This window comes from Oncorhynchus keta, chromosome 14, assembly GCF_023373465.1.
Source record: "Oncorhynchus keta strain PuntledgeMale-10-30-2019 chromosome 14, Oket_V2, whole genome shotgun sequence".
Classification (NCBI taxonomy): Eukaryota; Metazoa; Chordata; class Actinopteri; order Salmoniformes; family Salmonidae; genus Oncorhynchus; species Oncorhynchus keta.
This window is the reverse complement of record NC_068434.1, coordinates 18,820,597-18,892,685: the sequence shown is the minus strand read 5'-3', so window position 1 is coordinate 18,892,685 and position 72,089 is coordinate 18,820,597. Positions and strand designations below refer to the sequence as shown.

General features: G+C 43.8%; 1 protein-coding gene and 1 long non-coding RNA gene across 5 annotated transcripts; one reads left to right on the top strand and one right to left on the bottom strand.

Annotated features, from left to right (window-relative positions):
- Positions 1-31,035: 31,035 nt before the first annotated feature.
- Positions 31,036-70,429, top strand: LOC118392899 (retinoic acid receptor RXR-alpha-B-like). Of its 4 annotated transcripts, none has more exons than XR_004827460.2 (12): positions 31,036-31,280; positions 35,912-36,043; positions 46,386-46,624; positions 56,637-56,799; positions 56,965-57,144; positions 59,042-59,211; positions 59,493-59,622; positions 59,903-60,035; positions 60,535-60,626; positions 64,546-64,651; positions 64,785-65,011; positions 65,186-70,429. XR_004827460.2 is itself a non-coding variant. In XM_035784899.2 (12 exons), exons 1-11 carry the CDS (start codon positions 31,253-31,255, stop codon positions 64,945-64,947), a joined length of 1,536 nt encoding a protein of 511 aa, XP_035640792.1. In that variant the 5' UTR covers positions 31,036-31,252; the 3' UTR covers positions 64,948-64,988; positions 65,186-70,429. The 4 variants fall into 4 exon arrangements, 3 of the variants coding, with proteins under 3 accessions (XP_035640792.1, XP_035640791.1, XP_035640793.1); XM_035784899.2 differs by having other exon boundaries at positions 64,785-64,988; XM_035784898.2 differs by having other exon boundaries at positions 64,785-70,429.
- LOC127907228 (uncharacterized) lies at positions 43,906-44,547 on the bottom strand. Its single transcript, XR_008063811.1, has 4 exons — positions 44,410-44,547; positions 44,260-44,357; positions 44,113-44,210; positions 43,906-44,063 (listed from the first exon to the last, which is right to left on the bottom strand). It is a non-coding gene; the product is annotated as an uncharacterized LOC127907228 (long non-coding RNA).
- Positions 70,430-72,089: the final 1,660 nt, after the last annotated feature.

Below are 72,089 nucleotides of genomic sequence, written 5' to 3'. Positions count from 1 at the left end.
TGAGAGCAGAGGAGAGAGAGTTAGCTTTAGCAGTGCGGAGCACCTCCGTGATACAGAGAAGAGCAGTCTCAGTTGAATGACTAGTGCTTTTACACCTGCATTGTTTGCTGTTTGGGGTTTTAGGCTGGGTTTCTGTACAGCACTTTGAGATATCAGCTGATGTACGAAGGGCTATATAAATAAATTTGATTTGATTTGATTTGACTAGTCTTGAAACCTGACTGATTTGGATCAAGAAGGTCATTCTGAGAGAGATAGCGGTAGAGCTGGCCAAGGACGGCACGCTCAAGAGTTTTGGAGAGAAAAGAGAGAAGGGATACTGGTCTGTAGTTGTTGACATCGGAGGGATCGAGTGTAGGTTTTTTCAGAAGGGGTGCAACTCTCGCTCTCTTGAAGACGGGAGGGACGTAGCCAGCGGTCAGGGATGAGTTGATGAGCGAGGTGAGGTAAGGGAGAAGGTCTCCGGAAATGGTCTGGAGAAGAGAGGAGGGGATAGGGTCAAGCGGGCAGGTTGTTGGGCGGCCGGCCGTCACAAGACGCGAGATTTCATCTGGAGAGAGGGGGAGAAAGAGGTCAGAGCATAGGGTAGGGCAGTGTGAGCAGAACCAGCGGTGTCGTTTGACTTAGCAAACGAGGATCGGATGTCATCGACCTTCTTTTCAAAATGGTTGACGAAGTCATCTGCAGAGAGGGAGGAGGGAGGGGGAGGATTCAGGAGGGAGGAGAAGGTGGCAAAGAGCTTCCTAGGGTTAGAGGCAGATGCTTGGAATTTAGAATGGTAGAAAGTGGCTTTAGCAGCAGAGACAGAGGAGGAAAATGTAGAGAGGAGGGAGTGAAAGGATGCCAGGTCCGCAGGGAGGCGAGTTTTCCTCCATTTCCGCTCGGCTGCCCGGAGCCCTGTTCTGTGAGCTCGCAATGAGTCGTCGAGCCACGGAGCGGGAGGGGAGGACCGAGCCGGCCTGGAGGATAGGGGACATAGAGAGTCAAAGGATGCAGTAAGGGAGGAGAGGAGGGTTGAGGAGGCAGAATCAGGAGATAGGTTGGAGAAAGTTTGAGCAGAGGGAAGAGATGATAGGATGGAAGAGGAGAGAGTAGCGGGGGAGAGAGAGCGAAGGTTGGGACGGCGCGATACCATCCGAGTAGGGGCAGTGTGGGAAGTGTTGGATGAGAGCGAGAGGGAAAAGGATACAAGGTAGTGGTCGGAGACTTGGAGGGGAGTTGCAATGAGGTTAGTGGAAGAACAGCATCTAGTAAAGATGAGGTCAAGCGTATTGCCTGCCTTGTGAGTAGGGGGAAGGTGAGAGGGTGAGGTCAAAAGAGGAGAGGAGTGGAAAGAAGGAGGCAGAGAGGAATGAGTCAAAGGTAGACGTGGGGAGGTTAAAGTCGCCCAGAACTGTGAGAGGTGAGCCGTCCTCAGGAAAGGAGCTTATCAAGGCATCAAGCTCATTGATGAACTCTCCGAGGAACCTGGAGGGCGATAAATGATAAGGATGTTAAGCTTGAAAGGGCTGGTAACTGTGACAGCATGGAATTCAAAGGAGGCAATAGACAGATGGGTAAGGGGAGAAAGAGAGAAAGACCACTTGGGAGAGATGAGGATCCCGGTGCCACCACCCCGCTGACCAGAAGCTCTCGGGGTGTGCGAGAACACGTGGGCGGACGAGGAGAGAGCAGTAGGAGTAGCAGTGTTATCTGTGGTGATCCATGTTTCCGTCAGTGCCAAGAAGTCAAGGGACTGGAGGGAGGCATAGGCTGAGATGAACTCTGCCTTGTTGGCCGCAGATCGGCAGTTCCAGAGGCTACCGGAGACCTGGAACTCCACGTGGGTCGTACGCGCTGGGACCACCAGATTAGGGTGGTCGCGGCCACGCGGTGTGGAGCGTTTGTATGGTCTGTGCAGAGAGGAGAGAACAGGGATAGACAGACACATAGTTGACAGGCTACAGAAAAGGCTACGCTAATGCAAGGAAATTGGAATGACAAGTGGACTACACGTCTCGAATGTTCAGAAAGTTAAGCTTACGTAGCAAGAATCTTATTGACTAAAATGATTAAAATGATACAGTACTGCTAAAGTAGGCTAGCTGGCAGTAGCTGCGTTGTTGGCACTACACTAATCAAGTCGTTCCGTTGAGTGTAATAATTTCTACAGTGCTGCTATTCGGGGCTAGCTGGGTAGCTAGCAGTGTTGTTTACGTTACGTTGAGTTAAAAGAACGACAATAGCTGGCTAGCTAACCTAGGAAATCGGTCTAGACTACACAATTATCTTTGAAACAAAGACGGCTATGTAGCTAGCTATGTAGCTAGCTACGATCAAACAAATCAAACCGTTGTACTGTAATGAAATGAAAATGTGATACTCCCTGACCGGTGATTGAATTCGAATCAGTAGACGTGTGGTGACGTTGGCTAGCTGTTAGCTGTTAGCTGTTGGCTAGCTAGCAGAGTCTCCTACGTTAAGGACGACAAATAGCTGGCTAGCGAACCTCAGTGAATTAAGATAATCACTCCAAGGCTACACACACTAAACTACACAATTATCTTGGAAACAAAGACAGCTATGTAGCTAGCTAACACTGAACTAATCAAGTCGTACAGTTGAGTGAATAGCACTACAGTGATGCTAATCTGTGTGCGTTAGCTAGCATTGCTAGCTCCTGGGCGAATAGCAGTGAAGGCTACGTTAGGGCGACGAAATACGAAATACGATAATTATGCAATTATCTCTGATAATATAACAATTCAATTAGTGATAGAATAGTCCTACTACACATCAGAGGCAATGTGGAGGAAAACTGATTTGTATGCAGTCAGATGATTTCACCTTTGAGTCATCACTTTGCCAAACACAGAAGTGAAGAAGTGAAGAAGTGTGTGCGTGTGTGCCCGTGTACGCGTGTGCATGTGTGTGTGTGTGTATATGCCCATGGCTAGTCAAAAAACACTACAGCCACAAGCAGCTCATCGAATTTCGACATGTCATATCTGACCTCTTCTGGACAGTTGATGGTACTGCCTCCATTTATTCTGTATCATTTCACCACAGAAAGCCCTTGGAAAGGTATTTGCCTGTAAACGAAAATGGTTGGAACAGTCATTTTTACATGTTTAAAGAGTATATGTTTATATGTATGGCACTCTGTGCCATACAAATTGGGCTTTTCACACAATCCAACATGTGGTGTTTAGTGAGCAGGCAGGAGCAGACTGAGAGAGCTTATTGTCTCTGTGTTGTTGTTTGTCATGTTTCCCAACAGGATGACTCAGTACTTCTGCTCTTCAAGGGATCTGCTTTCCGGAGTTGGAACGAGGTAGGAAGGAAAACTAGAACAACAACGTTGTGTTGTACAGAGGAGCTCACAGCAGGCAGTGTCAGACATTCTCACTCTTGACAGCAACAGAACAAGGCTAAAATCTGATGCAGCATGTCCTAAAGTTTCATGGCAGTTCAAGTTTTCATTTCACTCGTGTTGGAAAAACAGACTCAGAAAATGTTTTCAACTTTCAATGAGTGAGTAGATGTAATGGTCCCTGTCCCTCTCCCTGTCCTGTGTCCCTGTACTGTGTCCCTGTACTGTGTCCCTGTCCCTGTCCTGTGTCCCTGCTACTTTTCCCTGTCCTCTGTTCCTGGCACCGTCCCTGTCCCTGTCCTGTTTCCTGTGTCCTCTGTCCTCTGTCCCTGTCCTCTTTCCATGTCCTCTGTCTCTGTGCTTTTCTTTTCCTCTGCCACTGTCCCTGCTACTGTCCCTGACCACTGTCTCTGACCCTGTCCTTGCCACAGTTCCCTGTCCTTGTCTCTGTCTCTATACCTGTCTCCTCCATATCACACAAAACGGACACATCAAGGATCAGTCCTAGTGTGGTGCTGAAGTAGCCTGACCTCCACATCTAAAGATGGAATTTCAAACCCCATGCAGTGCTATTGTGTCAAATATAGATTAGATATGAGCTCATTTCCGTCAGGGAAAGACTACCTTTAATTGATGTTCGCCTACTGAAACGATTCCTCGCCTTCTGGTTTCCATTTCTCTCTCAAAGCCAACATCTCAAGAATGTCACTTGAGTAATTTATTTTCTTCATATGATTCCTCTTTTCAATGCCAAACCCACCTCTGGTGTGTGGCCAAAGAGCTCTATGTTCATGTCATCCAACAAATGGAAATGCCTGGAGTTTGCTAAATGGCATTGGCACCTGGATTGGAACCAGTGCTATGGTCAGACGACATGAAAATAGAGCTCTTTGGCAACGCACACCGGTGGTGGGTTTGATATGGAAAATAGAAATTATATGCAGAAAATAACCCCCATACCTACTATAAAATGCACTACTGGTCAAAGTTTTAGAACACCTACTCATTCAAGGGTTTTTCTTTATTTGTACTATTTTCTAAATTGTATAATACTAGTGAAGATATCAAAACTATGAAATAACACATATGGAATCATGTAGTAACTAAAAACGTGTTAAACAAATCAAAATAACAGATGATCTCCACATGAGTGGTTCCCACCGTGAAGCACGGAGGAGGAGGTGTTATAGTGTGTTGTTTTTTGCTGGTGACACTGCCTGTGATGTATTTACAATTCAAAGCCCACTTAACCAGCATGGCTACCACAGCATTTTGCAGCGATACGCCATCCCATCTGGTTTGGGCTTAGTGGGACCATCATTTGTTTTTCAACAGGACAATGACCCAACAGAAGCACAGTATTTGTATTATTTATTTCATACAGTATTTTTTTTACTTATCAAGGGTGCCAATAATTTTTGTTCTTACTGTATATTTGACATGGTAGAGGAATTTAACATATGTGTCACATTATTGAATATGATTGGTTTCCCACATGATCAAAATAGCTGGTAGTCTCTAGGTCACATGTATGCTTCAAGTATCCAGTTTCCAATGTACCCGCTATAATGTAATATACAGTTGAAGTCGGACGTTTACATACACCTTAGCCAACTACATTTAAACTCAGTTTTTCACAATTCCTGACTTTAATCCTAGTAAAAAAATAATTTCTTCCAAACATAACGATGGTAATTATGGCCAAACAGTTATATTTTTGTTTCATCAGACCAAGCAAAGAGGCACTGAGTGTGAAGGTAGGCCTTGAAATACATTCACAGGTACACCTCTAATTAACTCAAAGGATGTCAATTAGCCTATCAGAAGCTTCTAAAGCCAAGCCATCATTTTCTGGAATTTTCCAAGCTGCTTAATAAAGGCACAGTCAACTTAGTGTATGTAAACTTCTGACCCACTACAATTGATATAAGTGAAATAATCTGTCTGTAAACAATTGTTGGAAGAGTTCCTTGTGTCATGCACAAAGAAGATGTCCTAACTGACTTGCCAAAACTATAGTATGTTTAACAAAACATGTGTGGAGTGGTTGAAAAACAAGATTTAATGTCTCCAAACTAAGTGTATGTAGACTTCCGACTTCAACTGTATACCTGTACATTGGAACTTTTACTATTCACCAGAGCTCTCACAATAAAACAGCATTACTTTATCATGTGACTATGAATGAAAATGTGGATGTGAATGCTGGTTCCTTGGCCACTCCAATTAGATCTACCATTACACACCACCCAGTGCAATGCTGGGGGGGAGGGGTTCTGAGAGAAGTGGTTTATGTCTTAAGTTTCCAGAGAGACTTACTAGAGGGACTTACTCTCCAGGGTATTACGGGTGAGCAGTGGCCTTTTCTCTCTCTTGCTCTCTCGCCACTCAGCTCACAGTTCTGTCTAACCATTGACAGGACAGCACCCATGACTCAACTAACCGGGCTAGTGCATGGATTTGGACTGTACTGTTTGTTAACACTGCCTCTAATATTTTCACATGGTAAGTGTGTACCGGAAAGTGTGTAGAACGTTTAGAGAGAGAGTGTGTGTGTGTGTGTGTGTGTGTGTGTGTGTGTGTGTGTGTGTGTGTGTGTGTGTGTGTGTGTGTGTGTGTGTGTGTGTGTGTGTGTGTGTGTGTGTGTGTGTGTGTGTGTGTGTGTGTGTGTGTGTGTGTGTGTGTGTGTGTGTGTGTGTGTGTGTGTGTGTGTGTGTGTGTGCAAAAGAGAGAGAGAGAGAGATACAGAAACACAGATAGAAATACAGACAGAACACTAGCATGTGTCTGTGAGCAACATTGAGAACATAAGACAGGCTGCGTTGATCTTAGTATTGATGTTACAATTTCTTTAAAAGTATGCTCTATGACTGAAAATGAAAAGCCATATTTTATATGTAAATAATGTTATATATAACAATACCGCTTTTTTATTGTGAATACAGTATTTACACAGAGCTACACCCTATTTCTAATTTCAACAGTTTTTCTGTTGCTTACCTTTCTCACTGCCATCCTCAGGCTTGTTGAGTTAAAAAACATTCCTCTTAACCTTATTTCTTTCTATAATTTATAACGTTTTATCCCAGCCTTAATGTTAATGATGAGAAGAAGTGGGAAGCCCAGTCCCGTTTGGAGTCATAAAACATTCAACACAGGAGTGAGGCAACATGAAGTCCATGATTTGGAATATTCTCACAAGGGGATTGATAGTGTTATCCTTGCTGAACTCAGGATCATTTTCTTGCAGCATGTTATTACAATGTTGTGCTAATGTTCCTTATGTGTTGTGGAAGGCGAGGCGCTCCAGTGCTATGGCTGTAACATCCTCCAGGGCCAGAAGTACGTGGACGTGGGCTGCTCCAGCCCAGAGGTCATCACTTGCTCCCAGTCCCACAAAGGCTTCAAGCACCGCTTCTGCATTAAGACTGAGAGCAGTGAGTACACTCCTCCTCACCCTCTCCCCCTTGACCTCTCCCTCACTTATATGGTCTACCCCACGGCCATTCACTATCACGTCTTCATTTAGAATACACCCTACACCCAGACCTGGGTTAAAATAGTAGAAGAATTACATTCTATAGCTCTCCTCTGTCATGAAATCTTAGTTTTTTAACGTTTTTATTTCACCTTTATTTAACCAGGTAGGCCAGTCGAGATCAAGTTCTCATTTACAACTGCGACATGGCCAAGATAGAGCAAAGCAGTGCGACACAAAAAACACAGAGTTACACATGGGATAAACAAACGTACAGTCAATAACACAATAGAAAAGTCTATATACAGTGTGTGCAAATGTTGTAAGATTAGGGAGGTAAGGCAATAAATAGGCCATAGTGGCAAAATAATTACAATCTGGGTCAAGGAATCTTAATCTGGGTAAAGGAATCTTAATCTGAATCAAGCTGTCTTAATCTGTATCAAATAATCTTAATCTGGGTCAAGGAATCTTCATCTGGGTTAAGGAATCTTATCCTGGGTCAAGAAATCTTAATCTGGGTCAATGACAATAACATAGACCATGATAACAAGATTGCAGTGACACAGAAATCCCCCATCTGATTGAGATTTTTCCAGGGAGACCTGGGGTCATGGATAAGTAAGGGGCTGTGATATGATAAATCCTGGACTGTGTTAAGCAGGATGCATTGCTGGAGAGATTAGAGGGGATTGCTCCCTGAGTCCCAGGTCTAATCCTGCACAGTAACTCTCTCATCCCTGTCCTGGCAGCTGCTCTCTCATAATATGTTTATAGCATCCCTCCCGTCTCCTTCTACCTATCCACTATCTCTCCTCCTCAGTGCCCAGTCCTCAGTTCAGTGTGTCCCCTGCTTCTCTCAAATACCTGTCTTTTTCAGTTACAGAATCTCTCACTGTCTGTACAACTTTATTATGTGTATGTGTGTGCATGTGCATGCGTGTTATCACTGCAGGTGCCCTGGGCATCGTGCTGACCAGTGGTTGTGCCACGTCTCGACACTGCCAACAACAGGAGCTACCTGGGGTGCTGATCCATTGCTGCGGCTCAGACCTCTGCAACAACACCCCCGACTGGAGCAGAACGACATTACACTGGCTGTGCTCGGGGGCTACACTGCTGCTCATACACTGGCTGCAATTGTGAGAGAGAGTCGCTGAGCAGAATCACACTAACTAGGGCCCACTTCTGCCCTACGGGTAAATCCTGTGGTTGTGTCCTGGATCAGTGGTTTCAAACCAGGGGAACTAGGACGCCTGGGGGTACTTGGCTATCCACAGGGTGTACTTGAGAAAACTCATTAGACAGTAGGCCTACTGGTAAAATGTACTTCAGAGGTACTCCAGAGTAGAGCAACATTTGGTTGGTGGTACGGTAACCAAAAAAGGCTGGAAACCATTGTCCTAGAGAAAAGCCTTTGGAGGAGAATGATCAATGAGAGGCAGGCCCCTGCACAGATAAATAGTGGATGACGAAAGAATGTTTCACGATCGGCAAGTGAATATAGTTATTTCCCTTACAAGGCTAACATGAGATTATGAAGGTGGCTAGCCAAATAAGGGTTTTTGAGGTGTCAGTAATGATGTGGATCATATGTTGGGGGGGAGGGGCCATGGGGTAGGGGTGGGGTGGGGTGGGGTAGACAGAATGTAATGGAGATTGGCAGGTGTCTTGGAGAAAAATGTAATGTTGAAAGGGCTAAATATTATGTTTCTCTTGGCAAGAAGTACATGATTCGTTAGATGATGTAGTTCATTTTTATTGTTTAAGACGTTTAAAGCCAGTTAGGTATGCTGTGTCTCCACTACTCTGTGTCTCCACTAGAGGGCAGCATCTTCTAATTATTTGACATACACTACATGATCAAAGGTATGTGGACACCTGCTTGTGCAAAATCATAGGCATTACTATGGAGTTTTTGTCCCCCCTTGGCTGCCATAACAGCCTCCACTCTTCTGGGAAGGCTTTCCACAAGATGTTGTAACATTGCTGCAGGGAATTGCTTCCATTCAGCCACAAGAGCATTAGTGAGGTAAAGCACTGATGTTGGGCGATTAGGCCTGGCTTGCAGTCGGCATTCTAATTAATCTCTAAGGTGTTTGATGTGGTTGAGGTCAGGGCTTTGTGCAGGCTAGTCAAGTTCTTTCACACCGATCTTCACAACCCATTTCTGTATGGACCTTGCTTTGTGGACAGGGGCATAGTCATGCTGAAACAGGAAACAGGAAACAGGAAATGGCCTTCCACAAACTGTTGCCACAAAGTTGGAAGCACAGAATCGTCTAGAATGTCATTGTGTGCTGTAGCGTTGAGCCCCAGACCATTATTACTCCTCCATCAAACTATGCATTCAAGCAGGTAGAGTTCTCCTGGCATCTACCAAACCCAGATTTGTCCGTCGGACTGCCAGATGGTGAAGAGTTATTCATCACTCCAGAGAACGCGTTTCCACTGCTCCAGAGTCCAATGGCGGCAAGCTTTACACCACACCACTCTGATCGTAGGCTTGTGTGCGGCTGCTCGGCTATGGAAACCCATTTCACGAAGCTCCCGAAAAACAGTGGGACAGCTTTAAATTCTGAAAAGTATTTTGAAAGCCTGAGCTGTACAGTATGTATTAAACATAGTATCAGTTCCTGATATTCCGTAGCAGATGGGATGCATCAGTGAAATTAGGAGGATGCATTGTTGAAATTATGGGATAATGCATTGTTTAAAACAAATTGACAATTTAGGTTAACAAGAAGACAACCTCTTGAGTTCCTTGATATGGATTTTAAAAAGTTAAATTTTCCTCTTCAGAAAGGTCTTCTAAATGCATACAAACGTCTAAAATGAGCTTGTCTTTGGCTTTTCTCTCTTTTGTTTTAGTTTTTTCTTTTGTCTGGCAAATCAGGTTTCAATGGGAAAAACAGAGAGAGAGAGGGGTGAGTGAGTGAGAGACGTGGGGGGAGGAGAAAACGGGAGAGAGGTGGGAGAGCCTCTTCTACACAGTATAGGAAAAAGCTTTGCACTCTCATCCATTTCCTCACACGCTGCCTGTCTCATCTTGAATCCATCCATTCTTTCCTGATACCATCAAAACCATAGGCCAAAGAAATGGAGGAAACAGAGGACTTAACATGCCTTCATTAATAAGGAAATGTGAAAAATATTTTAAAATAATATCCCAACTGTACATACTAACCTAATGAGTAGAGTCGTGGCTGGCGGAGAGCAGCTCAATTATGAATGGTGACACATGTCACTCTGAGTCAGCTTGTGTGTGGAGTCCCGTTCCGACGTGGTTTCCGCATTAATGATGGTCAGGCAGGTCTGCGAGAGGGTGAAGAGATGCAACCCTATTCCCTATACCAGGGTCCCCAATTTCATTGAGGCGTGGGCAGATTTTTCCTTGAGCGCAAGAATAGGATAAGATTAGAATATATAAGAATAGTATATAAGAATAGTATAGAATAGTATTTGACAAAAACATAATTATTTCAAACCTTGATTCAATTTGGATGCGATCACATAGGCCTATAACTCTCTATTAATGCATGGGAATGATTGGGAACAGATTTCTTCAATTAACTTTGAGCTGATTTATTGATGATTTTGGAGTCTTTTATGTCCAACAACGAAATGTTGTAATTTTTTTCTCCGAAAGCTGGGTATCAAATAATGGAATTTGGCCCACTGGCATATTAGGGAACCATGCCTTATAGAAGGCACTACCTTCGGGCCCTGGTTAGAAGTAGTGCACTATACTGCATAGGGAACAATGTGCCATTTCAGACGCAGCCAGGCAGGGTGTTCATTCATGGTTTATTTGAGTTACATGAGAGGCATGAAAGAACCGTGTGAGAAGAAGGGAGGTAGTGGCGAGCACAGAGCCAAACCTGTTGGCAGCAGGCAGGCAGGCAGGCCCCAGAGCATTCTGGGAGCCCGAGCAGCCATATTATAAATCACAGCAAGATGTGGAAAAGGTATCAATGTGGAGGGTCATAAAAATGATGCAGGTGTGTTATTGTGAACTTCACGTCTCTATTTCCCAGGGATCTGTAACAGGTTTTGTGTTGGGCCAGCAGTTCAAGCCCAGGCACTATGTGATTACAGTAATGCCCAAACCCTAATTGTTTTTCTTCCTTTTATTGGAGCCCTATTCCAAGACTGTGGCACCACTCAAATAACTTACAGCTTAATACTGTATCAAGGTTAGGTTTTGTGGGCTGGGAAAGAGTGGACATGAGGTGAGGGGATTATCGTGGGCCACTTTTATAGGTTTTACCGTAATGCTGTGTAGGACTTGGTAAATGCACTGGATCAACCTCACTGTTGTTAAAGCGGGGGTAGTGCCATTACAGTGTAGTTCAATACTACAGCAATGACAGTCTATCATATGGATGAAAGGTACATTGTATTGTCCTGTGAAGATACAATGAGAACTCAGTGTAATTGTTTTACATGAACCCATATTTACTATAGTTGCAAGTTGTAGGATATTCAAGTCTGCCTGATTTTTAGGCTAAATGACAACAAAGGGCTGAATATGAAAAAGCTGATTATGGCAAACTGCACCTTGACAAACACACTGTACTTTCCTACTTTGGTCTGTCACGACACACAAAACAAATGAACTAATCTAGACTAGATCGAATTGACTAGTCAGAAATAACAGCAGAGAGAAAAGGAGGTAGGGATTGGATGGAGCGATTACTGTACCAATCAGGCTATCTAGATGTTGATGTAGATTACAGGAGTGTCTGGTTTCACACTGTTGGGAGGGAGAGGCCTTTCATGTAGCCGGGCTGGGCCTGAGATAATCAAAGCCCCAAGCTTCAGACACATGAGTCAAACAGGCAGGAACCACAGGAGCTGTCACTCCTAATCAAGCTGAAGTCAAGGCTCCGCACACGCATGCACATGCGCCGACACACACACACACACACACACACACACACACACACACACACACACACACACACACACACACACACACACACACACACACACACACACACACACACACACACACACACACACACACACACACACACACACACACGCTGTTCTGAAGGCAAAATAATTCACAGCTTCAGGAGGGCAGTTTCATAATGTGTGAAACAGTGTCTGAAAAAAGCAATGAGCATAGAAACCCGGAATAATGTCTTGCCCCATGGACGGAGAGGCTTGACCATCTGCAATGACGCTTAGGAACAGGCACAGCTTTTATGTCAACTTAAATAAGGGCACCATCAGGCATGGAGGCCACCACACAAATAAACAAACACAAACTTGGACAGCATCATATGTATACCTCACCAGGGGTGAAACTTTGGTTTTTATTTATAATTGTTTCTTTTTTTAAATCTAGTCGGATAAACACTCCAAACATCCTACCCGACTGCTCGGGGGCGTCCGCATGGTCCTAAAGCACGCCGTTACCTCGTTTTGTATCACATTCCAATGATAACACTGGTGGTACAAAAATTTAATTTCAGAATGTGGTGAGGGGGTGACATGTCCCGCCGTCCCTAGTGAAAGTTGCGCCCCTGTACCTCACCACCACTTCTTGTGGTGTGCTTGCCTTCCCTTGAGCAACCAATGTACTCTGGAGGCCACTTTCTCCAGCAGCATACCACCCTGCATACCACTGCTGGCTTACTTCTGAAGCTAAGCAGGGTTGGTCCTGGTCAGTTCCTGGATGGGAGACCAGATGCTGCTGGAAGTGGTGTTTGAGGGCCAGTAGGAGACACTCTTTCCTCTGGTCTAAAAAAATATCCCAATGCCCCAGGGCATTGATTGGGGACACTGCCCTGTGTAGGGTGCCGTATTTTGGATGGGACATTAAATGGGTGTCCTGACTCTCTGAGGTCATTAAAAATCCCATGGCACTTATCGTAAGAGTAGGGCTGTTAACCCTGGTGTCCTGGCTAAATTCCCACCTGGCTCTCAAACCATCACGGTCACCTAATAATCCCCAGTTTACAATTGGCTCATTAATCCCCTGTAACTATTCCCCAGGTCGTCGTTGCTGCTAATGAGAACATGTTCTCAGTCAATTTAACTGGTATAATAATGGATAAATAAAAAAATCAATTTGCCAATGTCAATAACGCATTTCTCGCATAAAGGGAACTCTTATATTCTCGGATCCTACCCTTACTTAGCTACATATGACAAGGGTTTTGATTTCATTCAGCAGACTAATTGGTACGTACTGTCCATTCATGAAGGATTTGTTGAACAAAGTCCACTCAGTATTGAACTGCCTGTCACTACAGTAGGGACTGGCGTCCTGATCAGTGGTGGTGACTAGATGGAGTACAGCTACGACCGGAACAAAGTCCACTCAGTATTGAACTGCCTGTCACTACAGTAGGGACTGGCGTCCTGATCAGTGGTGGTGACTAGATGGAGTACAGCTACGACCGGAACAAAGTCCACTCAGTATTGAACTGCCTGTCACTACAGAAGGGACTGGCGTCTTGATCAGTGGTGGTGACTAGATGGAGTACAGCTACGACCGGAACAAAGTCCACTCAGTATTGAACTGCCTGTCACTACAGTAGGGACTGGCGTCCTGATCAGTGGTGGTGACTAGATGGAGTACAGCTACGACCGGAACAAAGTCCACTCAGTATTGAACTGCCTGTCACTACAGTAGGGACTGGCGTCTTGATCAGTGGTGGTGACTAGATGGAGTACAGCTACGACCGGAACAAAGTCCACTCAGTATTGAACTGCCTGTCACTACAGTAGGGACTGGCGTCCTGATCAGTGGTGGTGACTAGATGGAGTACAGCTACGACCGGAACAAAGTCCACTCAGTATTGAACTGCCTGTCACTACAGTAGGGACTGGCGTCCTGATCAGTGGTGGTGACTAGATGGAGTACAGCTACGACCGGAACAAAGTCCACTCAGTATTGAACTGCCTGTCACTACAGTAGGGACTGGCGTCCTGATCAGTGGTGGTGACTAGATGGAGTACAGCTACGACTGGTAGTGACTTTTCGTAGCAGGTTAGGAGAGCATTTTAGCTAACCCTAACCATGACCCTTTTCCAAACTTAATTCTTCTAACCTGCTATGTTAATTCTCCCAACTGGAAGTAAAAAGTCCCTTCTAGTCTTAGCTGTATGTCAGCAGAGTATGATTCCAGCAGGGCTGATTACCTCCATGATGTAACATATTTGAGATAAAAGTACTACACATGCCAATTCAAGTAATTGATTACGGACATGCCACTTTAAGTCATTGATTACAGACATGCAAATTTAAGTCATTGATTACAGACATGCCACTTTAAGTCATTGATTACAGACATGCCAATTCAAGTCATTGATTACAGACATGCAAATTTAAGTCATTGATTACAGACATGCCAATTTAAGTCATTGATTACAGACATGCCAATTCAAGTCATTGATTACAGACATGCCAATTTAAGTCATTGATTACAGACATGCCAATTTAAGTCATTGATTACAGACATGCCAATTCAAGTCATTGATTACAGACATGCCAATTTAAGTCATTGATTACAGACATGCCAATTTAAGTCATTGATTACAGACATGCCAATTCAAGTCATTGATTACAGACATGCCACTTTAAGTCATTGATTACAGACATGCCAATTTAAGTCATTGATTACAGACATGACAATTTAAGTCATTGATTACAGACATGCCAATTCAAGTCATTGATTACAGACATGCCACTTTAAGTCATTGATTACAGACATGCCAATTTAAGTCATTGATTACAGACATGCCAATTTAAGTCATTGATTACAGACATGCCAATTTAAGTCATTGATTACAGACATGCCAATTTAAGTCATTGATTACAGACATGCCAATTTAAGTCATTGATTACAGACATGCCAATTTAAGTCATTGATTACAGACATGCCAATTCAAGTCATTGATTACAGACATGCCACTTTAAGTCATTGATTACAGACATGCCAATTTAAGTCATTGATTACAGACATGCCAATTTAAGTCATTGATTACAGACATGCCAATTCAAGTCATTGATTACAGACATGCCAATTTAAGTCATTGATTACAGACATGCCAATTTAAGTCATTGATTACAGACATGACAATTTAAGTCATTGATTACAGACATGCCAATTTAAGTCATTGATTACAGACATGACAATTTAAGTCATTGATTACAGACATGCCAATTTAAGTCATTGATTACAGACATGACAATTTAAGTCATTGATTACAGACATGCCAATTTAAGTCATTGATTACAGACATGCCAATTTAAGTCATTGATTACAGAAATGCCACTTTAAGTCATTGTTTATGGACATGCCAATTCAAGTCATTGTTTCATGATGGTTAGCATCAATGGACTTATTTTTCTTGATCTTCTTGTGATTATGGCAGCACCTTAACTCTTGTTGGTTGAGCGCTGTGTACTCCCCTCTTAAATGTAAAAACTTCAGTTGACAATGCTTCTCCACTTTTAGCAAAATTATAGTAAAAAAATAAAAGTAATTATGTGTTTAGCATTGATAGTTAGGAAAACTTATGAAAGCAGAAAGCTGCTTGTTAACCCTGCTGGTCACATACATTTTTCACACTGAGACGATCCGAGCACCATAGTTGTTGTAACCGTGCCAGAACGGATCATGTGAAAACAAATGATCAGAGTCAGCACAACCCTGCTCCGTTAAGCACTGTATTGTGAAAATTGCATTGGTGTGAATTTGCAGAATTAAACATCAGAAGCTTAAGAGTTCAAGTGTATTTGATATGGCCATGAAACTGTTGGGATCAGAGGAAAGGCAAGCATCCCATCGGTTTTCAGTAATCTGAGTATTTGATCAGCCTAGTAGCTGACCTCAGGAATGGTGGGTTTTCCTATCCCTATTAGTCTAGTGGTTTAAAGTGACTACAACTGCAAGCAATGAACCAAAAGCTGTTTTCTGTTTTCAGAATGTACCACTGCTGCACTATATTTTAGATAATATCAACTACCGTGTGTTGAGTGAAACTACAGGTGTAAGATTTTAATTGGATTACTCTTTTGTTGCTGAGAATTTTTGTGCACAACAGGAAATGCAGATGAACCTTGTGATTAAGATCAATTCACTTAAAACATGGTTATATTAACAGTACTGCAATTTTCATGTAGCCTACTTTTGGCCAAGCTAATAGCCTAACCACCGATCAAACAACATTATGGAATAAACATTCAAATCCTGTTGCTGTAGAATTATTTTGCTGTGACAATAGTGGTCAAATGAAGATCCTACATCTGTCATCCACATCTGTTTTTTCTCTCAGGTTTATTCCTGATTGTTTGAATGTAGAAGGAAAACAGACTGAGTGCTACTCCTGGTTGTTTCCTTTGACTGAAAAAGATCCATTCATCCAAACCACCAGGGAAACTCCAGCTGAGGCCTTGTCTATTTCCATCTCAGAATAATGCTTCTTTCTATACATTCAGAAAACAGAGAACAGCAGGAATATGGTAGGTACGCAAATCCTCAGTTTAAAACAGACACATCCTAGAGATGGGAAAAAGGAGGGATTACATTTTCAAAATGTAAATATAAAAGACTGTGTGGAAAAACAATACTTTTAAACTGATTTCAAATGCGAAATTGCAATTATCACAGTTCGCACTCCTATATTTGATGACACTCCAAATTGCTAGAGGCGAAAGAAACGCACATCTATCTAGGCGAGGTGCTGGCTAACGGAGTAGAACACTTACAAAATAAAGGAGAGCCGTACACTAGGAGCTCAGATGCAAAAATATAATACCCTAATGTCCAACGTTTCAACAGACAAGCTGTCTTCATCAGGATATAATGACGAACACTGCGGGGTGACTCGTTAATATAGCTTCAAAAGACACTCACAGGTGTCTGTAGTCATGGCCGGGTGTGGCCTGATATCATTTACATTTACATTTAAGTCATTTAGCAGACGCTCTTATCCAGAGCGACTTACAAATTGGTGCATTCACCTTATGACATCCAACTACCTCTTCCCCATACTGTTATTTATTTGGTTCCTTTGCACCCCAGCATCTCTACTTGCACACTCATCTTCTGCACATCTATCAGTGTTTAATTGCTCTATTTTAATTTTTTCGACCACTTTGGCCTATTTTTTTGCCTTACCTTCCTCATTTGCACACACTGTATATAGACATTTCCTATTATACTATTGACTGTATGTTTGTTTATTCCATGTGTAATTCTGTGTTGTTGTTTGTCGTACTGCTTTGCTTTATCTTGTCCAGGTTGCAGTTGTAAATGAGAACTTGTTCTCAACTAGCCTACCTGGTTAAATAAATGTGAAAAAAAGACTCAATTTTGTCTCTTAAAGCATTTAACTCCCTAGGGATTAATGCCTGGCTAGTCTTCCATCACAGTGTGCCGTTCATCATCACAGGGAAACATTCATCGGATTATGGCAGGCAGGCAGGGAGAGTCGGAATGAAACATCCCTTCATTCAGCTAGCTTTAATTATGCACAGTGCCACAGACAGAGTTGACACAGTCAGCAGCATATAGCTCCTCAACTAACGAATTTCACAGTAATGGATTAGAGGAGTCACAGTGGGGTTAATTTTGTTCAGAAAGCCATACGGGGTCGGTTCTGACATAACTGGCGGTGTGATGACATATGTGTGAAATGACTGTGGTATGGCTGTGGTGGATTAGAATGGGGATATCTGAAGCAACCACTTCAAGACTTGACTGTACAGTAGGACTACATTTGAAGTGTAGCAACTGAACATGCACCCATTGATTGGTAGCCGGTGGCTAAAGTTAACTGAAGTTTGTAGTGGCTGTTTAGAGAGAACCAAACCATGTATTACAGTTTCTACTGGCCCATAGATTACTTTCAGGAGGAGGAACCATCTATCAAGCTGTAACATCCTGAACTTTCCCTTTAACATGTCCCCCTGCTATGTAAAGTTGAAAATAAATAAACACACCTCCTTGTTAATGGTGAGAGGTTAGCATGCTTTGGGGCCATGATCTTTGTGCATCTGTACCTTTATCCCTTATCATTATTTAGCATTCATTCATGATTATCCGTAATCATGGTAGCATCCACATTAATGTAGAAGTGTACAGAAACATTATATTCCCCATTTACAATAAAAGTGACTCGAAAGATCCATTATTTAGCATTCATTTCTATTGGGCACATTATAATCTGAAACAAAATCAAATTACAAATGCATCCAACAAGTTTGCAGAGTCACAAGCTTGATGTATTCATTCGTTGCTAGGAATATGGGTTCAAATACTAAACTTTTTACAAAAAGGTAAGTGAATTCGTCTAAACAGTTATGATACCTTCAAACAGGGGAACTAAATACATTAAATCAATTCATTTCTAAATGGTAAAACTGATTTGCATGAAAATACCCTCAAAAGGTGAAATTCTGTTCTGTCACCTAATAAAATATTTGATCTCAAATCCAAATTGCTGGAGTATCGAGCCAAATTAAAAGTTGTGGCTTCACTTTCGAAATAACGGTAGTGGTATGTGTATTTCATTAACACAGTGAGGGGAAGCTGTTTAAAATGTTTCTTTTCTACTTTACATCCCACTGTAGAAAATGAGATTAATCTTGTTTCTAAAATCCTGCTGGACATAACTAATGTCTTAACCAAAAATGAAAAACCCAAGTTCAACTAAAATCAAACCAAATGTTTTGGACCAGAAGGTCTAAGTTAGGTCAGACAGTTACCTGGCCAAGACCTTGTTATCTCCAGTGCTTTCGGAAATTATTCAGACCCCTTGACTTTTTCCACATTACGGCCTTATTAAATTACAGCCTTATTCTAAAATTGATTAAATCGTTTTCCCCCTCATCAATTTACAAACAATACCCCATAATGACGAAGCAAGCACAGGTTGAGATTTTTTTGCTAATTTATAAAAAAAACTGAAATATCACATTTATATACTTTGTTTAAGCATCTTTGTCAGCGTTTACAGCCTCAAGTCTTCTTGGGTATGACGCTATAAGCTTGGCATACCTGTACACCTGAGTTCTTCTCTGCAGATCCTCTCAAGCTCTGTCAGGTTGGATGGGGAGCGTCACTGCACAGCTATTTTCAGGTCTCTCCAGAAATGTTCGATCGGGTTCAAGTCCGTGCTCTGGCTGGGCCAGACATTCAGAGACTTGTCCCGAAGCCACTGCTGTGTTGTCTTGGTTATGTGCTTAGGGTCATTATCCTGTTTGAAGGTGAACCTTGGTCCCAGTCTGAATGCTCTGGAGCAGGTTTCCATCAAGGATCTCTCTGTACTTTGCTCCGTTCATCTTTCCCTCGATCCTAACTAGTCTCCCAGCCCCTGCTGCCGAAAAACATCCAAAGAGTTCAATCTTGTTTTTATCAGGCCAGAGAATCTTGTTTATCATGGTCTGAGATCCTTTAGGGTCCTTTTGGCAAACTTCAAGTGGGTTGTCATGTGTATTTTACTGAGGAGTGGCTTCCATCTGGCCAAGCTACCATAAAGGCCTGATTGGTGGAGTGCTGCATAGATGGTTGTCCTTCTGGAAGGTTCTCCCATCTCCACAGAGGAACTCTGGAGCTATCGGGTTCTTGGTCACCTCCATGACCAAAGCCCTTCTCCCCCGATTGCTCAGTTTGGCCGGGTGGCCAGCTCTAGGAAGAGTCTTGGTGGTTCCAAACTTCTTCAGTTTATGAATGATGGAGACCACTGTGTTGGCCCCAATGCTGCAGAAATGTTTTGGTACCCTTCCCCAGATCTGTGCCTTGACACAATCCTGACTCCGGGCTCTACAGGGCTTTGACATGCACTATCAACTGACAGGTGTGTGCCTTTCCAAATCATGTCCAATAAATTGAATTTACCACAGGTGGACTCCAATCAAGTTGCAGAAACACCTCAAGGATGATCAATGGAAACAGGATGCACCTGAGCTCAATTTCAAGTCTCAAAGCAAAGGTTCTGAATACTTATGTAAATAAGTTTGTTTTTCATTTTTAATACAAATATTCTAAAACCCTTTTTCACTTAGTCATTATGGGGTATTGTGTGTAGATTGCTGAAAATAAGGCTGTAACGTAACAAAATGTCTGAGTTCTTTCCGAAGGAACTTTGTTATTTTTCTCTAAGAACACCTTGGAGGCAGTACGACATTTTGCAGGGTTACTTCATTTTTATGGAGAATGATACCCATTATGTCTGAATTCCTAATGTCTCACAGTGCCACCTATAACAGAACAGTTCTACTCATGGCCTTTCCCTTTTTAGCTCTGTGTCTCCGTCACTGGTGAGCTTACTGCGCCCTGCCAGGTCACTAAAGGCCAACTCCAGACCTCATGTAAGTGGGGTGCCTGCTTTAAAGTTGACTTGGCTGTGACCCAACAACAAACCCCACCATGGAGTTAGCCTGTCGGTGATGTTCTGGAGGGGCCCCACTGTAGCCTGAGACGGACACACAGTCATGACAGCAGGGAGATGTGTGATGAGGCCATAACAAAGTAAGCTCAAGATGTTACCAATCATTACTTCTGCTGTCTCCCTATTCACTTTGTGGTAGAGGCAATACAGCAGGTGTTCTGAGCTCTAAGGGGTGAGTAGTATGACTTTGTCCGTTTATTGAATGGTTAATTTGTATAAAATATGGAAATCAGTAATCATTTCATTCAGTTTAGACTGTTGTGCTAGTGTTTTCCTTGTGAATGGTTTGCTGGTGTACTGTATTTGTAGTATATCTACATAGTCTCGTATAGAGTTTGACATATTTGTGAGTTTGCTAAGTTCTATCAGGAATCGAGGTAAGACCCAGATGCAGACACGTTGAATAAACAATGGTTTAATAGTCCAAGGGGCAAGAGACAGGTCAAGGCAGGCAGGGGTCAATAATCCAGATAAGGGGCAAGGGTACCGGGCAGGCTCAGGGTCAGGGGCAGGTAGAGTGGTCAGGCAGGCGTGTACATAGACAGGACAGGCGAGGGTCAAAACCAGAAGGGCGAGAAAAAGAGAAGCTGTGAAAAAACAGGAGCTGAAAGGACAAACGCTGGTCAGCTTGACAAACAAGATGAACTGGCAACAGACTAACAGAGAACACAGGTATAAGTATACAGGGGATAATGGGGAAGATGGACGACACATGGAGGGGGTGGAGACAATCACAAAGACAGGTGAAACAGATCAGAGTTCTGTTCTTTATGGTGTCCTTCTGTTAACCTTGACGTTTGACATCTTGAGAATGTCTTGGCTTGAACAACTCTATTTGAGTCAGAGGATGACTATAGTTATTGTGTGTGAGTGTGTGTGTGTGTTGTGTGTGTGTGTGTGTGTGTGTGTGTGTGTGTGTGTGTGTGTGTGTGTGTGTGTGTGTGTGTGTGTGTGTGTGTGTGTGTGTGTGTGTGTGTGTGTGTGTGTGTGTGTGTGTGTGTGTGTGGACTTGTTTTCCTGTATTGTCGACAAGAATGTCCTGACAAGATATGATATAAGAGAAAGTATTTAAAAAGTCAGGACATTTAAAAATGCTATTTTAGGATTAATTAAGGGATAGATTTAGTGTTTGGGGTTAGGGTTAGGGTAAAGGTTAGGGTTAGGGGTTTGGGAAAATAGGATTTTGAAAAAAGTCCTGACACATAACAAAAACATGTCTGTGTATGTGTGTGTGTGTGCGTAGGCTATTTGTGCGTAGGCTATTAATCCGACAGAGATGGCCGCCTCGCTTCGCGTTCCTAGGAAACTATGCAGTTTTTTGTTTTTTTACGTGTTATTTCTTACATTAGTACCCCAGGTCATCTTAGGTTTCATTACATATAGTCGAGAAGAACTACTGAATATAAGATCAGCGTCAACTCACCATCAGTACGACCAAGAATATGTTTTTCACGACGGAATGGATCGCTTGCAGCGACCCAAAAAAACAAGGTCTTCTGGTCAGACTCCGGAGACGCATTCTTCTTGCCAATGTCCAGTCTCTAGACAACAAGGTTGATGAAATCCGAGCAAGGGTAGCATTCCAGAGGGACATCAGAGACTGTAACGTTCTGTGCTTCACGTTCTGTGCTTCACGGAAACATGGCTCACTGGAGAGACGCTAACCGAAGCGGTGCAGCCAATGGGTTTCTCCACGCATCGCTCCGACAGAAACAAACACCTTTCTGGTAAGAAGAGGGGCGGGGGCGTATGCCTTATGGCTAACGAGACATGGTGTGATGAAAGAAACATACAGGAACTCAAATCCTTCTGTTCACCTGATTTAGAATTCCTCACAATCAAATGTAGACCGCATTATCGACCAAGAGAATTCTCTTCGATTATAATCACAGCCGTATATATCCCCCCCAAGCAGACACATCGATGGCTCTGAACAAACTTTATTTAACTCTTTGCAAACTGTAAACAATTTATCCGGAGGCTGCATTCATTGTAGCTGGGGATTATAACAAGGCTAATCTGAAAACAAGACTCCCTAAATTTTATCAGCATATCGATTGCGCAACCAGGGGTGGAAAAACATTGGATCATTGTTACTCTAACTTCCGCGATGCATATAAGGCCCTGCCCCGCCCCCCTTTCGGAAAAGCTGACCACGACTCCATTTTGCTGATCCCTGCCTACAGACAGAAACTAAAACTAGAGGCTCCCACGCTGAGGTCTGTCCAACGCTTGTCCGACCAAGCTGACTCCACACTCCAAGACTGCTTCCATCACGTAGACTGGGATATGTTTCGTATTGCGTCAGATAACAACATTGACGAATACGCTGATTCGGTGTGCGAGTTCATTAGAACATGCGTTGAAGATGTCGTTCCCATAGCAACGATTAAAAAATTCCCTAACCAGAAACCGTGGATTGATGGCAGCATTCGCGTGAAACTGAAAGCGCAAACCACTGCTTTTAATCAGGGCAAGGTGTCTGGTAACATGACCGAATACAAACAGTGCAGCTATTCCCTCCGCAAGGCTATCAAACAAGCTAAGCGTCAGTACAGAGACAAAGTAGAATCTCAATTCAACGGCTCAGACACAAGAGGCATGTGGCAGGGTCTACAGTCAATCACGGACTACAGGAAGAAATCCAGCCCAGTCACGGACCAGGATGTCTTGCTCCCAGGCAGACTAAATAACTTTTTTGCCCGCTTTGAGGACAATACAGTGCCACTGACACAGCCTGCAACGAAAACATGCGGTCTCTCCTTCACTGCAGCCGAGGTGAGTAAGACATTTAAACGTGTTAACCCTCGCAAGGCTGCAGGCCCAGACGGCATCCCCAGCCGCGCCCTCAGAGCATGCGCAGACCAGCTGGCCGGTGTGTTTACGGACATATTCAATCAATCCCTATACCAGTCTGCTGTTCCCACATGCTTCAAGAGGGCCACCATTGTTCCTGTTCCCAAGAAAGCTAAGGTAACTGAGCTAAACGACTACCGCCCCGTAGCACTCACTTCCGTCATCATGAAGTGCTTTGAGAGACTAGTCAAGGACCATATCACCTCCACCCTACCTGACACCCTAGACCCACTCCAATTTGCTTACCGCCCAAATAGATCCACAGACGATGCAATCTCAACCACACTGCACACTGCCCTAACCCATCTGGACAAGAGGAATACCTATGTGAGAATGCTGTTCATCGACTACAGCTCGGCATTCAACACCATAGTACCCTCCAAGCTCGTCATCAAGCTCAAGACCCTGGGTCTCGACCCCGCCCTGTGCAACTGGGTACTGGACTTCCTGACGGGCCGCCCGCAGGTGGTGAGGGTAGGTAACAACATCTCCTCCCCTCTGATCCTCAACACTGGGGCCCCACAAGGGTGCGTTCTGAGCCCTCTCCTGTACTCCCTGTTCACCCATGACTGCGTGGCCACGCACGCCTCCAACTCAATCATCAAGTTTGCGGACGACACAACAGTGGTAGGCTTGATTACCAACAACGACGAGACGGCCTACAGGGAGGAGGTGAGGGCCCTCGGAGTGTGGTGTCAGGAAAATAACCTCACACTCAACGTCAACAAAACTAAGGAGATGATTGTGGACTTCAGGAAACAGCAGAGGGAACACCCCCCTATCCACATCGATGGAACAGTAGTGGAGAGGGTAGCAAGGTTTAAGTTCCTCGGCATACACATCACAGACAAACTGAATTGGTCCACTCACACAGACAGCATCGTGAAGAAGGCGCAGCAGCGCCTCTTCAACCTCAGGAGGCTGAAGAAATTTGGCTTGTCACCAAAAGCACTCACAAACTTCTACAGATACACAATCGAGAGCATCCTGGCGGGCTGTATCACCGCCTGGTACGGCAACTGCTCCGCCCTCAACCGTAAGGCTCTCCAGAGGGTAGTGAGGTCTGCACAACGCATCACCGGGGGCAAACTACCTGCCCTCCAGGACACCTACACCACCCGATGTTACAGGAAGGCCATAAAGATCATCAAGGACATCAACCACCCGAGCCACTGCCTGTTCACCCCGTTATCATCCAGAAGGCGAGGTCAGTACAGGTGCATCAAAGCTGGGACCGAGAGACTGAAAAACAGCTTCTATCTCAAGGCCATCAGACTGTTAAACAGCCACCACTAACATTGAGTGGCCGCTGCCAACACACTGACACTGACTCAACTCCAGCCACTTTAATAATGGGAATTGATGAGAATGATGTAAATATATCACTAGCCACTTTAAACAATGCTACCTTATATAATGTTACTTACCCTACATTATTCATCTCATATGCATACGTATATACTGTACTCTATATCATCGACTGCATCCTTATGTAATACATGTATCACTAGCCACTTTAACTATGCCACTTTGTTTACATACTCATCTTATATGTATATACTGTACTCGATACCATCTACTGTATCTTGCCTATGCTGCTCTGTACCATCACTCATTCATATATCCTTAATTACATATTCTTTATCACCTTACACTGTGTATAAGACAGTAGTTTAGGAATTGTTAGTTAGATGACTTGTTGGTTATTAATGCATTGTCGGAACTAGAAGCACAAGCATTTCGCTACACTCGCATTAACATCTGCTAACCATGTGTATGTGACAAATAACATTTGATTTGATTTGTGTGCACGCGTGTGTGTATGTCCCTAAGCATTAACGAGCAGATGTAGTTTTTGAGATGTATCAGCCATTGCTCATGTTACTGCATAACCGCTGGGTGTTTGTTGTCTCTCAGGCTACTACATCTGTAAGTAAACAATACAGTCCCCAGTTACAGCTTTCCCTGGGAGTTCATGCTGGGTGTACCGTCTGGATTATCCTCGAGACGACAGCTGGAAGGATGGCCCCTCTCGACGTCTTCTGGAGGAACAAAAAGTATCAGTGCAAAGAAAGGTATGCCAGGTGTAACATTGTTGCATCAAGCAAGGAGCAATTATGACTTGTTCCATCTCCAAGCTGTCTACTATGACAGAAATGAACAATTATGATTTGTTCCTTCTCCAAGCGGTCCAATATGACAGTGGAGCAGGTCTAGGGTTGAAGGAGGGAGGGGAGCGGGTCTAGGAAGTGAGGGAGGGAGTGGAGCAGGTCTAGAAAGTGAGGGAGGGAGTGGAGCAGGTCTAGAAAGTGAGGGAGGGAGTGGAGCAGGTCTATGGGTGATGGATGGAGGGAGTAGAGCAGGTCTAGGGCTGAAGGAGCGAGGGAGGGAGTGGAGCAGGTCTAGGATCGAGGGAGGGAGTGGAGCAGGTATAGGATTGAGGGTGGGAAGGGAGCAGGTCTAGGATCGAGGGAGGGAGTGGAGCAGGTATAGGATTGAGGGTGGGAAGGGAGCAGGTCTAGGATCGAGGGAGGGAGGGGAGTAGGTCGAGGGAGGGAGGGGAGTAGGTCTAGGGAGGTAGGGGAGTAGGTTTAGGATCGAGGGGGGAAGGGAGCAGGTCTATGGTCGAGGGAGGGAGGGGAGTAGGTCGAGGGAGGGAGGGAGGGGAGTAGGTCGACGGAGGGAGGGGAGTAGGTCTAGGGAGGTAGGGGAGCAGGTCTAGGGTCGAGGGGGGGAGGGGAGTATGTCTAGGGTCGAGGGAGGTAGGGGAGCAGGTCTAGGCAGGTAGGGGAGCAGGTCTAAGATTGAGGGAGGGAAGGGAGTATGTCTAGGGCTGAGGGTGGGAAGGGAGCAGGTCTAGGATCGAGGGAGGGAGGGGAGTAGGTCGAGGGAGGGGGGGAGTAGGTCGAGGGAGGTAGAGGAGCAGGTCTAGGGAGGTAGGGGAGCAGATCTAGGGAGGTAGGGGAGCAGGTCTAGGGAGGTAGGGAGCAGGTCTAGGGAGGTAGGGGAGCAGGTCTAGGGTCGAGGGAGGGAGGGAGGGGAGTAGGTCTAGGGAGGTAGGGGAGCAGGTCTAGGGTCGAGGGAGGGAGGGGAGTAGGTCTAGGGAGGTAGGGGAGCAGAATTAGGGTCGAGGGAGGGATGGGGGGGAGTAGGTCTAGGGTCGAGGGAGGGGAGTAGGTCTAGGGAGGGAGGGGAGCAGGTGTAGGGTTGTGGAAGGGAGGGAGGGAGGGAGGGAGGGAGGAGAGTAGGTCTAGGGAAGTAGGGGAGCAGGTCTAGGGAGGTAGGGGAGTAGGTCTAGGGAGGTAGGGGAGCAGGTCTAGGGAGGTAGGGGAGCAGGTCTAGGGAGGTAGGGGAGTAGGTCTAGGGTCGAGGGAGGAAGGGGAGTAGGTCTAGGGAGGTAGGGGAGCAGGTCAAGGGAGGGAGGGGAGTAGGTCTAGGATTGAGGGAGGGAGGGAGCGGAGTAGGTCTAGCGAGGTAGGGGAGCAGGTCAAGGGAGGGAGGGGAGTAAGTCTAGGATTGAGGGTGGGAAGGGAGCAGGTCTAGGATCGAGGGAGGGAGGGGAGTAGGTCGAGGGAGGGAGGGGAGTAGGTCGAGGGAGGTAGAGGAGCAGGTCTAGGGAGGTAGGGGAGCAGGTCTAGGGAGGTAGGGGAGCAGGTCTAGGGAGGTAGGGGAGCAGGTCTAGGGAGGTAGGGGAGCAGGTCTCGGGAGGTAGGGGAGCAGGTCTAGGGAGGTAGGGGAGCAGGTCTAGGGAGGTAGGGGAGTAGGTCTAGGGAGGTAGGGAACAGGTCTAGGGAGGTAGGGGAGCAGGTCTCGGGTGGTAGGGGAGCAGTTCTAGGGAGGTAGGGGAGCAGGTCTAGGGAGGTAGGGGAGCAGGTCTAGGGTCGAGGGAGGGAGGGAGGGAGGAGCAGGTCTCGGGAGGTAGGGGAGCAGGTCTAGGGAGGTAGGGGAGCAGGTCTAGGGAGGTAGGGGAGTAGGTCTAGGGAGGTAGGGGAGCAGGTCTAGGGAGGTAGGGGAGCAGGTCTCGGGAGGTAGGGGAGCAGTTCTAGGGAGGTAGGGGAGCAGGTCTAGGGAGGTAGGGGAGCAGGTCTAGGGTCGAGGGAGGGAGGGAGGGAGGGGAGTAGGTCTAGGGAGGTAGGGGAGCAGGTATAGGGTTGAGGGAGGGAGGTAGGGGAGCAGGTCTAGGGAGGTAGGGGAGCAGGTCTAGGGAGGTAGGGGAGCAGGTCTAGGGAGGTAGGGGAGCAGGTCTAGGGTCGAGGGAGGTAGGGAGGGAGGGAGGGGAGTAGGTCTAGGGAGGTAGGGGAGCAGATCTAGGGTCCAGGGAGGAAGGGGAGTAGGTCTAGGGAGGTAGGGGAGCAGGTCTAGGGTCGAGGGAGGGAGGGAGGGGAGTAGGTCTAGCGAGGTAGGGGAGCAGGTCTAGGGAGGTAGGGGAGCAGGTCTAGGGAGGTAGGGGAGCAGGTCTAGGGTCGAGGGAGGGAGGGGAGTAGGTCTAGGATTGAGGGTGGGAAGGGAGCAAGTCTAGGATCGAGGGAGGGAGGGGAGTAGGTCGAGGGAGGGGAGTAGGTCGAGGGAGGTAGAGGAGCAGGTCTAGGGAGGTAGGGGAGCAGGTCTAGGGAGGTAGGGGAGCAGGTCTAGGGAGGTAGGGGAGCAGGTCTAGGGAGGTAGGGGAGCAGGTCTAGGGAGGTAGGGGAGCAGGTCTAGGGAGGTAGGGGAGTAGGTCTAGGGAGGTAGGGGAGCAGGTCAACGGAGGTAGGGTAGCAGGTCTCGGGAGGTAGGGGAGCAGTTCTAGGGAGGTAGGGGAGCAGGTCTAGGGTCGAGGGAGGGAGGGAGGGAGGGGAGTAGGTCTAGGGAGGTAGGGGAGCAGGTATAGGGTTGAGGGAGGGAGGTAGGGGAGCAGGTCTAGGGAGGTAGGGGAGCAGGTCTAGGGAGGTAGGGGAGCAGGTCTAGGGAGGAAGGGGAGCAGGTCTAGGGAGGTAGGGGAGCAGGTCTAGGGTCAAGGGAGGTAGGGAGGGAGGGAGGGGAGTAGGTCTAGGGAGGTAGGGGAGCAGGTCTAGGGTCGAGGGAGGGAGGGAGGGGAGTAGGTCTAGGGAGGTAGGGGAGCAGAATTAGGGTCGAGGGAGGGAGGGGGAGTAGGTCTAGGGTCGAGGGAGGGAGTAGGTCTAGGGAGGTAGGGGAGCAGGTGTAGGGTTGAGGAAGGGAGGGAGGGAGGGAGGAGAGTGGGTCTAGGGAAGTAGGGGAGCAGGTCTAGGGAGGTAGGGGAGGAGGTCTAGGGTCAAGGGAGGGAGGGGAGTAGGTCTAGGATTGAGGGTGGGAAGGGAGCAGGTCTAGGATCGAGGGAGGGAGGGGAGTAGGTCGAGGGAGGGAGGGGAGTAGGTTAAGGGAGGTAGGGGAGCAGGTCTAGGGAGGTAGGGGAGCAGGTCTAGGGTCGAGGGAGGGAGGGAGGGAGGGAGGGAGGGGAGTAGGTCTAGGCAGGTAGGGGAGCAGGTATAGGGTTGAGGGAGGGAGGTAGGGGAGCAGGTCTAGGGAGGTAGGGGAGCAGGTCTAGGGAGGTAGGGGAGCAGGTCTAGGGAGAAAGGGGAGCAGGTCTAGGGAGGTAGGGGAGCAGGTCTAGGGTCGAGGGAGGTAGGGAGGGAGGGAGGGGAGTAGGTCTAGGGAGGTAGGGGAGCAGGTCTAGGGTCGAGGGAGGGAGGGAGGGGAGTAGGTCTAGGGAGGTAGGGGAGCAGAATTAGGGTCGAGGGAGGGAGGGGGGGAGTAGGTCTAGGGTCGAGGGAGGGGAGTAGGTCTAGGGAGGTAGGGGAGCAGGTGTAGGGTTGAGGAAGGGAGGGAGGGAGGGAGGAGAGTGGGTCTAGGGAAGTAGGGGAGCAGGTCTAGGGAGGTAGGGGAGCAGGTCTAGGGTCGAGGGAGGGAGGGGAGTAGGTCTAGGATTGAGGGTGGGAAGGGAGCAGGTCTAGGATCGAGGGAGGGAGGGGAGTAGGTCGAGGGAGGGAGGGGAGTAGGTTAAGGGAGGTAGGGGAGCAGGTCTAGGGAGGTAGGGGAGCAGGTCTAGGGAGGTAGGGGAGCAGGTCTAGGGAGGTAGGGGAGCAGGTCTAGGGAGGTAGGGGAGCAGGTCTAGGGAGGTAGGGGAGCAGGTCTCGGGAGGTAGGGGAGCAGGTCTAGGGAGGTAGGGGAGCAGGTCTAGGGAGGTAGGGGAGCAGGTCTAGGGAGGTAGGGGAGTAGGTCTAGGGAGGTAGGGGAGCAGGTCTAGGGAGGTAGGGGAGCAGGTCTCGGGAGGTAGGGGAGCAGTTCTAGGGAGGTAGGGGAGCAGGTCTAGGGAGGTAGGGGAGCAGGTCTAGGGTCAAGAGAGTGAGGTAGGGGAGCAGGTCTAGGGAGGTAGTGGAGCAGGTCTAGGGAGGTAGGGGAGCAGGTCTAGGGAGGTAGGGGAGCAGGTCTAGGGAGGTAGGGGAGCAGGTCTAGGGAGGTAGGGGAGCAGGTCTAGGGTCGAGGGAGGGAGGGAGGGGAGTAGGTCTAGGGAGGTAGGGGAGCAGGTCTAGGGTCGAGGGAGGGAGGGGAGTAGGTCTAGGGAGGTAGGGGAGCAGAATTAGGGTCGAGGGAGGGAGGGAGGGGAGTAGGTCTAGGGAGGTAGGGGAGCAGGTGTAGGGTTGAGGAAGGGAAGGGAGGGAGGGAGGGAGGGAGGGAGGGAGGGAGGGAGGGAGGGAGGGAGGGAGGGAGGGAGGGAGGAGGGAGGGAGGGAGGTCTAGGGAAGTAGGGGGAAGTAGCAGGTCTCGGGAGGGAGAGGTGCAGGTCTGGGGGGAAAGATAATTTAATGATGTGTGTGCACTAGGAGGGTTTTCCTTGAAGTGGGAGACAGGGGAAGGAAGTGTGCAGATTTATGGCAGTCTTTTTGTACAACATGTGTAGTATTTGTATATACAGTATTAAGAATGTGAGAAGGAACAGGATGACATTTCTTGGTCTATTCATTAAGACGAGATCAAACATATCAGATAATGAATGTAATTATGTTAAATCTGGAACATACCGATATGCTTGACAGGAAATGCATTGCACACTTATTTGTTATTTTTTGCCAGATCAAAAGTTGCACACCATATGCGGAATAGGGTGCCATTTTGGACACAAGTTAAGTGTTAGGGAGTTGATCTGTTTTTTGCTAAAACATACTCCACTCAACACGGACTCCAACAGCTAATAGATTGGCTGGCTATGTGTCTCTGTGGAGAGAGTTAAACACAACAGGAAAAGTCATCATTCTGCTGGAGCATTTTTCCCTGAGAGGAGGGTGTCTGAACCATCAAGCTCAGATCTCACTATCTCAGCCCTCAGCCTGTTATTTTACCAAATGCTTTTCCTCGTTCGTATTCGCTGGAAACACTTCACCAAGAAAGTATACGCTGTCCCCAAGTGTGTTGAACATTGAGCATTTTAAAAACATATAATCACTAAAATAATATACTAGACAACGGCATTTAAAACAACAATGCACAATTGTTTCCTTTTTCAAAGTTAAATATCATTGTAAAATATGTTATATATACCAGGCCTATGTGAATGTAATAGCCTACTCAATATTGTGTGTAGAGGAAAATAAAGTTATTGTACTATGATTATGCTATGGCCAATATACCGCCGCTAATGAGTATTCTTAGCACCACGCAACGCAGAGTACCTGGACATAGCCCTTTACAGTGGTATATTGGCAAAATACCACAAACCCCTGAGGTGCCTTATTGCTATTATAAACTGGTTACCAGCCTAATTACAGCAGTAAAAATAAACGTTTGGTCATACCAGTGGTACACGGTCTTATATACAACAGCTTTCTGAAAATCAGCATTTAGGGCTCAAGGATGGGGGCACAATAATATGTCTACACAATAGGCTGTCGCTGATTCTTTAAGCCATACTGGGAATCCCCCTTGGAGGGTCCCCATCATAGGTTGTGGAAAGCTCACGAGCAATGGTGGTGGGACAAAACACAGTAAACGGAAGGTATTGTGAATCTGAATTCACGTCCGGATTTCACGAAGTCGGCGGTGACATCGCTGGATTTCAACCAAGGCTAGAACTGTCACTTTCACTAGAGCATACGTTTGGCTTCTTGATCTGTGATAGGCCGGTATTGCTGTTGGGAAGATCCGCTGGTATGAGCTAACATGGAAACCAAACCATTCCTTTCTTTTGGTAAGTTTCATCCGATATAAAAATGTGACATTACAATTTGTAATTGCCACTGGTCCTTCCATTGCAAAGACCTCTGGAACAGTGTTGTTGTGGTATGTTTGAAAACATCAGTCATCATGACATAGAGAAAGTAGCCTATTATCGTTCCAATGAGAAACTTTTACGCGGGATACTTTGTAACCAATTTGTAATACATTATGGTATGAACAGTTGATGATTACAACACAGAGGACACATTGAAACGTTTAAGTAATACATGCTCGGCAGGGAGACATTTCAATCCAGTACGTGCAATAATAACGCGTGAATATGAAGATTTGGCAAACTGATTATTGCTCAAGCCAACAATTCAGCATTTCATTCAGCATTTCGTTTTTTCAGGCTACCTTTATTTAGATAATCTATTCAGAAAAACGTACCCTGTTATAATGCATTCTCAATTATACAAAATAAAAAAATCTCAATAGCTTGATATATACATATATATCTAGTTTGTATTTCAGAATATTTAGGAAGGTTATTAACTGTAATTGTGATACATCTTTTTGACAGAACGCTCTGGTGTTGTTTGTTGTTGTTGCTGTTGTTGAGAGTTGTTCACTCCCCTGCTATAATTTTAGAAACAGTATACACTAGGCTATACTATTTCCCTCGAAATATTAACTTATTCTACAAGTGTTTCATCACCACTATTCTCTTTTATGTCTATTAATTCAGCTGTTTGTGTGTGTCGGATGTTTTTGTTTAACCCTCTTCCCCGTTGACTGGACAGAGTTTATCTTTCACAGTGTTGCCTACATGGAAGACCATTCCTAGATGGACTCCATGTTATAGCTATTTCACTTTTGCAGGCTGCGAGAGCACTATCTAGATTTCCACAAATAAGCCTCACACCAAGTCCATATCCTCCCAAGTCCATGGTCGTTGCTAAATACGCCCTTCAACCTGGAAGGGGGTATTTAGTCAGTCAACACCCCACCATTTAAAGAGAACAATTATGTTTTACAGCATGGCAGGTCTGTGTCTAAGGTGAGGTTTGGTCCATTGTGAAGGTCTGCAGCTGTCCCTTTTATTTTGTTGAGGTTTAAAGGGGAACTTAATTGCTTTAGGTCAATGTTTCACAGACAACCCCAAGTCCCAGGCCAGTCCGTGTACAAAAACAATGCCAGCACCAGCAGCATGCTCCTCATTGCACTGTAACCTACAGTATACTCAGATGCAAACTACAGATGATGGATGGTTTGCTGGTAATTTCAAAATAAGAGCTTGAATAAGATATCTGAGTTCTGTTTTATTATGGGTGTATTTTGTCATGAAGTTTACCGGTAAACTGCACAATGTATGTGATGGACATGATATTGCAAGTGGATTGCAAGTGGCAGTATTGGGGACTCACATTGGAACTCACCTTCCTGAATATTAATGGCTATATTTGGATTATTTTGCTCATTGCTCACTGCATTTTGCTAATTTATTGTCAAGCTATAAACAAGAGACCGTTGAACAGCTAGTTGAGGTGATATGTGTCTGACATCAGTGCAGTGAGTATTCCTCTGTCAGTGACTGACTGCACGGACGAGATGGTTTTTTCCATCTCTGGTAAAAGTGAGTGAGGACCAGCCAGGCTCAGCCGACAGATATTAACCTGGTTGTTCTTCTGAAATGGCCTCAGGATGAAAGCACTACTGTGGTGATTCGGTATGCTCTGAGATCCCTTGTCAAGATATTCGATCATGAGCTCAGAGCTCAATATTTCTTCTGGTGCACCTGAGGTTCAACCTGTGATGGAATCTGGCTCAGGGAATACGCACTGTACAACAATCAACTGTGTGTGTGTGTGTGTGTGTGTGTGTGTGTGTGTGTGTGTGTGTGTGTGTGTGTGTGTGTGTGTGTGTGTGTGTGTGTGTGTGTGTGTGTGTGTGTGTGTGTGTGTGCAATTGCTTGTGTTCCTGTTTTAGAATTATTGTTATTGTTCCGTATTTACCAAAGACAGTCAAATTGATATACTCTCATGAGGCAGATTTGTTATCCGATGGTATAAGCTGCTTTGTTACACTATGTATTAACTGTCAATGAGCTGTATTACTGTAAATGAGCTAACAGCATCTCCCTAATATTGTACTTGAAGGCAACAGAAGGGGAATTGTTTTGGCCATGAAATTCATTAATGAGAGGATCAGGAGAGAGGGAAGTCTGGACACTGTGTATTAAATGATTCCCTGTCTCAGTCTATGTCAAAGGAACATTGTGTCTTTAAAAAAATGAAATCTCACTCATTTGATTACATTGTTTGGCAAAAAATATTTTCTTTAGAAGAGAACATTGTCTCTGAGAGACTTGTGTCTTACATAAGACATGGCCGAAACCTCAGATCTGTTTGGCCTTCTCTATCATAATGAATAAGATTATACAGTATGTACAGGGTGGAACTAGATCAACACTCCTTCCATTAGATCCCTTGTGTATACGGGTCAGGCCCTGAGAAAGGCAGAGAGGGCGGGGCTATTCAGAGCAGAGCTGACTCGAAGAATGAGTTGAGGAATAAACCCTGACCATGAAGTTGAACCTGGGGTCAAAACTTCCCCTGCCTGGATCACATGCTATGGGGTATAGGCACACGCACACACCATTTTTTCCACTGTCTTCTCTCTCATGCTGCATCAGCTCAGATTTCACAGCTTGGATATAGTGCCTCCAATGTCATTCTAGAGAATTTGTCAGTACACTCTTAGAAACAAAGGTGCTATCTAGAACCGAAATGGTATATTTGGCTGTCCCCATAGAATAACCCTTTGAAGAACACTTTTTGGTTCCAAGTAGAGTCAGTTTGGTTCCAGGAAGAACTTTATTGGATCCCATGTAAAACCGTTTCCCCAGAGGGTTCTACATGGAACCCAAAATAGTTCTACCTGGAACCAAAAAGGGTTTAACCTGGAACCAAATAGGGTTATCCTATGGGTACAGCCGAAGAACCGTTTGGGAATCCTTTTGCCTAAAAGTGTAGATAGTATAGCATGAGGTTTAAAGCTGGTGAATGACCTATTACATTCAAAGAGCTGCATTGTCAGCATCACCAGTATGCACTCCGTCTTTACTGTGCCAAAGATACTTTTTTATTTTCTATAAGATAATTGTTTAGGTATGGGTAATGCTCATTGTTGCGTCGTTCTAATTAGGCCTTCAGACCAGAATATGGGTGCAAAGAGCTAACATAGTTTCTTGCAATTTTTCGGACGAGGTCATCCAAAAATCCTTAATCTAAAGTCTGCTTGCCAACACTTCTAAGTAAAGTTCAATACATCTGCACTCTCAAAAAGCCTACCTACAACACATACAACACATAATGCAACACAATAGGTCACCTAATGAGTGGCATCTTGTGAAATGGAAGTGTCGGGGAGTCCTGCTTCCACTCTTCTCTAATGTAGCCATCGGCTCAAACAAAAGACACTTGAAGGTGACTTCTTATCAAATGGTCACACAACGACAATAGATGACACTGCTGTAGGTCTGTCCCTCCAGCCATACTCTGTTTATGACGTTCTTGATGTATTGGACTTGATTACCTTGGAACCCAAATACAAGTCCAGGCAGGATGATTCTGTTCCAAGAAAGCTACAATACAAGCAAAGGTCTCGTAAACCTGGCCCTTTAAAGGAAGGAAGTGTCACTGAAATCAATAAAATCAAACAGAGTGTTTCCCTTGGAGTGTTGTCATTGGACTGTTTCCCTTGGAGTATTGTCCTTGGTGGAAAAAGTACCCAAATTGTCAGACTTGAGTAAACGTGAAGATACCTTTAATAGAAAATGACTCAAGTAAAAGTGAAAGTCACCAAGTAAATTACTACTTGAGTAAAAATCTAAAAGTATTTGGTTTTAAATATACTTAAATATTAAGAGTAAAAGTATGAATAATTTAAAGCAAACCAGATGGCACAATTTTCTTATTTTTATTTTTTTACAGATAGCCAGGGGCACACTCCAACAGTCAGACATCATTTACAAATGATGCATTTGTGTTTAATGAGTCTGCCATATCAGAGGCAGTAGGAATGACCAGGGAGGTTCTGTTGATAAGTGTGTGAATTGGACCATTTTCTGTCCTGCTAAGCATTCAAAATGTAACAAGTACTTTTGGGTGTCAGGGAAAAAATGTTTCTAGTAAATTAAAAGTAGTCAAAAATATAAATAGTAATGTAAAGTACAGATACCCCAAAAAACGACTTAAGTTGTGCTTCAAAGTATTTTACACCACTGAGTGCTTTGCTTGGTGTGTTTTCCTTGTGTCGTCTAGAGGCCATTTCAGTAGAATGTCTTTGAAGTGCTTCCAATCCCTAGATCCCTATAAAAAAAGGTTTGCTTTTTTACCTTTTTGTTTTGTTTTACTGAACCCACTGGTCTTTGTTCTTGTTTTATTCTCAATGTATGGACTAAAGTATGTTACTTGAAATGTATGTAAATATAATTGGCTTATGCATGATTGAACTACCTTCCACTTGATAAAGGTACTAGACTCATCGGCTGTTGTGAGATTTCTGTTTTCATTGTGCTTGTGAGCTCTGCTGTGTTCTAAAGAGAATTCCTCATCCAGTGGGTTTAACAGTCCTTTCCCATGTGATATGCCCGTACAGGCTTCCTCAAGAGCCAGTGCTCGGTAGCCCCACCTCCTCAGCGATGGTGCCCGGGGGAGACAGGCGGCTCGCCCACAGCATGCTTGTGCTTCACAGGCATTTGCCCACTTCACCAGCACAGGAGACCCACAGGTGAAGGAAAATACCTGTGATAAACCCCCTAACAGGAACACACCTGTGATAAACCCCCTAGCAGGAACACACCTGTGATAAACCCCAGAGCAGGAACACACCTGTGATAAACCCCCTAGCAAGAACACACCTGTGATAAACCCCCTAGCAGGAACACACCTGTGATAAACCCCCTAGCAGGAACACACCTGTGATAAACCCCCTAGCAGGAACACACCTGTGATAAACCCCCTAGCAGGAACACACCTGTGATAAACCCCAGAGCAGGAACACACCTGTGATTAAACCCCCTAGCAGGAACACACCTGTGATAAACCCCCTAGCAGGAACACACCTGTGATAAACCCCAGAGCAGGAACACACCTGTGATAAACCCCAGAGCAGGAACACACCTGTGATAAACCCCCTAGCAGGAACACACCTGTGATAAACCCCAGAGCAGGAACACACCTGTGATTAAACCCCCTAGCAGGAACACACCTGTGATAAACCCCCTAGCAGGAACACACCTGTGATAAACCCCAGAGCAGGAACACACCTGTGATAAACCCCAGAGCAGGAACACACCTGTGATAAACCCCCTAGCAGGAACACACCTGTGATAAACCCCCTAGCAGGAACACACCTGTGATAAACTCCCTAGCAGGAACACACCTGTGATAAACTCCCTAGCAGGAACACACCTGTGTTAAACTCCCTAGCAGGAACACACCTGTGATAAACCCCCTAGCAGGAACACACCTGTAATAAACCCCCTAGCAGGAACACACCTGTAATAAACTCCCTAGCAGGAACACACCTGTGATAAACCCCCTAGCAGGAACACACCTGTAATAAACTCCCTAGCAGGAACACACCTGTATTAAACTCCCTAGCAGGAACACACCTGTGATAAACCCCCTAGCAGGAACACACCTGTAATAAACCCCCTAGCAGGAACACACCTGTAATAAACTCCCTAGCAGGAACACACCTGTGATAAACTCCCTAGCAGGAACACACCTGTAATAAACTCCCTAGCAGGAACACACCTGTGATAAACTCCCTAGCAGGAACACACCTGTAATAAACCCCCTAGCAGGAAAACACCTGTAATAAACTCCCTAGCAGGAACACACCTGTGCAACACTTATGCAATTTCTGTTTGTCTCACCTGTATCAACCAGTTACAGTTTTATATACATGTACTGTATATGATATAATGTAAAATAGTGTCTGCATTGGGCATTTTTGGTTTCTTATTGTACATGGTTAATAATAACAACAGTATGTTAACATGATTGGAAACATAATCATTCAATTACTTTACATGGAACTGACAATTGAGTCACTGTTAAAACAAAATCGATACAATTTTCCAGAAAAACAACACAAAAAACATGACTGGCAGGGTATTCTAGTGAAGCATGGTGGTATCAACTACCTTATGTTTTTAGGACACCTGATTTTTAATATTCAACCTCTTGGTGGACATTTTCTTTTGTCTTTGCCTGAAAACTGTGTCAACTACAAATAATATTTTCCTATGTCAACATCCCAATGGGCACACACTAGTTGAATCAACGTTTTTCCACGCAATTTATATGAAATTACGTTGAACCAACGTGGAATAGATGTTGAATTGACATCTGTTCCCAGTGGGATGTTACAACACAGCCTGAGCTGAGTTCTCTTCCACAGCCCTCAGAGTTCCCATCTGGTGTGTAATTACCTATCATATGCAACTGGTAGAATTTTGATTCAGTAAAAACATATTAATCAACAAAACACTTATCTGACATCTAAATAACAGATAAAACTAGTCATGTGCCTTGATTAAAGTTTAATCTAATCATTCGTTTGTTGAACTGCGTTTAAACGGGTTGTACAGAACTGAAGCGCTTCTATTGCCTTATTAAAGTTCCTGAGGTGTTCATTTGCTATGGAAAGTCCCAATGATAACATGCGATCTGCGGTTCAGAATAGACAAGAGGATGATGGGAACCTCCAGAGGGCATGCAGATGACTTTAACACTTCTCTGTGTTGTGGTGGGTTGACATGTCTCACACACAGCCTGGAGAGGATTCTGTCTCCGAGGACTGAGAATAGTGCAGCATTCCAAACTTGGAAGTACTTTTGTCACCTGAAACCAAACAAAGCCACGGGGAGGGGAGACTACATTACATGCACATGTATAAAAACTACACATGAGAAAGGTCTGCACAAACCAGAAGGTTTAATGTAATGTTTCAGTACTGGGTAAAGCAGATGGGGCGAATGGAAGAGATTATCCTGTGGAATATCTGGGCTGACCTACAGTGCATTCGGAAACTATTCAGACGCCTTGACTTTTTCCACATTTTGTTACGTTACAGCTTTAACCTAAAATGTATTAAATAAACAATTTTCCTTATCAATCTACACATAATACCCTATCATGACAAAACAAAAACAGGTTGTTTGAAATTGACAGAGCATGTCAGAGCAAAACCCAAGCCATGAGGTTGAAAAAATTGTCAGCAGAGCTCCGAGATAGGATTGTGTCGAAGCAAAGATCTGGGGAATGGTACCCAAAAATGTCTGTGGCATTGAAGGTCCCCAAGAACACAGTGGCCTCCATCATTCTTAAATGGAAGAAGTTTGGAACCATCAAGAATCTTCCTATAGCTGACCGCACGGCCAAACTGAGCAATCGGGGGAGGTGACCAATAACCCGATGGTCACTCTGACAGAGGTCCAGAGATCCTCTGGGGAAATGGGAGAACTTTCTGGAAGGTCAACCATCTCTGCAGCACTTCACCAATCAGGCCTTTATGGTAGAGTGGCCATAAGGAAGCCACCCCTCAGTATATGGCACATGATAGCCCATTTGGAGTTTGCCAAAAGTTACCTAAAGGACTCTGACCATGAGAAACAAGATTCTCTGGTCTGATGAAACCAAGGTTGAACTCTTTGGCCTGAATGCTAAGTGTCTGGAGGAAACCAGGCACCATCCCTATGGTGAAGCATGGTGGTGTTCAGAATCATGCTGTGGGGATGTTTTTCAGCGGCAGGGACTGGGAGACTAGTCAGGATCGAGGGAAAGATGAACGAAGCAAAGTACAGAGAGATCCTTGATGAACATCTGTTCCAGAGCGCTCAGGACCTCAAACTGGGGCGAAGGTTAACCTTCCAACAGGACAACAACCTTAACCACACAGCCTAGACAACGCAGGAGTGTCTTCAGGAAAAGTCTTGACTTGAACCTGTTCGAACATCTCTGGAGAGACCTGACAATAGCTGTGCAGCAACGCTCCCATCCAATTTGACAGAGTTTGAGAGGATCTGCAGAAAAAAATTGAGAAACTCACCAAATACAGGTGTGCCAAGCATGTAGCATCATACCCAAGAAGACTCAAGGTTGTAATCGCTGCCAAAAGTGCTTCAACAAAGTCTGAATACTTATTTTTTTTATACATTTGCAAAAAAAAATCGGACAAAATATTTTTGCTTCTTCATTATGAGGTATTGTGTGTAGATTGATGAAGCAAAAAACGATTTAATACATTTTAGAATTAGGCTGTAACGTAACAACATTTGGAAAAAGTCAAGGTGTCTGAATACTTCCCGAATGCACTGTATGATTGGATGGGAGAGGAAGCCAATGGAAGAGGGTTTCTTCCCAGCACTGGGCTTTTCCTGATGATGAGTGCCGCTGCCTGGGCTATAGTGAAAGCAGACTGGCAGCGCGGGGATAGCTTTCTACATGCCTTCACATGTAGTAAGCTACACATGCCTTCACATGTAGTAAGCTACACATGCCTTCACATGTAGTAAGCTACACATGCCTTCACATGTAGAAAGCTACACATGCCTTCACATGTAGAAAGCTACACATGCCTTCACATGTAGTAAGCTACACATGCCTTCACATGTAGTAAGCTACACATGCCTTCACATGTAGTAAGCTACACATGCCTTCACATGTAGTAAGCTACACATGCCTTCACATGTAGTAAGCTACACATGCCTTCACATGTAGAAAGCTACACATGCCTTCACATGTAGAAAGCTACACATGCCTTCACATGTAGTAAGCTACACATGCCTTCACATGTAGAAAGCTACACATGCCTTCACATGTAGTAAGCTACACATGCCTTCACATGTAGAAAGCTACACATGCCTTCACATGTAGAAAGCTACACATGCCTTCACATGTAGTAAGCTACACATGCCTTCACATGTAGTAAGCTACACATGCCTTCACATGTAGAAAGCTACACATGCCTTCACATGTAGTAAGCTACACATGCCTTCACATGTAGTAAGCTACACATGCCTTCACATGTAGTAAGCTACACATGCCTTCACATGTAGAAAGCTACACATGCCTTCACATGTAGAAAGCTACACATGCCTTCACATGTAGAAAGCTACACATGCCTTCACATGTAGAAAGCTACACATGCCTTCACATGTAGAAAGCTACACATGCCTTTTTAGGGAAAAACACATATTTACAGGAGAGGGAGACAAGTAATTTTGTTAGACAGTGTTTCCCCTACATGCATTTAGCAGAGGCTCTCCGTCGCTGCTAAATCGTGGTCGTCACTGCAAAAAGTTACATAAATAATAATCATCAATATTATTATTTGTTTCTATATAATTTTTGGGATGGTAAATAGTTTTCAGTGTAAACTTAAAATACTAAAATCAGATATAAAGTATGTAGAAAAGATAGTGGACCTATATATTTTTTAATAAGAGAATCTTTGAGAACTAACAATCTCCAAAATAACAACTAGACAGTCAGGGAGAATCTAAAATTCAAAAAAATGGCATGGCATTGGGCTCCCATTGATTTTGGCAAAAAGTGTACAATTGCAGGAAATTAGCTTTAAAACGGAAGCATTTTGTCTCTGCGGCCAAGAGGGCTTCTGCAACTGCAGCATTGCCACCCCCCACCCCCACACTAATGTTTCCAAGGGGAAACACTGAGGCAAGTGTATGTGGTATAAGCGGCATATAACAATAGATGTTCTATTGAATTATGTGGGTACAACAACAATTACAGTACAATGTCCCTCTTTAGACTGCTATGGTGATGTCAGGATTCATGTTGTAGTGTCTGTCTGTGCTGCTTACAGCAGAGGATGGTTGGAGAGATGCACGTGCAGTGGAGATGCCTCTACTGTATCTATCCCAGATCTTTATCAGACTCATGTTCATTACGGCACACAACATATTTGTATTTTTTTTTACTGTTTTGCAACATATTGGATAAGTTCATGTAGTCCCTCCCTATTTTCAGTCCCAGGAGTCATTAGGGACGAATCATGTCACAGTTAAGCTCAATCTCTCCACTGACATTATATCTCTTTCAAAACCATTCACTGGCTGCCATCTCTCCCTTTTAGTACATTATTCAATGAAATAGGTTATTTATCCACATTTCTGGATAAACACATTTCTGGATAAACACATTTTGGATAAACACATTTTTGGATAAACACATTTTGGATAAACACATTTCTGCCATGCCCATTTATTCAACTCCTTTTGGGTCCATTAATGTTTGTTTTAGGAACATATCATTAAAGCACCCTGTGCATTCTTCGTGATTGTAATAAACCACTGTTTGTGTTTGTATATGTTTGTTTAATGAAAATAACTCCAAAATATATTTTGTGTAGTTTATTTCCCTGAGCCTCCTTTGGCCTTTTAAATGCCCAGTCTTATCATGTGGTCATTAGGAAACAAATTTGAAGATATTTACATACACAGCCCTGATTGGTTGATATGAGGGCCCACCCCTTACCCAGAAGAACAGTCATTGGTCTAATATAATCAGATCACATTGTGATGGCATGATGTGGGCCAACATGTCCATCCCACCGAAACAGGCTGAAATTCCAGGCCTTTTTTTTTACCAAAAGCTCTTACACAAAAAGAGCATTATGATAATTTTCACTTTTTCAGAATGTTCTTTCGACCTCGTAGTGTGGATTTTAATATTTTTTTGCCAAATCATGATTTTTAACTGCACTGCCTCTTTAATGACTTGCTCACCCCCCTAAAAGATTTAGATGCACTATTGTAAAGTGGCTGTTCCACTGGATGTCATAAGGTGAATGCACCAATTTGTAAGTCGCTCTGGATAAGAGCGTCTGCTAAATGACTTAAATGTAATGTAATGATGTATGCTTTCATAATTTGAGGTATTATGTTGTATGGTATATATTTCAAAACCTTGTCCTCCTGGTTCCCACGACTTAATCAGAATAACTGCTTAAAAACTGAAAGTTTAGATTACAGTATAGAGACTAAGCGAGTTGAAGAGGTGATGGTTGCTGATGCTTTTCAAAGTAGGTTATTTCTTCTGCACGTTGATAACTTTCATAGTATGGGTGTAACTACAGCATGTGACTCCATGTCCATATAATGGAGGCAGGTGATAAGGACACCCTCTCACATCACACCCACAGTGGTCTAGTGAAAATACATTTGGACTGAGCGGAGGTTAGTAACGATGACAGTAATGCGGACATTTAGTACATTTCCTTCACAACTCCTTCAAGTGTTGTTTGTTGGTTGCCAAAGGCTTATGTTGTGGACCCCAGGGGATCCTAATAAAATACTAAAATCTTCTTGACATCAGATGAGATAGATGTTCAGATACTGTACTGAGCTGTACACTGAGAGAGAGAGGATGGAATCCTTTATATAGCGATTTCCTTATTGAGCACACACGTCAGGGAAATCAACTTTAAAATAGCGATGGGAATTGCTAGGGACCTCACCATACGATATTATCACAGTACTTAGGTAGCGATACGATATCTATTGCGATTCTCACAATTCTATATGTATTGCGTTTAGATGTTCCAAACATATTTCTCACCATATGTCTGCTGCAGAGGGAAGTAGAGAGAACCATTCAGAAAACATAATGGAAATAAAATAGCTGAAAACAAATTGTCTCCCCATTTGAAAAGAAGATGGAGGACAAGCTATGAAAGAAAAATACTGGAGTTTTGGTGCAGCTACAGCAAACTACCTCACAAATAATATTGCGATATTCTCAAAACAACACGATACGATATATCGTCAAAAATAATATGTAACCATATCGATTTTCCCCTCATCACTAATTTAAAAGTCAAGTCCAGTGGGATGTTGGCGTATTATGTTTTGTTTGACACCCAGCCTAGACTATACTACATAAAGAAGACAGCACTCTACTTCCTTCCCTCCTTCCCTCCATCCCATCATCCCTCCTAGAATAGCCCATAGCCCCAAGTCCTGGATGCACATTGAAATGAAGTCATAAATTCCTCAACACAGTGTTAACATTAAAATAACAAGACTTGGCATAAATAAGTAAATAAATCAGATCTGTGGACTCAGTGACTACATCATATTTACTGGTGATCCAGAATGCATAGTTGCCATGGGATCCATCTGCCCACATCATACTGAATCTCTAATGATAGAGGAATGTACTATTAGACTGTCACAGCATTGAATCTGTAGTGTAGTGCAATTTCTCTCAAATATGGGTCATTAGATATGTTGCAGTTGTTGCAATTCTATGAAGGTTTTGGTTGCACTTGCAGTTGGTCCCACCATTGCCTTCCCACCCTGACTCTCTGTTTGCCTACCCAGGTTTACGTGTGTGTGCATGTCCTGGCAGCCTAGCGGTTAGAGCGCTGGGCCAGTAACCAAAAGGTGTTTGTTTCGGATATACTAGCCAACCAATGTGATTTTTTTATGTGCCCTTGAGCAAGGCACTTAACCATCATTTGCTTCAGGGGTGCTGTACTACTATGGCTGACCCTGTAAAACAACACATTTCACTGCACCTATCGTACTACTATGGCTGACCCTGTAAAACAACACATTTCACTGCACCAATCGTACTACTATGGCTGACCCTGTAAAACAACACATTTCACTGCACCTATCGTACTACTATGGCTGACCCTGTAAAACAACACATTTCACTGCACCTATCGTACTACTATGGCTGACCCTGTAAAACAACACATTTCACTGCACCTATCCTACTGCTATGGCTGACCCTGTAAAACAACACATTTCACTGCACCTATCGTACTACTATGGCTGACCCTGTAAAACAACACATTTCACTGCACCTATCGTACTACTATGGCTGACCCTGTAAAACAACACATTTCACTGCACCTATCCTACTGCTATGGCTGACCCTGTAAAACAACACATTTCACTGCACCTATCGTACTACTATGGCTGACCCTGTAAAACAACACATTTCACTGCACCTATCGTACTACTATGGCTGACCCTGTAAAACAACACATTTCACTGCACCTACCCTCGTACTACTATGGCTGACCCTGTAAAACAACACATTTCACTGCACCTATCGTACTACTATGGCTGACCCTGTAAAACAACACATTTCACTGCACCTATCGTACTACTATGGCTGACCCTGTAAAACAACACATTTCACTGCACCTATCGTACTACTATGGCTGACCCTGTAAAACAACACATTTCACTGCACCAATCGTACTACTATGGCTGACCCTGTAAAACAACACATTTCACTGCACCTATCGTACTACTATGGCTGACCCTGTAAAACAACACATTTCACTGCACCTATCAGGTGTATGTAATGACTTATTTTTCTTTACCTGTGCCTACATAGAGTAGTGCTGATTGCAGGCCTATGCGGGACAGACCTGAGTTTAAATAGTATTATTATTTTAAATTGGTTGAGCGTTTGATTGAGCCTACCTATAAGTGCCAGATGTGCAGTCTTTGCACTTCTGGGACATGTCCATTGGTTTCATTTATTCACGCATGTGCAGTTGAAGTATTTGAGAAGGACACCAATGCTATTTGCAGCCAGATGTGATGCTGGCAGAGAGCCAGGGCAGTGCCATAGGGGAACGAATACAGAGATGGAGAATAGGATCCAGTTGCTACACTGCCAGGCATTCACAGGGTCTCACAATTCCAGCTCCCACATCTTCCACACTGAATAACTGGGGAATGTAGTGAGGGTGGGGAAACCCAGCCCAAACCTGTCTGTCACACATGGGCACCATGCCAAGCTGGACAACTCAAACCAACCACAGAATTCTCACAGAAGGACACTCCCAGTTACATAACACTCAGTCTTACTAAAAAGGACCAGGGACCCTCTAGCTTGTAAACTCTCTTAACACAGTGATTTATGTGACCAAAGTTCATGTTGACACAAATGACATTTATGCTGTTTGTCTACCCATGTTTTATTGTTTTTGTAAAGCTCATGTGTGTTTTATGTTGGTGTGTATAGCATTTGTGTCATGAATTCAACAAATGTAACAGAGCCTATTAAATTAACTTTGAATTGAGGTGTTGACATTTCTATTTGATGGATTGGAATTGCAATAGGTTTGGACTGGTTGGTTTTTGCAGTACAAATTGTGGTTTTATTAACTACAGGCTAAATTGATACTCCGAGTATGTAAAATAAATGTGTCAATTTATTGTTTTAAGATTACACACACATATAGATTTGCCTTTCACTAAATCCTGCTTAAGAATGTTTGAAATCAGGGATGAGCAACTAGCAGCCCACAACACTCTTTTGAAGGCCCTCGGATAAAAAAAAAATTAAAACTCTTTTTTTTTTATTGAGGGGGGTTCTCAGTCGTGGTCTCAATTTGCTGTTCCGAGTTCAAATAATAGAATCCACAAGGTGCAATTTCGAAACTTGGTTGTGCGTCACAGTTAATATTATTATTAAAACATTTATGGGGGGAAATGATTTTTGTCAATCTCGCTCAGAAATCATTTAAAAAACTGCAAACATTTTACACCACACAGATAATATAATGTTGAAAGTGTAGCCCTGTCCTTACCTGACTGCTTGTCCGCTTTTCTCAGAAGGTGTCTCATTCCACATAGTTCAGTCTCTCTGTGGCAGGTAATACTATCCTGTACAGGAGGCTAGTTGAAGTGGGCAGTCTCCTATTCTGTTGTTGGATATATGGAGGGAAATCCTTCAGAAGGCTTTAGAATGATTTAACACAACCAGCTCAGGACACACTTTACGCTAATTTCCCCCTTGCGTATCAGCAATATATGGCTTTGAATATACATTTCAGACCAGATTTAAAATACAGAAACCATTTGAGCCCTGTGTTTTCATGAGATCAAATAATATGAGTGGATTCATGTTTGTTATACAATATTATGATTAATTAAATGTTGGTTCAACAGCATGTCCACCCGAAGAGGGCTGCTTTGAATTTAGCGACACTGATGACAATATGTTGGAGATGTGTGTGTGTGTCAGGTGTACATCAACCTTGTTCCTGTCCTCCCTCTCTCTCACAGATCCCTCCGGTCAGCTGTCCTCACCATCGCTCCGCTCAAACCACGCCCATAGGGGAATGGGTGCTCACCGATTGCACCCATCTCTGCTCATCCCATCGTCTGTGAGCTCCTCAGGACCTCCACACTCACCCATCTGCACCCTGAGCTCGCCCATCACCAGCTTGGCTTTGCCCTTTTCTGTCAGCAGCCGTCCAGCGGGACACCACTCTACCTCCTCCAGCATGGGCTTCAGCCCGCAGGTAAGGCCTCCAACGCAACCTACAACCCCTAGACACCACACTCAATCACCTGCTCCTTGGACTTGGTTTTCCTTCCTTAGTTGGGGTCTTGAGAAGAGCTGACTAGGTGTATGGCTGGCCTGCTAGTTTTCCATTATAGATTCAGCGAAACCAAATGTTGCCAAATGAAACTCTTTACAAGCTCGTCTGTAAGGATTCAGGATGGCAACATGTGTGTTGTGTAAAAGAACGGCCAAATGTGAGGATAACCTTTTCACAAACCACAAGCTGAGGCCTGGGTGCTTTTATGTGAAACGGAGAAATGCCAGGATTGCCCGTTTTATATTTGAAAAGGTCTCACGAGGTTTTGTGGCATGCAAATTCATATGATATAGTAATGGGCTTGACAACTGGATTAAAAGGCTTTTTGTTTCTAGATGGTTATTTTCTATTTTTCTTCCGTGCAATCAACTAAACCCCGAGTTATTCCTTTTGAAGAATAGTTGAACAGAACATAGAGCTACATTTAGATATCTTTTTCCACTTAAGCTGATGTACTGTACTGTTGCATAACACAGAGCTCTGTGCTATACTGTACTAGTGCATACAGTAGCATTAGGTTGTTAGCACAATACACTGTTCTGATGGCCTTCTCTGCTTGTGCAAATAGGAAGTTTATCATCAGCTTGTACTTCACTGTTACTTATTAAAGGCCTGGAAGCTTTTCAACAGTAAAACATTTCTTATGATACTTATTTATATAGAGGACTCTTCTTCTTGAAGTTGTTATGGAAAATCCCAATGTTTGTCATTTAACTTTAATAAAGTCTTAAATCTGATGTCATGTTTTATACTGAAATTTGTCACGTTCTGACCTTAGTTCCTTTGTTTTGTCTTTGTTGTAGTATGGTCAGGGCGTGAGTTGGGGTGGGCAGTCTATGTTCTTTTTTTCTATGATTTGGGATTTCTGTGTTTGGCCTGGTATGGTTCTCAATCATTGTCCCTGATTGAGAACCATACTTAGGTAGGCTGTTTTCACCCTTGATTTGTGGGTGATTCTTTTTCCGTTTCAGTGTTTGCACCATTCGGGACTGTTTCGGTTTTCATTTAGATTCTCTTGTTCTTTTGTATTTTGTATTCCTTTTCCATGAAATGACATTATGGATACATACCTCGCTGCATTTTGGTCCTCCGATCCTTCCTACTACTCCTCCTCAGAGGAGGAAGAAGAAACCCGTTACAAAATTGTATAGTCTACTTGTGTTATTATTGTAATTTTGGTCTCCAGGACCTGGGTTATGTTTTGCAGGCTGTATATGGGTTATGTTTTGCAGGCTGTATATGGGTTATGTTTTGCAGGCTGTATATGGGTTATGTTTTGCAGGCTGTATATGGGTTATGTTTTGCAGGCTGTATATGGGTTATGTTCGTGTGGTCTAACTCAGTCACTGTTAAAATAAACTTCTAAGGTCAAAGTTGGATGACATCACTCTGACCATGCCGGAATGGGGAACAATATATGTAATGTACTGTATGTGCTGTAGCGGAGACCAGGGTTGGTTGTCTCAGGGGTTGGTTGTCACATGGAATGTGGTGTTGGTTGTTACAATCAACTCCATTATAATAAAAAAAATGTGTGGTTGGTTGTGGGTCATTTCAAGGTAACAGAATTACATCATGGGTCCCTGATCTCTGCTAAACATAAATGCATTATTATTGATGTCATTCTCTTCATGGTGATGTATGCTGAATAGGTACACAAGGTACAAAAATGTAGAATCCTCCTTTTCATGTTTGGATGTTATTCTACACACTGGCTATTATTCTAATGAGCTCTGCCCCCAAACAAGACCACATTTGGTTGGTATGGACTGGACCAAATCTGTACCAATCATAGATGTCTATGTTTCACAGGTTTGGACATCACAGTAAAGCATCATAGATCATAGTACGGTAGAGTAGAGTTCAGAACAGTATAGTAAAGTACAATACAGTAAAGTACATTGCACTCTACTCTACTGTACTGTACTGAACTCTACTCTACATTACTCTACTGTAATGTACTGAACTCTACTCTAGTCTACTGTACTGTACTTTAGTCTACTGTACTGTACTTTAGTCTACTGTACTGAACTTTACTGAACTCTAGTTGACTGAAATGTACTGTCCTCTAAGGTGAAGTACTGTTCTTTACTGTATTGAACTCTACTCTACTGTACTGAACTCTACTGTACTGAACTCTACTCTAGTCTACTGTACTGTACTTTAGTCTACTGTACTGTACTTTAGTCTACTGTACTGAACTTTACTGAACTCTAGTTGACTGAAATGTACTGTCCTCTAAGGTAAAGTACTGTTCTTTACTGTATTGAACTCTACTCTACTGTACTGAACTCTACTGTAGTGTACTCTACAGAACTCTGCTCTACTGTACTGAACTATACTTTTAAGTACAGTACTGCTCTTTACTGTATTGAACTCTACTCTACTGTATTTAACTGAACTCTACTGTACTGTGCTGTACTGAACTCTATTCTACTCTACTGTACAGTACTGAACTATACTGTACTGTACTCTAAGGTACAGTACTGTTCTTTACTGTATTGAACTCTACTGTACATTTCTGTACTTTAGTCTACTGTACTCTACTCTTCTGTACTCTACTGTACTGTACTCTACGGTACTGTACTTTACTCTACGGTACTGTACTTTACTTTACTCTTCTGTACTCTACTGTACTGTACTGTACTTTACTCTACTCTACTGTACTCAACAGTACTGCAATCTACTCTACAGTTCTGTACTTTAGTCTAGTCTACTGTACTGTACTATACTGTACTTTACTCTAGTCTAGTCTACTGTACTGAACTCTACTCTACTCTACTCTACTCTACTGAACTATGCTATACTCTACTGTACTCTAGTCTACTGAACTCTACTGTACTCTACAATACAGTGCTTTACTCTAGTCTAGTCTACTGTACTGTACTGAACTCTACTCTACTCTACTGAACTATGCTATACTCTACTGTACTCTAGTCTACTCGTACTGTACGACACTCTACTGTACTCGACAGTACTGCAATCTACTCTACAGTTCTGTACTTTAGTCTAGTCTACTGTACTGTACTATACTGTACTTTACTCTAGTCTTCTTTATTGTACTGTAATGTACTGTAAATAAAAGGTTAAATACAAAATAAAATACTCTAGTCTTCTGTACTGTACATTACTGAACTCTACTCTACAGTACTGTACTGAACTCTAGTCTACTGAACTCTACTGTACTCTACAATACAGTGCTTTACTCTAGTCTACTGTACTGTACTGAACTCTACTCTACTGAACTATGCTATACTCTACTGTACTCTAGTCTACTCGTACTGTACGACACTCTACTGTACTCTACTCATCTCTACTCTACTGAATTGTACTCTACTCTACCCTACTCCGCTGTACTCTACTGAACTGTCGAGTCTACTCTACTCTACTGTACTGAACTAACCATACTCTACTTTTTTAAGACTACTTTTCTAAGACCCCTTTTCTATCTGTTTGACCATAAATCAAAGCCTTTGCTTATTCCTAATTTGCAGGATGGAAAATGGTTGAATCATTTATATATGCTTTAACATTTAAAAAAGAAATACAGTTTAGTCAGAAGTCTACATACACCTTAGCCAAATACATTTAAACTCAGTTTTTCACAATTCTTGACATTTAATCCTAGTAAAAATTCCCTGTTTTAGATAAGTTAGGATCACCACTTTATTTTAATAATGTGAAATGTCAGAATAATAGAGAACGATTTATTTCAGCTTGTATTTCTTTAATCACATTCCCAGTGGGTCAGAAGTTTACATACACTCAATTAGTATTTGGTAGCATTGCCTTTTAAATTGTTTAACTTGGGTCAAATGTTTTGGGTAGCCTTCCACAAGCTTCCAACAATAAGTTGGGTGAAATTTGGCCCATTCCTCCTGACAGAGCTGGTGTAACTGAGTCAGGTTTGTGGGCCTCCTTGCTCGCACACAATTTTTCAGTTCTGCCCACAAATTTTCTACAGGATTGAGGTCAGGGCTTTGTGATGGCCACTCCAATACCTTGACTTTGTTATCCTTGAGCCATTTTGCCATAACTTTGGAAGTATGCTTGGGGTCATTGTCCATTTGCAAGACCCATTTGCGACAAAGCTTTAACTTCCTGACTGATGTCTTGAGATGTTGCTACAATATATCCACATAGTTTTCCTCCCTCATGATGCCATCTATTTTGTGAAGTGCACCAGTCCCTCCTGCAGGAAAGCCCCTGCACAGCATGATGCTGCCCTCCCCGGGCTTCACGGTTGGGATGGTGTTCTTCGGCTTCCAAGCCTCCCCATTTAACCTCCAAACACAACGATGGTCATTATGGCCAAATAGTTATATTTTTGTTTCATCAGACCAGAGGACATTTTCTTACTTTTCTCCAAAAAGTACGATCTTTGTCCCCATGTGCAGTTGCAAACCGTAGTCTGGCTTTTTTTATGCCATTTTTGGAGCAGTGGCTTCTTCCTTGCTGAGCGGCCATTCAGGTTATGTCGATATAGGACTCGTTTTACTGTGGATATAGATACTTTTGTACCTGTTTCCTCCAGCATCTTCATAAGGTCCTTTGCCGTTGTTCTGGGATTGATTTGCACTTTTCGCATCAAAGTACGTTCATCTCTAGGAGACAGAACGCATCTCCTTCTTGAGCGGTATGACGGCTGTTTGTTCCCATGGTGTTTATACTTGCATACTATTGTTTGTACAGATGAACATGGTACCTGCTCACAAGGATGAACCAGACATGTGGAGGTCTACAATTTTTTTCTGAGGTCTTGGCTGATTTCTTTTGATTTTTCCATGATGTCAAGCAAAGAGGCACTGCGTTTGAAGGTAGGCCTTGAAATCAATCCACAGGTACACCTCCAATTGACTCAAATTATGTCAGAAGCTTCTAAAGCCATGACATAATTTTCTGGAATTTTCCAAGCTGTTTGAAGGCACAGTCAACTTAGTGTATGTAAACTTCTGACCCACTGGAATTGTTATACAGTGAATTATAAGTGAAATAATCTGTCTGTAAACAATTGTTGGAAAAATTATTTGTTTCATGCGCAAAGTAGATGTCCTAACCAACTTGCCAAAACTATAGTTTCTTAACAAAACATTTGTGGAGTTGTTCTAAAATGAGTTTTAATGACTCCAACCTAAGTGTATGTAAAGTTCCGACTTTAACCTCTTAGCTTCAATTTAACACCAATTTGTATGTGCACATATATTAGTGCTCATGGAGTCTTTTACATGAAAACGCCCTTGTCACACTCCAACCCATTGTAACCATATTGTTTGGGGACATTGCCACTGCCACTGTACAATAAATCCCCAGCTCTTTTGTGCTTTGTGCTGTAAAGAGCTCCCTTTGTTGCCTTCCTCTCACGCACATATTTTTTCTGTCACACCCACACATGCACACATGCATGTGCAAACACACGCATACACACACCAATTTACTCAACATGTAATTTGTTATTGTCACGGCGTTAAATGTAGATTTTTGGGGGGGAATATGGTAGCCTAGTGGTTAGAGTGTTGGGCCAGTAACTGAAAAAAATCTGTTGTTCTGCACCTGAACAAGGCAGTTAACCCACTGTTCCCTGGTAGGCTGTCATTGTAAATAAGTATTTGTTCTTAACTGACTTACCTAGTTAAATAAAGGTTATAAAATCAAAGAAAGGCCATTTCTAAGACTATATGCTGTATTGTTTCATTTCCTGTTAGAAAAGGAAGCTACTAGCAAACATTGTGACAACCAATCCCATGCTGTGTGACAACCAACCCTGTGATGCGACTGGTGGACAGTGTGTTTAATGGCTTATAATGTAGGATGTACCATATGAGGATAAAAAAGGGTCCCCATTTCAAACCAAAACCTTGGTCTTTCTACAAATAATGAAAATAGTCTTGTAAGATATAATGGTGCTGAGAAATACATAGAAGAGTAAAAAGTGTGCCAACCAACCCCGGTTCCCCTAACAACCAACCCCGTTCTCCTCTGAGTGTTTTATTTACTGTTATATTTACGGTTATCATCACATAATATCATATAGGCCTAATTGTATACATTTATGTGACATAAAAAGGACTCATTTAGATCCTCAACCATGGGGCTTTCCAATGGTATTGTCTACTCACTGCCACTAATATAACAGACCCTGTGGTTAATTCAAATTGGAGCTGGTATGCATGGAAACAATGGACTTATTTTTTTGGGACATATATACAGTGTGTCCAATTTGGCTTCTGAATTGAGAGGGTGTGTATATTAAACCTGCAGATTTGGTCTTGTTGGCTTCATTGTCAGCTAGGAAAGCGAGAGCTCTGTGGGTCGTCTGGTCTGTATCTCATACAGACTCATTATCCCCGTCAGAGGCTTTGACCCCTGACACCTATGATTTGAGTCTGCCACATGGGTTGAATGCTCTTTATTAGCCACCTAAATGGGCCTGGCAGACGTCTGTCAGAGAGGAAACTAGCGACAGTTGAAAGCAGCAACAGCTTGACCACGTGGTGTATGTCCAGATCTAAGTTAGAACACTATATGGTGGCCCATGGTGAACCCTCCTCTCCCAATGTGTGAAGGTGAAGTTAGAACACTATATGGTGGCCCATGGTGAACCCTCCTCTCCCAATGTGTGAAGGTGAAGTTACAACACTATATAGTGGCCCATGGTGAACCCTCCTCTCCCAATGTGTGAAGGGGAAGTTAGAACACTATATGGTGGCCCATGGTGAACCCTCCTCTCCCAATGTGTGAAGGGGAAGTTAGAACACTATATGGTGGCCCATGGTGAAGGTGAAGAAACACTATGGCCCATGACCCTCCTCTCCCAATGTGTGAAGGTGAAGTTACAACACTATATAGTGGCCCATGGTGAACCCTCCCCTCTCCCAATGTGTGAAGGTGAAGTTACAACACTATAAGGTAGTGGCCCATGGTGAACCCTCCTCTCCCAATGTGTGAAGGGAAGTTAGAACACTATATGGTGGCCCATGGTGAACCCTCCTCTCCCAATGTGTGAAGGTGAAGTTACAACACTATATAGTGGCCCATGGTGAACCCTCCTCTCCCAATGTGTGAAGGGAAGTTACAACACTATATAGTGGCCCATGGTGAACCCTCCTCTCCCAATGTGTGAAGGTGAAGTTACAACACTATATAGTGGCCCATGGTGAACCCTCCTCCCCAATGTGTGAAGGTGAAGTTACAACACTATATAGTGGCCCATGGTGAACCCTCCTCTCCCAATGTGTGAAGGTGAAGTTACAACACTATATAGTGGCCCATGGTGAACCCTCCTCTCCCAATGTGTGAAGGTGAAGTTACAACACTATTACAACACTATATAGTGGCCCATGGTGAACCCTCCTCTCCCAATGTGTGAAGGTGAAGTTACAACACTATATAGTGGCCCATGGTGAACCCTCCTCTCCCAATGTGTGAAGGTGAAGTTAGAACACTATATGGTGGCCCATGGTGAACCCTCCTCTCCCAATGTGTGAAGGTGAAGTTACAACACTATATAGTGGCCCATGGTGAACCCTCCTCTCCCAATGTGTGAAGGTGAAGTTACAACACTATATAGTGGCCCATGGTGAACCCTCCTCTCCCAATGTGTGAAGGGGAAGTTAGAACACTATATGGTGGCCCATGGTGAACCCTCCTCTCCCAATGTGTGAAGGTGAAGTTACAACACTATATAGTGGCCCATGGTGAACCCTCCTCTCCCAATGTGTGAAGGGGAAGTTAGAACACTATATGGTGGCCCATGGTGAACCCTCCTCTCCCAATGTGTGAAGGTGAAGTTACAACACTATATAGTGGCCCATGGTGAACCCTCCTCTCCCAATGTGTGAAGGTGAAGTTACAACACTATATAGTGGCCCATGGTGAACCCTCCTCTCCCAATGTGTGAAGGTGAAGTTAGAACACTATATAGTGGCCCATGGTGAACCCTCCTCTCCCAATGTGTGAAGGTGAAGTTACAACACTATATAGTGGCCCATGGTGAACCCTCCTCTCCCAATGTGTGAAGGGGAAGTTAGAACACTATATGGTGGCCCATGGTGAACCCTCCTCTCCCAATGTGTGAAGGTGAAGTTAGAGCACTATATAGTGGCCCATGGTGAACCCTCCTCTCCCAATGTGTGAAGGTGAAGTTACAACACTATATAGTGGCCCATGGTGAACCCTCCTCTCCCAATGTGTGAAGGTGAAGTTACAACACTATATAGTGGCCCATGGTGAACCCTCCTCTCCCAATGTGTGAAGGTGAAGTTAGAACACTATATAGTGGCCCATGGTGAACCCTCCTCTCCCAATGTGTGAAGGTGAAGTTAGAACACTATATAGTGGCCCATGGTGAACCCTCCTCTCCCAATGTGTGAAGGTGAAGTTAGAACACTATATAGTGGCCCATGGTGAACCCTCCTCTCCCAATGTGTGAAGGTGAAGTTACAACACTATATAGTGGCCCATGGTGAACCCTCCTCTCCCAATGTGTGAAGGTGAAGTTAGAACACTATATAGTGGCCCATGGTGAACTCTCCTCTCCCAATGTGTGAAGGTGAAGTTAGAAACTTTCAGAGGAAGGATGAGTAGTTGTCATATAAACCACGAGCAGGGCTGTTGATCTGTCTTGTGATGAGGCATACAGTCTAGTGTGTACAGGACAGTGAATTTAGAAAGACCCTGCGGTCCCAGTCGCAGCCTTTGGGTGCGTCTGAAATGTACTGCATTATGGACCCTGATAAAAGGTAGTGAGTGCACTGAATAGGGAATAGAGTGCCATTTCAGAGGCTGTCTCAGTCTACCTCCAACACTACACCAGAGGAGTTGGTTAACTAGCTTCTCCATGGCAGCCAGATGGAGAGTGACCGACATGTACAGATCTCTGACTTGACCCCAGAAGACAACCTCGTCCCTGTGGTCCATATGAAATAAACAACAGACACGGTTTCAGTTTCTTTAACACTGAGGCTCTGCCGATGACCTTCTATCTACGTTTTCATTAGATTTCCATGTATACACGCACAAACAAAGCACTTCAATTTTCTATGGGATTGAGGTCAGGGCTTTGTGATGGCCACTCCAATACCTTGACATTGTTGTCCTTGAGCCATTTTGCCACAACTTTGGAAGTATGCTTTGTCCCCATGTGCAGTTGCAAACCGTAGTCAGGCTTTTTTATGGCGGTTTTGGAGCAGTGGCTTCTTCCTTGCTGGGTGGCCTTTCAGGTTATATCGATATTTTTAAATGTTTTATTTGACCTTTTATTTAACCAGGCAAGTCAGTTAAGAACAAATTCTTATTTTCAATGACGGCCTAGGAACAGTAGGTTAACTGCCTGTTCAGGGGCAGAACGACAGACTTGTACCTTGTCGGCTCGGGGGTTTGAACTTACTAGACTAGCGCTCTAACCACTAGGCTAGTGTTGTAACTTCACCTTCACACATTGGGAGAGGAGGGTTCACCATCGTTTTACTGTGGTTATAGATACTTTTGTACCTGCATCCTCCAGCATTTTCACAAGGTCCTTCCACGCACAAACAGAGCACTTCAATATGTCCAACCTCTCCCCCAAAACCCAAGACATTCGAAAACAAATGTCCATATTTGGCATCTAAGGTCTAAGAGGATGCCTGAATAAACCCTCATTACAAAGATTTGATTTGGGTTTATGTATGTGGTTGTTCTTTCTACCTGTTAGGGTTGGACTCATATTCCTCATATTGTTCTCCAGTCTAAAATTAGGATGTTGGCAACGTGGGGATGCAATGTGAATCACCACAACACAGTTTTGTCTAAAGGGTGTCTGTCGATCACTGTGGTACAAGATCTCAAGACTGTGTGTGTGTGTGCGCGAAGAATGAGAGAGATGAGCGTCTTTGTCTCCACTTTGACAGTCTAATCCTCTTGTCTGTCTGTTCTCTTTGTTGCTTGTTTCCAGCTCAGCTTCCCAGTGATCCCCAGTAGCAGCATCATTATCAGCACAGAGGACATCAAACCCCCACTGGGCCAAAACAGAGTGCTAAAGGTTCCTGCTCAGCCCACATGCACCTGTCTCTCCTTTAACAAACACATCTGTGCCATCTGTGGAGACCGCGCCTCAGGTCAGCATCCCAAACGTCCCCACAACAGCCCCACAACGTCTCCCTGATCCCCAATACAGGGCCCTACAGGCTGGGGGGTCCCTCATCTCAAAATGCGGATCATTGTCATTCTACTGTACAAGCATGAAGGGAAGAACTAAACCGTTGTATGTATTGTTCTGGCAGGTAAACACTATGGAGTATATAGCTGTGAAGGTTGCAAGGGCTTCTTCAAGAGAACAGTGAGGAAAGAGCTGACGTATACCTGTCGAGACAACAAGGACTGTCTGATTGACAAGCGCCAACGCAACCGATGTCAGTACTGCCGCTACCAGAAGTGTCTGGCCATGGGCATGAAGAGAGAAGGTATGCTCCAGGAAATGACCTGAAAGAGTGAGCACAGACAGACACTCATGTGAAACCAACATCAGAGTGCTGCTTTGCTTCCTCCACTGTCCCTGTCCCCTCGCAAACACACGCGACTGACTTCCTCCACAATGTACCAACCAAAAGGGTATCCTACGAAGCAGGTTTGAGGAGATTGCGAGGTAGCATTGATCAACTCTGAGTTCAACTCGGGATAGCCAGTCATGTACTGTACATTTTTGTCAGGTAGATGTCTATGGCAATGAATCCTTAAGAACTAACTTGATCCAGGGAAGGCTAACTCAGGGCTAACTCCATTTATCCTGAATGAAGTGTCTGAACCACAGGTTGAGGACCAATGAAATCAGATTCCCTCTCTCTCTCAAAGATTATGACATCATCCCCTTCATTTGATGAAGAAGACTGATATAAATATTTTATTAATCAAATGCTTTTTTGTGTGTTAAAAATGTTTAAAAAGTGACTTGCCCATGGATTGATGTTACAGCATTGTCTCAATGAAGAGTTCGACATTTGACTAGCCACGTGCGACATGCCTGCGCAGTTACAAGCCTGCTAGAACTTGCAGCAGGCGGATGAGCAATATCCACCGTCATAGTACGGATGAAAACTGAGCTGGACTGTGAAGCTAACGGAAGCTAATTAGCTTTAGAAAACCCTGAGTAGATTTAGCTTGCTCCATAGGATACTCCTCTGCTGTGCTCCCGAATAGACACACACACACACACACACACACACACACACACACACACACACACACACACACACACACACACACACACACACACACACACACACACACACACACACACACACACACACACACACACACACACACACACACACACACACACACACACACACACACACACACACACACACACACAGACACACAGCATACTTTATAGGATACACCATCTATCAGAACAGTGTCAAGGGTACACCTTCTGTCACCACGGTGTCTAGGGTACACCGTCTGTCACCACGGTGTCTAGGGTACACCGTCTGTCACCACAGTGTCTAGGGTACACCGTCTGTCACCACAGTGTCTAGGATACACCGTCTGTCACCACAGTGTCTAGGGTACACTGTCTGTCACCACAATGTCTAGGGTACACCATCTGTCACCACAGTGTCCAGGATACACCGTCTGTCACCACAGTGTCTAGGGTACACCGTCTGTCACCACAGTGTCTAGGATACACCTTCTGTCACCACAGTGTCTAGGATACACAGTCTGTCACCACAGTGTCTAGGATACACCGTCTGTCACCACAGTGTCTAGGGTACACCGTCTGTCACCACAGTGTCTAGGGTACACCGTCTGTCACCACAGTGTCTAGGATACACAGTCTGTCACCACAGTGTCTAGGGTACACCGTCTGTCACCACAGTGTCTAGGGTACACCTTCTGTCACCACAGTGTCTAGGGTACACCTTCTGTCACCACAGTGTCTAGGATATACCGTCACCACGGTGTCTAGGGTTCAGTGTCTGTCAGCAGAGTTCCTGTATCTACCCTCAGGGCATGGCTCGTGAAGAAATGAGCTCTCATTGTGGAATACGGACGCTTTCCCTGCTTATTGTACTGTTTATCATGTTTGATGTTTAATTGGATCTTAGCCAATAGGTTCATATACTGAGACACCACTGATTAACACTTTGGTCCCACCGTAAACAAAATATAACTTTTAAAGCTTACTGAACCCTTCATAAACTCTTCATGAGGCCATTCATATCAAATGTCATGCTATAAAAGGAGATCTTCACCTTGGTGGAGTAGGCTAAGAGCATTCCCCACTTCTCTGAGCGAGCCCTGGACAGTGTTGTATGAGGCTGGCTATAACAGAAGCTACATTCAATGCTTTCACCCCAGCTGTGCAGGACGAGCGCCAGAGAGCCAAGGAGAGGCGCGAGAGTGAGGCGGACTCGTTAGGTTGTGCTAATGAAGACATGCCTGTGGAGAGGATAGAGGAGGCGGAGCTCGCTGTGGAGCTAAAGACCAAGACATGCATCAAGGGGAGCCTGGGCGTGCCCACCAACTCAGTGAGTTCACTGCACACTATATAACTTACTATACTCTATGACTATATAGTAGCATACACTGTATATCACATACTGGCAAAACAACCTCATTCCCCCATCTTATGCTAACTGCCTAGGGGGAGGTATAGCTGAGACACAAGCTGAATGTTCTTCAATTTTGCTTTAGAAACCACCACAGAAAAGTCCCCTTGGTAGAGGCCATATTTAACTCAAGCTCATTGTATCCCTCTAGCTCAGGTCTCTGAACTCTTGACCCCCTGACTTCCACTCTGTCTCCCCAGCCCAACGACCCTGTGACCAATATATGCCAGGCAACAGACAAGCAGCTCTTTAACTTGGTGGAGTGGGCCAAGATGATCCCCCACTTCTCAGAGCTGGTCCTGGACGACCAGGTCATCCTCCTAAGAGCAGGTATCGTCTGATCTCATCTGCTGTGGTCAATCCTGTAAGGGGAAATCAAAACTGAGCAGCTCTGACAACTAGTATTTACTCACCTTTTACTTGATGTCCCACCATTTACCAAGGCCATATTCATTAGGCTCCAAACGGACCTGAACAAGGAGGGGATGTTTGAACTTATCCAATAAGAAATGCTCATTTACATTTGCCATAGGAAAATGTTTTGTAACGTTTCCCATTGCATGCCTTAATGAATATGACCCAGTTAGATGTTTCCCTCTCTACCCCTCAGGGTGGAATGAGCTCCTCATAGCTTCTTTCTCCCATCGCTCCATCACTGTGAACGACAGCATTCTGCTGGCAAACGGACTCCAACTGCACCGCAACAGCGCCCACAGTGCAGGGGTGGGGTCCATCTTTGACAGGTAAACACTAACAGCCTGGCTCACAGATCCTCATCATCACAGTTCGTCCTTTCATTGGTACCATTGGATACTTGTATAATCTACCTTATAGTGGATTGAGTACTATCATATAATTACAGTTAAAGTAAGATTTAAAGTGTTACTGTTCACAAACTCAATTTTCCTCAAAATTCCTGATAAATATTCCATGGGTTTTTCAAGCTCATTACATGCTCATTGCTCATTGCCTTATTATCGCAAAATCTGGCCTAATTTTGCTTGCATGCTCTCGAATCCAAACCTTTTGAGAAGGTTTGATGTAGGATCATGAATATTTCCCTCAGATTTCATCTGACATGCAACATTTTGTGCATTTGTGATGCTTGCAGAGTGATGAATTAATCTATGAATATTTTGTCTCTGAAGAGTTGTTGGGGCAATGAATTCTAAACAGCGATACATCCAAGGCTATCAGAGGAATGTTGTCAGTATATTAAAGTAGCTTGTTTTACCTACACAGAGTGCTGACTGAGCTTGTGTCGAAAATGCGAGACATGCAGATGGACAAGTCTGAGTTAGGGTGCCTTCGAGCCATCGTTCTCTTCAACCCAGGTAGGTCTACTGTACATCACACACTCCATCCTGGATAGCAACTCATCAAGCTGTACTGTACATGAATGGGACAAAGACTGTTATTTCAGGCCTATTCTTAGTCGAGGTTGTTTTGTGTTGTTTACATACAGTAGTAATACTGATATAGTACTGTATATACCTGTTCAATGCATATTAATTTGTAAATGTGAAGGGGAGGAATTTGAAGACAGTATGATAGTGTTACAGAGCACTATATAAAATATATAAAGCACTATATAAAATATATAAAGCACCATATGAAATGAGGTGAATAGAGCAGGGTTATATTTCATGTTAATTCACCACACCAACATCCTAGTATAAACCAGGCTCTCTCTAATACAAGTCCAGTAGCCCTGGGTGTGTGTGTGTGTGTGTGTGTGTGTGTGTGTGTGTGTGTGTGTGTGTGTGTGTGTGTGTGTGTGTGTGTGTGTGTGTGTGTGTGTGTGTGTGTGTGTGTGTGTGTGTGTGTGTGTGTGTGTGTGTGTGTGCATGCGCGTTTATATGAAGTAAATGCCTGGTCTCTGTTTAACACATTTTAATCAGGTTGTTAAGAGGAATAGATTTTGATGGCCTACTTTCCAAATGTAGTGTGATGTAAAGCCTGAACCACTTTAATGTTTTGCTTTCCTCCTAAACTATCAACAATACAGTGCATTCAGAAAGTATTCAGATCCCTTGACTTTTTCCACATTTTGTTATTTTACAGCCTTATTCTAAAATGGATTTAACAAATGTTTTTCCTCTTCAATCTACACAAAATACCACATAATGACAAACTGAAAGCAGGTTTTTAGACATTTTTGCAAATGTATTAAAAATAAAAAACAGAAATACCATATTTACATAAGTATTCAGACACTTTGATATGAGACTCGAAATTGAACTCGGGTGCTTCCTGTTTCCATTGATCATCCTTGAGATGTTTCTACAACTTGATTGGAGTCCATCTTTGGTAAATTCAATTGATTGGACATGATTTGGAAAGGCACACACCTGTCAACATAAGGTCCCACAGTTGCCAGTGCATGTCAGAGCTAAAAAACAAAGTGATGAGGTTGAAGGAATTAGAGCTCCGTAGAGCTCAGAGACAGGATTGTGTCGAGGCACACATCTGGGAAAGGGTACCAAAACATTTCAGCAGCATTGGAGGTCCCCAAGAACACAATGACCTCCATCATTCTTAAATGGAAGAAGTTTGGAACAACCAACACTCTTCTGAGAGCTGATTAATCAGGGGAGAAGGGCCTTGGTCAGGGAGATGACCAAGAACTCAATGGTCGCTCTGACAGAGCTCCAGAGTTCCTCTGTGGAGATGGGAGAACCTTCCAGAAGGACAACCATCTTTGCAGCATTCCACCAATCAGGCCTTTATGGTAGAGTGGCCAGATAGAAGCCACTCCTCAGTAAAAGGCACATGACAGCCCGCTTGTGAGTTTGCCAAAAGTTATCTAAAGGACTCTCAGACCATGAGAAAACAGATTCTCTGGTCTGATGAAACCAAGATTGAACTCTTTGGACTGAATGCCAAGCGTCACATATATAGGAAACCTGGCACCATCCCTACGGGGAAGCATGGTGGTGACAGCATCATGCTGTGGGGATGTTTTTCCAGCTGCAGGGACTGGGAGACTAGTTAGGATCGTGAGAAAGATGAACGGAGCAAAGTACAAAGATAGGGTAGCCTAGTGGTTAGAGTGTTGGACTAGTAACCAGAAGGTTGCATGTTCAAATCCCTGAGCTGACAAGGTACAAATCTGTCATTCTGCCCCTGAACAGGCAGTTAACCCACTGTTCCTAGGCCATCATTGAAAATAAGAATTTGTTCTTAACTGACTTGCCTGGTAAAATAAAAAAATACTTGATGAAAATCTGCTCCAGAGTGCTCAGGACCTCAGGGCGAAGGTTCACCTTCCAACAGGACAACTACCCTAAGTATATAGCCAAGACAACTCAGTGGCTTCGGGACAAGTCTTTGAATGTCCTTGAGTGGCTCAGCCAGAGCCCGGACTTGAAATCGATCGATCATCTCTGGAGAGACCTGAAAATAGCTGTGCAGCGACGCTCCCCATCCAACCTGACAGAGCTTAAGAGGATCTGCAGAGAAGAATGGGAGAAACTCCCCAAATACAGGTGTGCCAAGCTTGTAGAGTCATACCCAAGAATAATCAAGGCTGTAATCGCTGCCAAAAGTAAAGGGTCTGAATACTTATGTAAGTGTGATATTTCCGTTTATTATTTCTTATAAATTTACACTCATTTAAAAAAAATTATAGGGTATTGTGTGTAGATTGGTGAGGTAATCCATTTTAGAATAAGGCTGTAGCGTAACAATGTGGAAAAAGTCAAGGGGTCTGAATACTTTCCGAATGCACTGTATGGCCATCATTAGTATGTGTGTGAAAGGCAACCGTTTTCTAAGATACTATATTCAGTTCAGTACGTAAGAGTTGATATCAACGACTTACACCTCAAATGGTTTGGATTAATATAAACAGAAGCCTATAGTGACTCTCCATCCCGCATGAGGGTGCGTAATCATCGACTGACACTAATTAGCATAACACAACGGGCATAAATATTCCTAGAAAATCTTCCTATTCATGAAAATCACAAGTGAAATATATTGAGGCACAGCTTAGCCTTTTGTTAATCACCCTGTCATCTCAGATTTTCAAAATATGCTTTACAGCCAAAGCACACAAGCATTTGTGTAAGTTTATCAATAGCCTAGCATAGCATATTGTCCAGCTAGCAGCAGGTAACTTGGTCACGGAAATCAGAAAAGCAATCAAATTAAATTGTTTACCTTTCATGAGCTTCGGATGTTTTCACTCACGAGACTCCCAGTTAGATAGCCAATGTTCCTTTTTTGTTTGTTCTTCACGTTTGGCTGAGAAATCACCCAGAAATTGCAGTCACGAAAACAATGAAAAATATTCCAAATTAGCTCCATAATATCGACAGAAACATGGCAAACGGGACAATTGGTTTTTCAGTAGGACCGATTGGAATAATGGCTACCTCTGTATTTTACGCGAGAATCACTCTGGGAGCCATCAGGTGACCAGTTGCGCAATGTAGCCGCTTACGGGTATTCTTCAACATAAATGCGTAAAACTACGTCACAATGCTGTAGACACCTTGGGGAACTCACTGCTCAATAGGGACGCATTGGAACGCAGCGCTTTCAAAACATGAGGCAATATCAGTTCTGTTATACTCACAGACAATATTTTTACAGTTTTGGAAACTTTAGAGTGTTTTCTATCCTAAGCTGTCAATTATATGCACATCCTAGCATCTTGGCCTGACAAAATATCCCGTTTACTACGGGAACGTTATTTTTCCAAAAATGAAAATACTGCCCCCTAGTCACTCAGTTTAGCTGCTGTGATGCATTCATTTATAGGCCATTGTCAAACGAAAATCTTCAGTTTACATCTTTTTGCTGGTTTCTCTGTACATAAGACTGTTCATAAGTCTGATAATATTTGCCTTCAAAGTCCACGTCATTGACCTCAAACGCTACACGCTCAGTGTGCTTATTTTCAACCAAATTTTAAAGCTAACATCAGTTTGGAAAAATGACTGAACATTTCAATGTACAAAGCGGCAACACAATGCCAGAGAACGCAAGAATCCATTCAAATGTAACGTACTAACACACAAGGCATCTCCCCATAAGATTTGAAAAGCGAGCGTTTGAGGGTCTATTCTGTCCCTCTTGGGTTGGACCAGTACAATGTTAAGTAGTTTACTACTGCCCTCTGCTGGGCAGAAATTTCTATTACACAATAGTTTTAATGTGTGTTGTGTGTTGGTCTAAAAGTGATGGAACACAGAGTTGGTGTACTTGTCACCAGTAACACGTTCTGTTTTGTTTCCATATGTGTAGACTCAAAAGGCTTGTCAAACCCAGGGGAGGTTGAGGCTCTCAGAGAAGGGGTGTATGCTTCACTGGAGGCATACTGTAAATACAAATACCCCGGCCAACCAGGAAGGTATTGGTCATTGTGTGGTCATCAACAAATATTTGATGAACCTACTTCTTAGTGACATAATGTCATTTCATCCAGATATATAATCGTTTTGTTATCATCATAGTCACTCTTTACATGTTCTTGTCTTATACAGATTTGCCAAACTGTTACTTCGATTGCCAGCCCTACGTTCCATTGGCCTCAGGTTTCTGGAGCACCGGTTCTTCTTCAAACTGATAGGGGATACACCCGTTGACACATTCCTCACGGAAATGTTGGAAGCTCCACGCCAAATGACGAAACAGCACTGCAGTTGAAGACGGTCTGTCCAATACTTGCATCAAAACGGAGAGAACTGGTAATTTGCCTGATTGACAGACTGTAAGTTTGAACACAAGAACTAGTGGACAGCAAACCTATGGCTTTGTTTAATGTACAGTATATGTATTTATCATAGTTTTGTGTCAAAGTGAAATGTCTTGAAGGGCCAGAGTCTGCAACAACCCAAAGCATGAGACCTTTTTCACAATGAATGATAATGTCTTCTCGCTTCAGATTCAACATTGAACATTGTCATTACAGATCAAGACTCCGTGCCACAAACCAGCGACCTCATCATCCTCCTGCCTTAGACAGGTCTACTACCTCTTGTAGTCATTCTCATATTCTGTGATAATAACAACATGGTCCGGCCAAAATCGTTGTCTAGGATGATCTCCTGTTATACATGTAACCCCCACCTCAGGCTCTCGTAGTTGGTCTTCTCCTCCTTAATGAAAATGTTCTCATGTGACTATATATGGCAGACGAGCGTAATGCATATTTAACTGGAACCCCTTGACAGGGATAATGGTTCAGGTAACTTCAGCTCAAGACCAAGGGTAGTTTTTCTACTCCCAGCGCTTAACTTTGTCAAGCAGAGAATGGCTCCAGTCAGGAGCTCACTGTGAGGACAGAGGAGGCTGATAGGAGGAGCTATAGGGGGACGGGCTCATTGTAATGGCTGGAATGGAATAAATGGAACGGTATCAAACACATCAACCTTATGGAAACCTCACGTTTGACTCCGTTCCATTTATTTCATTCTATTACAATGAGCCCATCCTCCTATAGCTCATCTCACCATCCTCCACTGTATGACTAGCATGCAACTGTAGTGGGGAGGATCAATAAGGTTTTCTCTAATGATAATTCACATATCAACATGGGGTGCTCATTTCTGTATTGCTATGGGGTTTTTATGCTGCTGCTGTTTGCTTTGTGTTGGTATGTCCAAAGAGGAGCAGTGGTAAACATCTTCCAATGTATAGAATGATGCGTCGGTGTGTAGGTCAGTGTTTCCCAACACCAGTCCACGAGTACCCCCAACAGCAAACATTTTTGTTGTAGGCCCAGACAAACTCACCTGATTCAACTCATTGATGGCCTGATGATTAGTTGACAAGTAGGTGTGCTTGTTTGGGGCAACAAGAGGGTTTACTGGTGGGGGTACTGGAGGAATGGAGTAGGGAACCCCTGGTGTAGGGGACTGTCTGTAAGTGACTCTCTGTAGTATCTGATAAATATAATGCACACATAAGGTCTCTGACGCCAACTGGTGCATCACACAAAAGTAATGCAACTGTCCAAGTACATTAGGACATGAGAAGAGAGCAGTGTTGTAATTACTCATTGCTACAATGTGTTACAATGTTACTTACAGCAGTAATCCTATCCATAACTCCTAAACCTAACCAATCCTATCGTACGTTATTCAAGTGTAATATTGGGTAAGTGCAATACATGTTACACTGTAATACCGGGAATAATTAGACTGTGATAAGGGCACTGTAATTTAAATTCTAACCCACATTTCCCAGACCACGCATAACAGAAGACATGCAAGAGAATAATGATTGAGGAGATCAAAAGATGGCAGAGAATTTTAAAGAATTGTTTCAGTCAGAAGTACAATATTCAGGTTGAGCAGCCAGGAATATTTTTGGAACCTCATATGTATTTTAATTGTATTTATTTGAACTTTTATTTGATCAGGGAGTCACGCTGAGACCAAGAGCCCTGAATAACAGAAATGACAGAAATTCAAGCAGAAAGAAAATACAGTTATAACAAACAGTTCATTTAGAAATGAAATAACCACCAATCAATGAACAATAGCAGCAAACATAGCCTGCATCTCGTTCAACCCCCCTTTTTTAAGCAGATCTATTAGTTCGTATTTTAGCGGCATCATTGCTTACTGAGCCACTCAGGACTAGTGTATTCTAGGATGAACAATAATCTTGTTTTTTGTTTTTCCTCATTTAAAACATGGCAACATGTCGTTTAAAGGGGAAATCTACATTCATCTTTGGTATTTAAAAATAATTATATATAGACATTGAATTTTGAAGAATATGGGTTATAAATGTCTCATGAGCTACGTTCAACTGTCTTACTCCACCAAACTGTTGTTTACTGGGAAGTAAACCAAGAACAAATGTAGTACACTGTCTTTATTTGACGTGTTCTGTTTAGAGAGCATGTTGTCTTACCTGAGCAGAAAACTCTCTGCAGCCCTGGCTCCATTTACACATGCTGCTCCAGGCCAGACCGTGCTCCAGGCCAGACCATGCTCCAGGCCAGACCGTGCTCCAGGCCAGACCGTGCTCCAGGCCAGACCATGCTCCAGGCCAGACCGTGCTCCAGGCCAGACCGTGCTCCAGGCCAGACCATGCTCCGGGCCAGACCATGCTCCAGGCCAGACCGTGCTCCAGGCCAGACCGTGCTCCAGGCTAGACCATGCTCCAGGCCAGACCATGCTCCAGGCCAAACCATGCTCCAAGCCAGACCATGCTCCAGGCTAGACCATGCTCCAGGCTAGACCATGCTCCGGGCCAGACCATGCTCCAGGCCAGACCGTGCTCCAGGCCAGACCGTGCTCCAGGCTAGACCATGCTCCAGGCCAGACCGTGCTCCAGGCCAGACCATGCTCCAGGCCAGACCATGCTCCAGGCCAGACCATGCTCCAGGCCAGACCATGCTCCAGGCCAGACCATGCTCCAGGCCAGACCATGCTCCAGGCTAGACCATGCTCCAGGCCAGACCATGCTCCAGGCCAGACCATGCTCTAGGCCAGTTATAGCTGATGTCACATTTTGCAATGCACCCATGCACCAATTAAACCCAATGAACCCATGATGTCGATTCCCCAATTATGTATAGTTTTAAATCATGTGTTTGCCATGTCTTGTACAACTTGTTCGTTTTGATAATGTAATACAAATATTAATAGTGTTAGCTATAAAGGTGGCAAGGTGTGTATACACGATTCTGATGGCCTTCTCTGCTTGTGCAAATAGGAAGTTTATCATCAGCTTGTACTTCACTGTTACTTATTAAAGGCCTGGAAGCTTTTCAACAGTAAAACATTTCTTATGATACTTATTTAAACAGAGGACCCAATCATGTGTAGGGTACAGCCTCTGTCAGCACAGTGTCTAGGGTACACTGCTTAAATAAGTATCATAAGAAATGTTTTACTATTGAAAAGCTATATGCCAACTATCTGTAATATGCTACGCGCATGTGTGATGGGCAATATGTAGACTGTTATGTTACATGCATACCTCTAGAGGGAGACATTGCTTTTTTACAAAGTGGCATTGACAAAACTTGTACAGGAGGAGCATAGTGAATTGGGGGATATCACAGTCAAGACAGCCAAAGACGTGGCACATTTTTAATAAGGCATATCCTGCTTTTCCGAAAGCTCAAAGCACTAATAACTCTACCCCTAATTATTACTGATTGAATGTGACATTAATATTTCAGCAAAACTCCTTAAAAATGTTTTTGCTGATCATAAGTTACTGGTGTTGGCAGTCCAATAAGCAGTTATGCCAGTTCTGGTAGTCTGGATTGAATTTAGAGGTAATGTTAAACATGGCTCAGTCTCACTCAGGTTGAAGTGATGTGTGTTGACATGACTAATCATATCCATGGGAGTATTTGTCTCCGTTGCCCAAAGAAAAAGGTGATTAGTGGTATTTTTAAGTTGATAAGGCTGTTATGAAATGGTGATTGGGGAAGAGGCAAAGCATCTTTGCAGAACAATGTTGTCAAAGAAACCTAACTGTGACTTTGGTCAGCTCACTTAATATGACTGAGAATGTTTAGCCGGAGTACATCTCAAAGTCAAGAATTTTGTTTGAGAGGATGACTAAAGACATTTGCTCACATTTCTAGTACAGTAGGTTGTGTAGTTCTTCTGTTTTAACCCTAACCACAACCATACAGAGGAAATACCGAAATGTAACCCCTGAGGATGTTGTGTCCTAGAAGTTAAGAGTTAGAGTTAATTTCATAATTTTGGTGAGTGAATGACAGCACTGACGTTGCCACAATTTCGGACAATTTGAATGACGTTTGCAGCAGCTTCCTGAAACGATGCATAAGAAAGATTGACAGGTTGTGTTGACAGGACGTTTTTCAAAATGTCAACCTGGCCGGTCCTATTTCTGGAGTTTATGCTGGGCATATTGTCTCATGCCTCATCGGCCGCCATCTCTCTGGTCTCGTTGATGTCCTCATAGAGAGTTGGGCTGCGATGTCTCTTTGAATTAAGAGGAGCTATAGGGAGCCCCTAACTAATGTGCCAGTCTTTGTCAAGTTTCCTCAGTCCTCACAGCTGTTTTCCCCCTCAGAGCTTCTTCACTAACAAAACATCATAGCCCAGGGTAAAGAGACGAATGTCTGATGTATCTCTGCCGGGATCCCCGGCTCTCTTGACATCCAGTCCCTCCTACAATTATCTGCTAATTGACAGGCCCTATCAGCCTGCTGGTGGCCACAGCTGACAAGTGTGAGAAGGCTGAGGTGAGGTGGTGGGGAAATGCCAGTCATTGCAGGATTATCAGTGCAAAGGCCAACGACATAGCAGTAATCTGACCTGGCTGTAGCTAGCTGGTGGGACTCACTCTCTTTCTGGTGCAGCAGATCTCTCTCACACACACACACACTTGTTGCTTCTTCTTTCTCTACCTCCACTGTCTGATCATTTCATACTCCACAATGACATTTTGTGATTAATTAAGATAGGTGTGAGATTGGCTGAAGACCGATACCCCCTCGCCTTATTGCCCCCATAACATGTCTGGGAAATACAGGTTCACCCTATGCCCCACAATACCCACTGTACATACACACACACACACACACACACACACACACACACACACACACACACACACACACACACACACACACACACACACACACACACACACACACACACACACACACACACACACACACACACACACACACACACACACACACACACTTCAGGTTACATGGCTGTTGACTGTCCAGCCAGTGTGCCTGAGGCCTGCCTGCCTGCCTGTCCTGTCTGAATCCTTCTCAGCATGGTTAAGTTCAGCCTCAGTGTTCACGCGCTCTATGAACTAAAAAGAGACGTCTGGCTAAGCCCAGACTGACCATGCTGCTCTTGCCTTCCTTTCCCCTGCCTCTGTACAGGTAAGGAGAGTGTTGGGTAAACGGACGTCATATCAAGATACATTAGGTTATGATGACATTATTATATTGACCAACAGTTTCTATTTGACTGTACAATTCAAAACAAGTACTTTCTTGTAGCACTTGAACTCTTGTTGAAATGGACACTGAGAATAGGCCTTGATACTGAGATGATTACAGCTTACAGATGATTCCAAACCATTTTTGTCTGCCATTATAAATCAGCTTTAGATGATCATCTTGTGTAAGTCTTGATTAAACTTTTTCCTTTTAACCATCTCACTAGCTCTTGATATTGTGCTTTCTCCGTTTTCCTTTAAGACATAATCTTTAAAACCACTGAAATAGATAACCCTTATAGTCAGCAGCCTGGTGTTCCAACTAAGATTTTACTGTCAACATAGTAGAAACCGGCCCGTTAACTTCTGAAACCTTCTCTGGCAAAGCTCACTGTCCCCACCACCGCCATCAAAAAGTCATTTCCCCATACAAGTCCCACACACGGCCTAACAATGGGAGCAGAGGATTAGAACAGCGCTCTGTCTCAGAGCAAAGGGGGGAAAAAATATCTTCCAATCACTGGAGAAGAGTATGACTAGTTGGCCACATTTCTTCCTTTGGATTTTTCCCATGAAGCGGTTTTGTTTTTATGCTATTATCTCTCTTTGCCATCAGACAGTGTGTGGCATTGTGATCAGATCATTGGATTGTTCATCTGCTGAATGGTTAAATCTGCTCTCTGATGTGGAGGAATCTTCAAAGTGGAGAAACCCACAGGGGGACGTTGCTAGTTGATAATTAATGTAGTCAATTGCATTGCCAATTTTAGATTTGCAAGATGAGAAACTGAAACATTTCTGCTTTGAATCTAGCAACAAGCACTACCAAATGTCTTACCTCATCTTCAAAATGCTTCCTTGGAAAACTGTTCCCACAAAATATGAATTCTAGATCTTTTTTTGAAAACCAAAAGAGATTTAGCTCTTTATTAACTCATGTGGTTCCAGTAGAAATGATTCTCTATGGTTTTGTTTTATTGGATTTTTATTCGTACCCCAATCCTTTACATTTCCACTCAGTAAGGGACTGTACGTTGTTTATAATGAGGCACACCTGGAGTGAAATATATTTTTATTTGACTTTCCTTGAACACTTGAAAAAAAACAAGTGATCCTCCCCTATACCCAAAACAATCATTAAAACATAAAGTGGATACCAATGAACATGCCTACATTTACCCTCACGCCTAGGACAGACCAGATATGGCGTTTCAGAAACAGGTCTTCGTTTTGTAAGCATTTAGTGACTAAGTAGCCAGAAGGTGTTGGATTCGCAGAACACCGCAGACAAGGGTAGGGGTGAAAAGATTTCCAATTTAATAAAAGCACTGCATGAATATATCTTTTTTGCGGTTGTAGACTAAATGTGTCTTTTTATAAATGCATTTCATGCAATTCTACGTCATTTCACATGACTGGAGACAAGCAGCATCTTTTTTAATGCCACAACAGAGCATGACAACGAATGAGTGCATGCTGCAGCACCAGAGACCTTGTGATTTCTGTACAGGCTTTTGTTAAAAAAGAGGATAATCTAAGTTTGGAACAGTGATAAAGTTAAAAAAATTGAGCTCAACAGAACCAGTTACAACTGGAGTATCTGATCATCAATGAATTAGAGAAAACGCCATCATCGGGTAGGCCTACTGTTTATGCACCTGTAACCTTTTTTCCTTAGGGAACCTATCATTTTCTCATTTATTCTATTTTATTCCATGATGTTGTTGTTACAAAATAGATTTGTGTTGACTCTGATCAGGGCATGGGAATATGAGTGCATCTGCTAGGCTAAATTAACAAACTAGGCATGCATAGTTCAGTGCATGAGCCAAACTCGTGTTTTAAAAGTAAATTCAAAGGCACTGTAGAATGAGTGCATAGCC

What these genes read in the sequence shown, in the direction of transcription:
- LOC118392899 (XM_035784899.2), top strand. Translation starts at nt 31,253, where the DNA reads ATGGAAACCAAACCATTCCTTTCTTTTG. An exon ending in GCATGGGCTTCAGCCCGCAG is followed by an intron (nt 46,625 to 56,636) that starts GTAAGGCCTCCA and finishes GCTTGTTTCCAG; the next exon opens with CTCAGCTTCCCAGTGATCCC. An exon ending in TACCCCGGCCAACCAGGAAG is followed by an intron (nt 64,652 to 64,784) that starts GTATTGGTCATT and finishes TGTCTTATACAG; the next exon opens with ATTTGCCAAACTGTTACTTC.